Here is a 71,006-nt window from a genome sequence, read left to right on the forward strand (position 1 = left end):
GGTCCCGGTACGTTACCGATAAACCCCGAAACTCTTCCGGTGACCAAAACAGGACTTCCCATATATAAATCTTTACCTCTGGACCATTCCGGAACTCCTCGTGACGTCCGGGATCTCATCCGGGACTCCGAACAACATTCGGTAACCACATACAAACTTCCTTTACAACCCTAGCGTCATCGAACCTTAAGTGTGTAGACCCTACGGGTTCGGGAGACATGCATACATGACCGAGATGACTCTCCGGTCAATAACCAACAGCGGGATCTGGATACCCATGTTGGCTCCCACATGCTCCTCGATGATCTCATCGGATGAACCACGATGTCGAGGATTCAATCAATCCCGCATACAATTCCCTTTGTCTATCGGTATGTTACTTGCCCGAGATTCGATTGTCAGTATCCCGATACCTTGTTCAATATCGTTACCGGCAAGTCTCTTTACTCGTTCCGTAACACATCATCCCGTGATCAACTCCTTGATCACACTGTGCACATTATGATGATGTCCTACCGACTGGGCCCAGGGATACCTCTCCGTCACACGGAGTGACAAATCCCAGTCTCGATTCGTGCCAACCCAACAGACACTTTCGGAGATACCTGTAGTGTACCTTTATAGCCACCAAGTTACGTTGTGACGTTTGGCACACCCAAAGCACTCCTACGGTATCCGGGAGTTGCACAATCTCATGGTCTAAGGAAATGATACTTGACATTAGAAAAGCTTTAGCATACGAACTACATGATCTTGTGCTAGGCTTAGGATTGGGTCTTGTCCATCACATCATTCTCCTAATGATGTGATCCGGTTATCAACGACATCCAATGTCCATGGTCAGGAAACCGTAACCATCTATTGATCAACGAGCTAGTCAACTAGAGGTTTACTAGGGACATGGTGTTGTCTATGTATCCACACATGTATCTGAGTTTCCTATCAATACAATTCTAGCATGGATAATAAACGATTATCATGAACAAGGAAATATAATAATAACTAATTTATTATTGCCTCTAGGGCATATTTCCAACAGTAAGTTAGCACGTTATGCCCCAGATGACGTTACTACGGATGCACCTAAGCAGGAGAAGTTTCTGGAAGGACTGAATGATGAGTTGAGCATGCAGTTGATGGTAGCCACCTTCAACAACTACCACGTTTTACCCCTAGACCGGGAGGACATTTTTAGCATACCCATGGAGGAGGAAGCTCGCACAATCACAATGGCACTAAGAATGGTAATGGCAATGGAGGAAGCAACGGCCAGAACCGCACCAACCCCTCAACCCCAGCCAAGAAGGACTTGAGCCAAGTCACTTGCTATAAGTGTTCGAAGCCAGGACATTATGCCAATGAATGTCCTGAAGGCCAAAACGGCAATGGAAGTTCTGGGAAGAAGCCGAACCCTTTCAACAGGGGACAGGTGAACCACGTTAGCGTGGAGGAGGTTGAAGCTCAGCCCGATGCAGTAACAGGTAAGTTTTTGGTTAAGTCATTTACTGCACTCATTCTTTTTTATACTGGTGCATCGCATTCATACATCTCGAGGGGATTTGTGGATAAGTATAACCTACCAACCCAAGCCCTTAGGTCACCCATGTTAGTAACCTCGCCTGGAGCAGAGTATGTGGCTAGTCTATGGCGTGATCGGTTACCATTAAGGATTGGTAACTATGTTTTTCCCTCAGACCTAATAGTATTGGAATCTCAAGGATTGGATGTGATATTAGGCATGGATTGGTTATCAAAGTATGAAGGGAATATTGAATGTGCTAGTAAGTCAATTTTGCTTACCACACCAGAAGGGAGAAGGATCAAGTATGTATCCCGGCATGTGCTAAAGAGGACCCAAGTAAATTTCCTAACAGGAGTCGTGCAGGAGGAAGTACCAGTGGTAAGGGATTTCCCTGATGTACTTCCAGAGGAGTTGCCAGGCATGCCACCGGATAGAGAAATTGAGTTTTTGATTGAGCTATTGCCAGGCACAGGTCCAATATCAAAAAGACCATATAGGATGCTAGCAAAGGATTTGGTGGAAATTAAGAAACAGATTAAAGAATTACTGGATAAGGGATATATTCGCCCAAGTTCTTCACCTTGGGGATCGCCAGTACTACTAGTGGAGAAGAAGGATGGATCGTTAAGGATGGTTGTTGATTATCGAGGATTGAATGAAGTAACGATCAAGAACAAGTACCCACTACCAATGATCAACGATCTGTTTGATCGATTGCAAGGATCTAAGGTATTTTCCAAGATCGATCTGCGATCAGGATACCACCAGTTGAAGATTCGAGAACAGGATATTCCGAAGACAGCTTTTACCACCAGGTATGGGTTGTATGAGTATACCGTTATGTCATTTGGTCTGACTAACGCGCCTGCCTATTTTATGAACATGATGAACAAAGTGTTTATGGAGTTTTTGGATAAGTTCGTCGTAGTGTTCATTGATGATATCATGGTTTATTCGAAGAATGAAAAGGAGCATAAGGAGCATTTGCGTTTGGTACTTGGAAAGCTCAGAGAACACCAATTATATGCCAAGTTCAGCAAATGTGAGTTTTGGTTGAAGGAAGTAGGATTCCTCAGACACGTTATATCCGGAGAAGGTATAGCAGTAGATCCCGCTAAAGTTGAAACCGTGACCAAGTGGGAAGCCCCAACAACAGTTGGAGAGATCCGAAGTTTTCTTGGACTCGCAGGATACTACCGGAGATTTATTGAGAACTTCTCAAAGATTGCAAAGCCTATGACTGAGTTGTTGAAGAAGGATACCAAGTTCATATGGACTGAGCAGTGTGAGGCTAGTTTCCAGGAGTTGAAGAAACGCTTGGTTACCTCACCAGTGTTGATTTTGCCAGACCAGACCAAAGATTATGAGGTGTATTGCGACGCTTCACGTTGAGGACTTGGAGCAGTGCTTATGCAGGAAGGGAGAGTTGTTTCATATGCCTCAAGACAACTGAAGCCCCATGAGTTGAATTACGCTACGCATGATTTGGAGTTAGCAGCCGTAGTGCATGCTTTGAAAACATGGAGACATTTCCTCATTGGAAATCATTGTGAGGTGTACACGGATCATAAGAGTTTGAAGTACATCTTCACACAGAAGGAGTTGAATCTCAGACAAAGGAGATGGTTGGAGCTTATCAAGGATTATGATATGAAATTGCATTATCACCCCGGAAAGCCTAATGTTGTAGCTGACGCATTAAGCCGTAAGAGCCATGTCAATACGTTAATGACAGGAGAAATACCCAAGGAGTTAGCAGAAAATCTTCGTGAACTATGTTTGGAAATAGTTCCGAGAGGCTATGTAGCAGCATTGGAGATTCAGTCAACTTTGATGGATAGAATCAGAGAAGCTCAAAAAGCTGACAAAGAGATTGCCGCTATCAAAGAGAAACTGAGCAAAGGAAAAGCTAAAGGATTTCGTGAGGATGAGCACGACACCCTATGGTTTGAAGACCGTGTTTATGTGCCCAATGACCCGGAGATCAGGAAGTTGATACTGCAAGAGGCACACGACTCACCATATTCAATTCACCCAGGAAATACCAAGATGTATCTGGATTTGAAGGATATTTTTTGGTGGACCGGAATGAAGAAGGATATAGTAGGGTATGTAGCAGTTTGTGATGTATGCCAGAGAGTAAAGGCAGAGCATCAGAAGCCAGCAGGATTGTTACAACCATTGCCGATACCAGAATGGAAGTGGGATAAGTTAGGCATGGATTTTATCACGGGATTGCCCAGGACTCGTTCAGGCTATGACTTGATTTGGGTTGTAGTCGATCGATTGACAAAAGTAGCTCATTTCATCCCAGTAAAGACCACTTACACCAGTGCTAAGTTGGCAAAAATATACATGACCAGAATAGTATGTCTGCATGGAGTTCCGAGAAGTATCGTATCAGATAGAGGAACCCAGTTTACCTCAAAGTTCTGGAAGCAGTTGCACGAAACTTTGGGAACCAGGCTAGAATTCAGTACAGCTTTTCATCCACAAACAGATGGGCAGACCGAGAGAGTAAATCAGATTTTGGAGGATATGCTGAGAGCTTGTGCGCTAGATTATGGATCTAGTTGGGACGATAATTTGCCATATGCAGAGTTCTCTTACAACAACAGTTACCAAACCAGTTTAAAGATGGCCCCTTTCGAAGCCTTGTACGGAAGGAGGTGCAGGACACTGTTGTCGTGGGACGAAGTTGGAGATCGCCAGTTGTTTGGTCCTGACTTGATTAAGGAGTCTGAACAGAAGGTGAAATTGATTCGCGATAGGCTCAAGGTAGCCCAGTCCAGACAGAAGAGTTATGCAGATTCTAAACGCAAGGAGACAGTTTACGAAGTTGGAGACAGAGCTTATCTTCGAGTATCTCCACTTCGGGGAACAAAGCATTTTGGAGTTAAAGGGAAGTTAGCACCACGATTTGTAGGACCATATCGAATTTTGGAGCGTATGGGAGAAGTGGCCTACAAGTTGGAATTGCCCGAAGGATTGTCAGGAGTTCATGATGTGTTCCACGTTTCTCGTTAAAGAAGTGTCACGCGGAGATAGCTGACATACCATTGAAAGACACAGTGCCTTTGGAAACTATTCAGTTGGATAACGATTTGACCTACGAGGAGAAACCAGTTAAGATCCTCGAGTTTGCCAGCCGAGTTACCCGCAGCAAAGTTATCAAGTTTTGCAAGGTTTAGTGGAGCCACCACACGGAGGATGAAGCCACCTGGGAGCGAGAGGAAGATTTGCTCAAGGACCACCCTCACCTATTTTCTAGCCATCCCGAATCTCGAGGGCGAGATTCATCTTAAGGGGGGTAGGTTTGTAACATCCCAAATTTTCAATTTGGAATGTTATACATTAGATCATCATGCATATCATATTTTATTTGCTTTTGGGTTTTGATCCTAGAAAATTCTAAGCAACTCAAGGACACACGGAGAGAGTTGGGGATTTCGTTATTTTCATATTTGAGTTTTCTCAAATTTTGAGAATAGGATCATTTGATTTTATTTATTTTATCATCAATTATTTCTATTACAAAAATATGAGAGAGGGAATAAAATGACTTTCCCAAAATATAGAAATATTGAGGATTTAATAATAAAATCAAATAAGATTTATTTCAGAGTTTTTCGATATTTTTATTTGAATTTAGGAAAAATACGCGTTTTTCAAAATTGCATTTAGGGCCCAAATAAATGTTCACTTTGTCGGGCTTGATTTTAGAAGCCCGGGAAAATTTATTTCGGGATTTTTGAAGTCCGTTTAGTATTTCTTTTTATTTTTCTTCCGAGCGTAATTATAAAAAAAACCGACCTTGGGCTGTGCCCGAGCGGGACTCCGCCCGAGGGACGCCTTTAAATAGCGCCGCACCCGAGCCCCCAGCCCATAACCGCTGCCGCCAGCCCACCTGCCCGCTGGAGCCGCCGCCCCGCGACACGCGTCGCCCGAGGTTCGCCGCTGCCTCGAAATCCGTGCCGGTTTTTAAAAAACGATTGGTTTTCGTCGGTTTTTTTCAGTTTTTTTAATTATTTTATTATTTTCGGATTAGGTTAATTGACGAATTAATCCGTTCGTTGTTTTTCTTTTTCGTCGGATTTTCCGCGGTTATTTTCTAATCGCGATTTCTGATCCGATTTTCGTTTTAGTATAACTTTTCGCTCGTTTATCGGAATCAGGCGATTCAAGCGCCTGGAGTTTCGTATCGAAACCCTCTATCCGAATAATCAACTTAAAGAAGTTTTTTCTACTGTAAAATTTGACTTAGATCCAGATTACTAGAATGAAGTTGTTTTCTTTCGCCGTTTGACTTTCTTTGCTTCGTTCGATTTGATTCTTTTTGCCAACCGGAGTTCTTAAGTTGAACCTTCTGGTTAGATATCTTATTTGAGTTTTATCTGTGCATTAGATGAGTACTTATTGTATGCTTGTTTGTTTGTCTGCGATAGAGTACCCGGAGTGCGCCGCCTGTTACTTCGAATCGTTAGGTTTCTCGGATCATCAGCAAGGCAAGTAACACTTTGATCATACCTTTTCTACTACCCAGTTTTATTGCATTAGATCAATCCTCACACATTGCATGATTAGGATCTAATTAAACTGTGGGATGGGAAGTAGATGAGGTAGTACCTATTACCTGTTTATTATCAAACCTTTGGGAGTTACTTCTACGTTTGCTTATTATGCCATGCTATGCTAGTAGACGTGGATTGGGTGAGTGAAATCCATGACAGATGTGAGTTTGTTAATTAATGGATTATCTAAGGTGGCAACTTAAACACACATCTGGGTGGATTGAGGCACCTGGGTATTCCAGGACTTGCCTGTTTTCTTTTGGACCGCCACCCAGGCTCAAAGGGATCATGAGACTATTCATACTAGAAACTTCCGTGTGCAGCCACAAGCTATTATGGGCTCTAGCATAGTTGACTAAGTTGTGCGAACTCTTACAGTGGTAGACTAGCAGATGTAGGGGATGTAGGTGGTACGGTCTACCCGATCGTATGGTGCTAGCGCTTCTGAAAGACTATGTCTCGGTCATCCGTCTTCTCAAACACCATGTAGTGCGAGAAAACAAACGGAGGCGATCGAGTCTTGTGGGGAAAAGTGCGCAAACCTCTGCAGAGTGTAATAAACTAATCATGGTTAGCCGTGTCCCCGGTTATGGACATCTTGAGTATCTAGTACCTGGATTATCATGTGAATCTCAACATGTTACTCTAAATTAATTTTGTTGGGTTTTGTTTAATGATGATGTTTAATTGGGATTGAGAATGTTGTCAACCATTCTCAATGTTTAACAACCACCTTGATAGTAATTAAAATTTTATTCCTTTGAAGTAGGGAAAAATTGGCTTTACGCAAAACTGTAACCATAGAGCTTTCCACCAGCCAAATATGCATATAGTATAGCTGTTTCATTCCATTACCCTCTATGTGTTACCTTGCCGGCATATTCCATGTGCTGACCCATTTTCCGGCTGCAACGTTAATGTTGCAGACTTTTCAGACGATGATTAAGGAGTTTTTAGGTCGTGGTTCTATACTCAGTGATGCCGTTGGAGTTGATGGACTCACTTATCTTCCAAGCCTTCCGCTGTTATCGTTATTAGATGGCCTTAAGCCATATATATTGTAATAAATTCTCTTTAGAGACACTCAATGTAATAAGTGTGTGATTGCTACTCTGCTATAAATCCTTTGAGTACTGTGTGGTGTCAGCATTACTGATCCAGGGATGACACCGGAGCACAGAGATCAGACTGTTTGAGGTCTGGTCGCTACAGCCTAACCCTAGCACATCGGTCCCACCGAGTCGATCCAGTCGGTCCCACCGAAATGCCTAAGAGTCACATTATGAACCAAATCGGTCCGACCGAGTTCTCTGAATCGGTCCCACCGAGTTTGGTGATTTGTTTGTAATGGTTAGATTTTGTGTGGAGGCTATATATACCCCTCCACCCACTCTTCATTCGTAAAGAGAGCCATCAGAACATGCCTACACTTCCAATACATATTTTCTGAGAGAGAACCACCTACACTTGTGTTGAGGTCAAGATATTCCATTCCAACCACATAAATCTTGATCTCTAGCCTTCCCCAAGTTGCTTTCCACTCAAATCTTATTTCTACCAGATCCAATCCTATGAGAGAGAGTTGAGTGTTGGGGAGACTATCATTTGAAGCACAAGATCAAGGAGTTCATCATCAACACACCATTTGTTACTTCTTGGAGAGTGGTGTCTCCTAGATTGGCTAGGTGTCACTTGGGAGCCTCCGACAAGATTGTGGAGTTGAACCAAGGAGTTTGTGAGGGCAAGGAGATCGCCTACTTCGTGAAGATCTACCCGAGTGAGGCAAGTCCTTCGTGGGCGACGGCCATGGTGGGATAGACAAGGTTGCTTCTTCGTGGACCCTTCGTGGGTGGAGCCCTCTATGGACTCACGCAACCGTTACCCTTCGTGGGTTGAAGTCTCCATCAACGTGGATGTACGATAGCACCACCTATCGGAACCACGGATAAAAAATCTTCGTGTCTTCAAATTGTGTTTGCACACTCCAATCCCATCCTTTTACATTCTTGCAACTTGCATGCCTTACTTTCCGCTGCTCATATACTCTTTGTATGCTCGCATTCTTGCTTGATATGTATTGTGAATGTTTAAACTAGTGCTAATAATCCACTTCAACTCAAGAGATTAAAAAACTGCAACTTTTCTTGATTAGAGTCTATTCACCCCCCCCCTAGACACCTCTTCTCGATCCTTTCAGTATAACATAACAACAGTGCCTCCTTGACCAAGGAAGGTTGTTAACCGAAAAAAACGTTTTGACAACAAAGGCATGACCATGCATTTGCTGAGTGTTCTACCATTAGACGACTACCTTCACAACCAAAGATGGAACACGCACATATGGATCACGCACGCAGCACGCAACGAATAAAAACATTTCAATGAACAAGATAAGTGAAAATCTTAAAAAACAGATCCAACAAACGCCTGTTTCTGTAAATCTACCCCTGGAACCGCCGGATGACTACCAACTGCTCTTTGGCGGTTTCCTTTTTTGCACGACAAAGTAAAGATCCCTTTCATTTTACCGAGTCCATTTGCATCGTCTTCCTCGGAAGTTTCTCATCGGCCGCAGTTCACCACCGCACACCTGCATCCATGGACGACGGGAAACTAACAACACTCACCAAACACGTCATTACCCACGGTACAACCGTGCTGGAGGTGGTGCACACCAATGACCCAAAGACCATGGGCGAATCATCAAAAAGTATGAGGAATGGCTAAAGGAGGAGAAGAACAAGTTCGTTGGCCTCGACCTCAAGTACACACGTAAGAGCAGTTACATACAACAAGGGATTGCCGTCGTCCAACTTGCCATGCGTGAGCATGTCTTCGTATACCACTACTGCAGGTCCGAGCACTGATACGTCTCCAACGTATCTATAATTTTTTATTGTTCCATGCTATTATATTATCTGTTTTGGATGTTCAATGGGCTTTATTATACCCTTTTATATTATTTTTCGGACTAACCTATTGCTGTTTTTTTTGCCTATTTCAGTGTTTCGCAGAAAAAGAATATCAAACGGAGTCCAAACGGAATGAAACCTTCGGGAGCGTGATTTTTGGAACAAACATGATCCAGAGGACTTGGAGTGGACGTCAAGAAACCAACAAGGAGGCCATGAGGCAGGGGGCGCCTACCCCCCTGGGCGCGCCCTCCACCCTCTTGGGCCCCTCATGGCTTCACCGACCTACTTCTTCCTCCTATATATACCTACGTACCCCGAAACCATCAAAGAAAACCATGAAAACCTAATTCCACCGCCGCAACCTTCTGTATCCGTGAGATCCCATCTTGGGGACTTTTCCGGCGCTCCCCTGGAGGGGGCATTGATCACGGAGGGCTTCTACATCAACACCATAGCCTCTCCGATGATGTGTGAGTAGTTTACCTTAGACCTTCGGGTCCATAGTTATTAGCTAGACGGCTTCTTCTCTCTCTTTGGATCTCAATACAAAGTTCTCCTCGGTTCTCTTGGAGATCTATTCGATGTAATCTTCTTTTGCGGTGTGTTTGTCGAGATCCGATGAATTGTGAGTTTATGATCAAGATTATCTATGAACAATATTTGAATCTTCTCTGAATTCTTTTATGTATGATTGGTTATCTTTGCAAGTCTCTTTGAATTATCAGTTTGGTTTGGCCTACTAGATTGATCTTTCTTGCAATGGGAGAAGTGCTTAGCTTTGGGTTCAATCTTGCGGTGCTCGATCCCAGTGATAGTAGGGGAAATGACATGTATTGTATTGTTGCCATCGAGGATAAAAAGATGGGGTTTATATCATATTGCATGAGTTTATCCCTCTACATCATGTCATCTTGCTTAAAGCGTTACTCCGTTCTTATGAACTTAATACTCTAGATGCATGCTGGATAGCGGTCGATGTGTGGAGTAATAGTAGTAGATGCAGGCAGGAGTCGGTCTACTTGTCACGGACGTGATGCCTATATACATGATCATACCTAGATATTCTCATAACTATGCTCAATTCTATCAATTGATCGACAGTAATTGGTTTACCCACCGTAATACATATGCTATCTTGAGAGAAGCCACTAGTGAAATCTATGGCCCCCGGGTCTATTTTCCATCATATTAACTTCCTGTCAACAAGCTATTTCTTGCCTGTTTATTTTGCAATCTTTACTTTTAATCTTTATCATAAAAATACAAAAAATATTATCTTATCATCTCTATCAGATCGCCGTGAAGGGATTGACAACCCCTTTATCGCTTTGGTTGCAAGGTTCTTATTTGTTTGTGTAGGTGCAAGGGACTTGAGCGTGGCCTCCTATTGGATTGATACCTTGGTTCTCAAAAACTGAGGGAAATACTTACGCTACTTTGCTGCATCACCCTTTCCTCTTCAAGGGAAAACCAACGCAGTGCTCAAGAGGTAGCAAAGGATTTCTGGCGTCGTTGCCGGGGAAGTCTACGCACAAGTCAAGACATACCAAGTAACCATCACAAACTCTTATCCCTCGCATTACATTATTTGCCATTTGCCTCTCGTTTTCCTCTCCCCCACTTCACCCTTGCCGTTTTATTTGCCCTCTCTTTCAGTTTGCTACTTTTTGCTTGCTTCTTGTTTGCTCGTGTGTTGGATTGCTTGCTTGTCATGATGGCTCAAGACAATACTAAATTGCGTGACTTTAACAATACCAACAATAATGATTTTCTTAGTACCCCGATTGCTCCTCTTACCGAAGCTGAATCTTGTGAAATTAATGCTGCTTTGTTGAATCTTGTCATGAAAGATCAATTCGCCGACCGTCCTAGTGAAGATGCTGCTACCCATCTAAATAGCTTTGTTGGTTTGTGTGATATGCAAAAGAATAAAGATGTGGATAATGATATTTTTAAATTGAAGCTATTTCTGTTTCTCTTAGAGATCGCACTAAAACTTGGTTTTTGTCTTTGCCTAAAAATAGTATTGATTCTTGGAATAAGTGCAAAGATGCTTTTATCTCTAACTATTTTCCTCCCGCTAAGATCATCTCTCTTAGAAACGATATTATGAATTCTAAGCAACTTGATCATGAACATGTTGCACAAGCTTGGGAGAGAATGAAATTAATGATACGTAATTGCCCTACACATGGTTTGAATTTATGGATGATTATACAAAAAAATTATGTCGGGTTGAATTTTGCTTCTAGAAAACTTTTAGATTCGGCCGCGGGAGGCACTTTTATGGAAATCACTTTAGGAGAAGCTACTAAACTCCTAGATAATATTATGGTTAATTATTCTCAATGGCACACTGAAAGATCTACTAGTAAAAAGGTTCGTGCGATTGAAGAAATTAATGTTTTGAGTGGAAAGATGGATGAACTTATGAAATTGTTTCTAATAAGAGTGTTTCTTCTGATCCTAATGATATGCCTTTGTCTACTTTGATTGAAAATAATAATGAATCTATGGATGTGAATTTTGTTGGTAGGAATAATTTTGGTAACAATGCGTATAGAGGAAACTTTAATCCTAGGTCATTCCCTAATAATTCCTCTAATAACTATGGTAATTCCTACAACAATTCTTATGGAAATTTTAATAAGATGCCTTCTGAATTTGAAACTAGTGTTAAAGAGTTTATGAATTCACAAAAGAATTTCAACGCCTTGCTTGAGGAAAAATTGCTTAAAGTTGATGAATTGGCTAGGAACGTGGATAGAATTTCTCTTGATGTTGATTTTTTGAAACTTAGATCTATTCCACCTAAGCATGATATCAATGAGTCTCTTAAATCCATGAGAATTTCCATTGATGAGTGCAAAGAAGGAACCACTAGGATGCGTGCTAAAAAAGATTGCTTTGTGAAGGCGTGTTCTTCTAGTTTTTATGAGAATAAAGATGAAGATCTAAAAGTTATTGATGTGTCCCCTATTAAATCCTTGTTTTTCAATATGAATCTTGATAATGATGGTACTGGAGATGAGTCAACTTTAGTTAGAAGGTATCCCAAAAATTCGGAGTTTTTAGATCTTGATGCAAAAATTGGTAAAAGTGGGATTGGAGAGGTCAAAACTTTAGATAGCAATGAACCCACTATCTTGGATTTCAAGGAATTTAATTATGATATTGTTCTTTAATAGATTGTATTTCCTTGTTGCAATCTGTGCTAAATTCTCCGCATGCTTATAGTCAAAATAAAGCTTTTACTAAACATATCGTTGATGCTTTGATGCAATCTTATGAAGAAAAACTTGATTTGGAAGTTTCTATCCCTAGAAAACTTTATGATGAATGGGAACCTACAATTAAAATTAAAATTAAAGATCATGAATGCTATGCTTTGTGTGATTTGGGTGCTAGTGTTTCCACGATCCCAAAAACTTTGTGTGATTGTTAGGTTTCCGTGAATTTGATGATTGTTCTTTAAACTTGCACCTTGCGGATTCCACCATTAAGAAACCTATGGGAAGAATTAATGATGTTCTTATTGTTGCAAATAGGAATTATGTGCCCGTAGATTTCATTGTTCTCGATATAGATTGCAATCCTTCGTGCCCTATTATTCTTGGTAGACCTTTACTTAGAATGATTGGTGCAATCATTGATATGAAGGAAGGGAATATTAGATTCCAATTTCCGTTAAGGAAATGCATGGAACACTTCCCTAGAAATAAAATTAAATTACCATATGAATCTATTATGAGAGCCACTTATGGATTGCCTACCAAACATGGCAATACCTAAATCTATCCTCACTTTTATGCCTAGCTACGGACGTTAAACGATAGCGCTTGTTGGGAGGCAACCCAATTTATTTTATTTTTTTGCTTTTTGGTTGTGTTTAGAAATAAATAATCCATCTAGCTTCTGTTTAGATGTGATTTTGTGTTTTATTTAGTGTTTGTGCCAAGTAGAACCTTTGGGAAGACTTGGGGAAAGTCTTTGCGATCTTGCTGGAAAAAACAGAAACTTTAGCACTCACGAGATTAGCTACAACTTTTTACTGGAGAATTCTATTTAGTTGATTCTTTTTGAATATGATTAATAGATAAATTAATCACGTCCAAAAATTTATTTTAGAATTTTTGGAGTTCCAAAAGTTTGCGTTAGTTACAGATTACTACAGACTGTTCTGTTTTTGACAGATTATGTTTTTCGCGTGTTGTTTGCTTATTTTAATGAATCTATGGCTAGTAATGGAGTTTATGAACCATAGAAAACTTGGAATACAGTATATTTAACACCAATATAAATAAATAATGAGTTCATTACAGTGCCTTGAAGTGGTGTTTTGTTTTTTTTCGCTAACGGAGCTCACAAGATTTTCTGTTAAGTTTTGTGTTGTGAAGTTTTCAAGTTTTGGGTAAAGATTTGATGGATTATGGAACAAGGATTGGCAAGAGCCTAAGATTGGGGATTCCCAAGGCACCCCAAGGTAAAATTCAAGGACAACCAAAAGCTTAAGCTTGGGGATGCCCCGGAAGGCATCCCCTCTTTCGTCGTCGTCTATCGATAACTTTACTTGGGGCTATATTTTTATTCACCACATGATATGTGTTTTGCTTGGAGAGTCTTGTATGATTTGAGTCTTTGCTTTTTAGTTTATCACAATCATCCTCGCTGTACACACCTTTTGAGAGAGACACACATGATTCGAAATTTGTTAGAATACTCTATGTGCTTCACTTATATCTTTTGAGCTATATAGTTTTTGCTCTAGTGCTTCACTTATATCTTTTCGAGCACGGTGGTGGTTTTATTTTATAGAAATTATTGATCTCTCATGCTTCACTTATATTATTTTGAGATTCTTAAATAGCATGATAATTTTCTTTAATTGTGAAATTAATCTGAATGTGATAGGCATCCAAGATGAGCATAATAAAAACTTCCATATTGAGTTCACTGAATATCATGAGAAGTTTGATACTTGATAAGTGTTTTGAGATATAAAGGTGGTAATATTAGAATGTGCTAGTTGAGTAATTGTGAAATTGAGAAATACTTGTGTTATGGTTAGCAAGTCCCGTAGCATGCACGTTTGGTAAAAGTTGTGTGACAATTTTGACACATAAGGTGTTCTTTTATTGCTTTCCTTATGAGTGGTGGTCGGGGACGAGCGATGGTCTTTTCCTACCAATATATCCCTCTAGGGGCATGCATAGTAGTACTTTGCTTCGAGGGCTAATAAACTTTTGCAATAAGTATATGAGTTCTTTATGACTAATGTGAGTCCATGGATTATACACACTCTCAACCTTCCACAATTTTCTAGCCTCTACGGTACCGTGCATTGCCCTTTCTCACCTTGAGAGTTGGTGCAAACTTCGCCGGTGCATCCAAACCCCGTGATATGATACGCTCTATCACACATAAACCTCCTTATATCTTCCTCAAAACAGCCACCATACCTACCTATCTTGGCATTTCCATAGCCATTTTGAGATATATTGCCATGCAACTTTCCACCATTCCATTTATTATGACACGCTCCATCATTGTCATATTGCTTTGCATGATCATGTAGTTGACATCGTATTTGTGGCAAAGCCACCATTCATAATTTTTCACACATGTCACTCTTGATTCATTGCTTATCCCGGTACACCGCCGGAGGCATTCACATAGAGTCATATTTTGTTCTAAGTATTTAGTTGTAATTCTTGAGTTGTAAGTAATAAAAGTGTGATGATCATCATTATTTGAGCATTGTCCCATGCGAGGAAAGGATGATGGAGACTATGATTCCCCCACAAGTCGGGATGAGATTCCGGACTAAAAAAAAGAGGCCAAAGAAAAAAAAAGAAGGCCCAAGAAAAAAAGAAAAAAAAGAAAAAGGAAAAAAATGAAAAAATGAGAGAAAAAGAGAGAAGGGACAATGTTACTATCCTTTTTCCACACTTGTGCTTCAAAGTAGCACCGTGATCTTCATGATAGAGAGTATCCTATGTTGTCAATTTCATATACTAGTGGGAATTTTTCATTATAGAACTTGGCTTGTATATTCCAATGATGGGCTTCCTCAAAATGCCCTAGGTCTTCGTGAGCAAGCAAGTTGGATGCACACCCACTTAGTTTCTTTTGTTAAGATTTCATATATTTATAGCTCTAGTGCATCTGTTGCATGGCAATCCCTACTCCTCTCATTGACATCAATTGATGGGCATCTCCATAGCATATTGATTAGCCGCGTCAATGTGAGACTTTCTACCTTTTTCTCTTCTCACATAACCCCCATCATTATACTTTATTCCACCCATAGTGCTATATCCATGGCTTGCGCTCATGTATTGTGTAAGGGTTGAAAAGGTTGAAGCGCGTTAAAAAGTATGAACCAATTGCTCGGCTTGTCATCGAGGTTATGCATGATGAGAACGTTTTGTGTGACGAAATTGAAACATGGCCTAACTATATGATTTTGTAGGGATAAGCTTTCTTTGGCTATGTTATTTTGATAAAGACATAATTGCTTGGTTAGCATGTTTGAAGTATTATTGTTTTATGTCAACATTAAACTTTTATCTTGAATCTTTCGGATCTGAATATCCATGCCACAATAAAAAGAATTACATTAAAAATTATGCTAAGAAGCATTCCACATCAAAAATTCTGTTTTTATCATTTACCTACTCGAGGACGAGCAGGAATTAAGCTTGGGGATGCTTGATACGTCTCCAATGTATCTATAATTTTTTTATTGTTCCATGCTATTATATTATCTGTTTTGGATGTTCAATGGGCTTTATTATACCCTTTTATATTATTTTTGGGACTAACCTATTAACCGGAGGCCCAACCCAAATTGTTGTTTTTTTGCCTATTTCAGTGTTTCGCAGAAAAAGAATATCAAACGGAGTCCAAATGGAATGAAACCTTCGGGAGCGTGATTTTTGGAACAAACGTGATCCAGAGGACTTGGGGTGGATGTCAAGCAACCAACGAGGAGGCCACAAGGCAGGGGGCGCGCCTACCCCCCCCCCCCCCCTGGGCGCGCCCTCCACCCTCGTGGGCCCCTCGTGGCTCCACCGACCTACTTCTTCCTCCTATATATACCTACGTACCCCGAAACCATCAAAGAAAACCACGAAAACCTAATTCCACCGCTGAAACCTTCTGTACCCGTGAGATCCCATCTTGGGGCCTTTTTCGGCGCTCCGCCGGAGGGTGCATTGATCATGGAGGGCTTCTACATCAACACCATAGCCTCTCCGATGATGTGTGAGTAGTTTACCTCAGACCTTCGGGTCCATAGTTATTAGCTAGATGGCTTCTTCTCTCTCTTTGGATCTCAATACAAAGTTCTCCACGATTCTCTTGGAGATCTATTCGATGTAATCTTGTTTTGTGGTGTATTTGTCGAGATCCGATGAATTGTGGGTTTATGATCAAGATTATCTATGAACAATATTTGGATCTTCTCTGAATTCTTTTATGTATGATTGGTTATCTTTGCAAGTCTCTTCGAATTATCAGTTTGGTTTGGCCTACTAGATTGATCTTTCTTGCAATGAGAGAAGTGCTTAGCTTTGGGTTCAATCTTGCGGTGCTCGATCCTAGTGATAGTAGGGGAAACGACACGTATTATATTGTTGCCATCGAGGATAAAAAGATGGGGTTTATATCATATTGCATGAGTTTATCCCTCTACATCATGTCATCTTGCTTAAAGCGTTACCCCGTTCTTATGAACTTGATACTCTAGATGCATGCTGGATAGCGGTCGATGTGTGGAGTAATAGTAGTAGATGCAGGCAGGAGTCGGCCTACTTGTCACGGACGTGATGCCTATATACATGATCATACCTAGATATTCTCATAACTATGCTCAATTCTATCAATTGCTCGACAGTAATTTGTTTACCCACCGTAATACTTATGCTATCTTGAGAGAAGCCACTAGTGAAACCTATGGCCCCCGGGTCTATTTTCCATCATATTAATTTCCCGTCAACAAGCTATTTCTTGCGCTGTTTATTTTGCAATCCTTACTTTTAATCTTTATCATAAAAATACCAAAAATATTACCTTATCATCTCTATCAGATCTCACTTTTGCAAGTGGCCGTGAAGGGATTGACAACCCCTTTATCGCGTTGGTTGCAAGGTTTTTATTTGTTTGTGTAGGTGCAAGGGACTTGAGCGTGGCCTCCTACTGGATTGATACCTTGGTTCTCAAAAACTGAGGGAAATACTTACGCTACTTTGCTGCATCACCCTTTCCTCTTCAAGGGAAAACCAACGCAGTGCTCAAGAGGTAGCAAGCACTCATAGGCGTTACTTGACTTCCTGCAACGCAAAGCGGTAACTTTCACTAGCGTCGACACAGAGGCGACAAGACCATGCTTGCCCGTGCATGGATTAAAATTCCAGACGAGCACCACATCGACATCCAGAGGCAATTCTGTATCAAGGGTGGTGGAGAAAGGGACTCCATGGGTGACCTTGCAGCGGCCATCACCGACCCCTCCTACAAGAACATGAAGATATCATTGCCAAAGGAGAAGCACCAGTTCTGGGAGTGGAAGCCGCTTTCCCCGCTACACCTTGAGTACGGAGCAAAAGACGGGTATGTTAGCTACAAGTTGTACCGTAGAATCCTTATCATCGAGAACGGGCTACGTCACCTCCACCAACAACCAATGAAGGAAAGACTCTGCCCACGTAAGAACAAAGACGAGGGATCTTCCAGCGACTGGAAGCGTCGGAAGGGAAACAGTCGTTGGTAAATTGCGAGAAAATGGATGTCTACATTAAAGTAGTAGTAACTACTATTATGATAATTTAGATTGAATGAACCTATGTTGTAAATATGATTTTTGTTGCTCAAAGATGTTGTGTGTATTGTATTACTATTTTATGCTTGAACACAGTGGTGTGCTCATGTACAAATGCATAGTACGTTTTGCATGTCTAAATGCAATTAGTAAGTTATCTCCCAGTATTGAGCAAATATATCTTGTATCCATGATTACAGAAGGAGAAATATGTCGAACGATATTGTATTATAACTTTCATACTTAACATGTACAAGATGAAGGAAATATGCCCTAGAGGCAATAATAAAGTTGTTATTTATATTTCCTTATATCATGATAAATGTTTATTATTCATGCTAGAATTCTATTAACTGGAAACTTAGTACATGTGTGAATACATAGACTAAACAGAGTGTCCCTAGTATGCCTCTACTTGACTAGCTTGTTGATCAAAGATGGTTATGTTTCCTGACCATAGACATGTGTTGTCATTTGATCAACGGGATCACATCATTAGAGCATGATGTGATGGACAAGACCCATCTGTTAGCTTAGCATTATGATCGTTGAGTTTTATTGCTATTGCTTTCTTCATGACATATACATGTTCCTCTGACTATGAGATTATGCAACTCTCGAATACCGTAGGAACACCTTGTGTGCTATCAAACGTCACAACGTAAGTGGGTGATTATAAAGATGCTCTACACGTGTCTCCGAAGGTGTTTGTTGAGTTGGCATAGATCGAGATTAGGATTTGTCACTCCAATTGTCGGAGAGGTATCTCTGGGCCCTCTCGGTAATGCACATCACTATAAGCCTTGCAAGTAATGTGACTAATGAGTTAGTTACAGGATGATGCATTACGGAACGAGTAAAGAGACTTGCCGGTAACGAGATTGAACTAGGTATTGAGATACCGACGATCGAATCTCGCGCAAGTAGCATATCGACGACAAAGGGAACAGCATATGTTGTTATGCGGTTTGACCGATAAAGATCTTCGTAGAATATGTAGGAACCAATACGAGCACCCAGGTTCCGCTATTGGTTATTCACCGGAGATTATTCTCGGTCATGTCTACATAGTTCTCAAACCCGTAGGGTCCGCACGCTTAACGTTCGATGACGATTGGTATGAGTTTATGTGGTTTGATGTACCGAAGGTTGTTCGGAGTCCCGGATATGATCGCGGACATGACGAGGAGTCTCAAAATGGTTGAGATATAAAGATCGATATATTGGAAGGCTATATTTGGACATCGGAATGGTTCCGGGTGAGTTCGGGCATTTATTGGAGTACCGGGGGGTTACCGGAACCCCCCGGGGAGTCAGTGGGCCTTATTGGGCCTTAGTGGGAGAGAGGAGGAGGCGGCCAGGTGGAGGGCCCCCCCCCCCAAGCCCAATCCGAATTGGGTGGGGGCCGCCCCCCCCCCCTTCCTTCCCTCTCTCTCCCCCTTCCTTCTTCTCCTACTCCTACTCCCATCGGGAGTAGGACTCCCCCCTTGGGCGCGCCATGAGAGGGCCGGCCCTCCCCCTCCTCCACTCCTTTATATACGGGGGAGGGGGCACCCCATAGACACACAAGTTGATTGTTTAGCCATGTGTGGTGCCCCCTCCATAGATTTCCACCTCAGTCATATCGTTGTAGTGCTTAGGCGAAGCCCTGCGCCGGTAGCTTCATCATCACCGTCACCACGCCGTCGTGCTGACGAAACTCTCCCTCGACCTCAGCTGTATCTAGAGTTCGTGAGACTTCACCGAGCTGAACGTGTGCAGATCACGGAGGTGCCTTATCTTCGGTGCTAGGATCGGTCGGATCGTGAAGACGTATGACTACATCAACCGTGTTGTCATAACGCTTCCGCTTACGGTCTACGAGGGTACGTGGACAACACTCTCCCCTCTCGTTGCTATGCATCACCTAGATGGATCTTGCATGTGCGTAGGAATTTTTTTGAAATTACTGCGTTCCCTAACGCAAGATGCATCTTACATTTACAAGGATATGTGATTGTATCGTTCTTAACTTTCTGTAAAATGCTTATTCAACATTAGCGTGAACAATTCATAAATATTGCAGAAGTACATTCGGTACACAGACACAAGGGACAAGAACTTTGCTAGTTTAACCACATTGGAAAAAAATCACACAACACAACCATTTCACATTAAACACTGCTCTGTCCATTCAGAACATCCTTGCTATTGCACACAGGTTCCTCTCCGTAGACCAGTTCTGCAGGATGCCACAAAACTACACTACACTATATGCAACTGACCTATGTACAACCGTGGCTCTCTAAGTGTCTATTCGAACCCATACCTGTGGTGCCACACGCCCGTGACCCTAGAGACTTCACACCTGTGCATCCACAACAAAGCCTCTCTAACCAAGTATTTGGACCAATGCCTCTGTTGCCATACTTCCCTGCCTCTAGAAACTTGACAGCAGCAAGAGAATTCATACCCGTACCTCCACACAACTGTGCCTGTACTGACTTCACTTCCGTGCCTCCATTTGCTCAATCCACGTGCCTCACATAAAACCCACATTAATTCTACATGCTCCGCACGCGTAATCGCTCGTGCAACTTTGGTGCTGCACACATGTTCCTCTCAGTACAACCCTATGTTGTCGGATGCACCAACCTATACATGTGCCTCCTCCCTATAGAGGCTTCACTCACATGTCTCTCGTGCCCACACACCCGTGCCTCGCGTAACACGCGTCGTGACTCTACAAGCTATTTCACGCGTGATCGTCCGTGCCTCGTTGCTGCTGCACAGACGTTCCTGTCTCTACAACCCATGTCAGAGGAAACAACATACGTGCCTCTAATGTATGTATAACTATGCCTCCAATTAACTAACATCGGTCTAAAAAACATCTTTAAAACAGATGCACAGCCATGCCTCTTCTACAAATGAAGAACATCAATGAACAGTTAGGTTCATATCGTTTCATATATCTAAATAACATTACACTATATCATGGAATTTTAAACAAAATTCATTATGTTCAAAGGCTATAACTAACATCACTGCGGCAGAAGATTGAAGATAACAACAAGCCTCCCATCATGCACTTTGAAAGTTATGAGCACCAAGCTGTTTACTTCAATAGACGATGCCCGAAGAAAATCACTGAACCCTTCCTCTTTGAACACCAATCTATTACCCAAGCCAATGAAGTAGGAGCAAGAGTGCTCACATATATATCATCATCATCACAAGTTTCCAAAGTAACTTCAAGAGTTAAAACTCCAATCCTAGGAATTGACACGGACTCCTTCAAACTCCTCGCAACAATACCAGTAATAACATGACAAAAACATCAAGCTATTAGAAATGGAACAAAAATTAAAAACTATAAAATAGAAGAAATACTAATAAATAAATAAACAGAAACAAAGAAAAACAGTGGAAAATAAATCTGACCATATGATGACCATTAACATTCATGGAATCAATCCTGTGAACAAAAGGACAACAGGGTATGTACTCATCATCAAAGAGTTGACACGTCGTGAAATACATCTGCTGATAATTAAGAAAAAGACCATGGATGTAATAACAACTCCCAACAAGTTCCTTCTTGGAGTCGCTCAAACCATCAAGAGCTACAAAATATAATTACACAAGTTCAAGGGAACAGAAAAATCATCATGTAAAATAAAACAAGCTAAAAACTTCCTTAAAAATAAACCTTACCAATAGAAGGTAAAGGAGACAACATAACTCCACCCCGATAAAAGTCAACACCAATCAACATTCCATAGCGTTCAAGCCTAATGGTCATTCTATCATGATCACGAAGACCATAATCAATGACCAAATCTTCCCAGAAAGGACCATGGAATTTGCTCCTCACTCGACCATGACTAAAGGGAACACAATACAAATAACCCTCACTAGAGTGAAGAGCAAGATCAGTATGTCTGTCACCCCTCCTTATGGCTAAAGCTTTACACTCCTCGATGTAACGAGCAAGATGAGCTCTAACACTGCACGGAACATACTGCAAAACCAATGATCACAATCAAAAAAAGAAGACCTAGAATAATTTCCATTCAAAACAGCAACAGCAGAACCAAAAGAAATAAGTATGTGTGCCAAAAAATGATCAAATATAAAATGTTATTCTTACAACACGAGTCGAACAACGTCGATCCAGAACCACAGTGAACACATCTACAGAAGAATCAACAGACAGACACGGGCCACCCACCATACCGCAAAAAGGACAAGCCATACCTGCAAAGAACACAATGATTATCAAGAACTAATTCCACAAACCGATTGGAAACTTGACATCTGATAGTATTGGAAGCCCCCACCCGTAACTACCCCATAAATCTCCATATCCCGGAAATATAATGGGAACAAAAAGAGAAACAAAAGGAAACAGGGAACCCACGAATGCAACCGGTAGGAAATGACGATCTCGCGGACGGGGAAGCGCGGTCGACGCTAAAAAAAGGAGCCGTAAGCAGGTGACAAGCACGGCGGGCACGACGGGGGCCGCCGTAAGCAGGCGACAAGAGCGGTGGCCGCGACGGGCGGCGACGACGGCAACGAAAGAACAGCCGCGGCGACGGTTTGACCACACCAGACAGAAACAGATCTCAAAACAGATCAAAAGTGTATTACAAAACATTAAAAGTACAAGGACTAAAGTGAAAAAGGGAAAAACCAGAAATGAAAATCAGAAACCGGAAATCACAGGAGAGGCCGTCAGCGCGCCAAGTGTCGCGCGCGGAGCGCCCCGGAAAAGTCTCACGAGCGCTCCGCGCGTGACACTTGGCGCACGGGGAGCGCTCCCCGACTAATCGTTGCGGGGAGCGCTCCACAACTAGTGATTTCGCCCTATATGCATCTATATTTTTCATTTTTCCCCCTTGGACAAAAAAAATCAAAGGAGGCCTAGCTAGGTCCATGAACTGCGCGGCACACGCGGAACGTACATAGAAAATACCAGCTAGGCCCATGAACTGCGTGTGGCCCACGCGGAACGTACATACAAAATTCGGTGACGAACGCTTTTTATTGCAGGTTTATACTAAAACAGTCAAGGATTTGTTCGTAAAATATCATGACGGGCCAAGAATACCTATTTTCCCTTTAATAGTATTTAATAAGTTATAGTATGTATAGATACACAGTTAACATTTTAAAAATAAATTGTTAAAAAATTCAAATATATGTGTTTGAAGTCTAGTCTTTTCATACATGTTGTACAATCTTCTGTATATCTTAGGAACATTTTTGTACACATGTTTAATTTTTTTTAAATACATGAGTGACTCTTTCAAATAAATGTTTTTGAACTATTTTTAATCTGCATTAAACATTTTTTTCAATATGTGTCAACTCCAACCACCAGGCCATCACCCCGCCGGTGTACGGGTGCTTTGTTTTTCTCTTTTAGTTTGTTCTTCAGTTCAGTTTATTCTTTATCATTTTTCTTTTTCTTTTTTTCTCATCCTTTTCCAGGTTTTTTAAAAATGCGTGAACCTTTTAAAATAGATGAAATTATTTCAAATTGGTTAACTTTTTCCGAAATCAATCAACTTCTTTAGCATTTTTGGTGAACTTTTTTTAGAAATCGATGAACTGTATTTTTAATCTGATGAACTATTTTCAATTCGATGAACTCTTTTTCAGATCCAATGAACTCTTTTTCAAATCCGATGAACTTTAAAAAAATGATGAACCTTTTTCCAAATATTTAATAAATCTATGAACTTTTTTATGAACATATTCAAAATTCTAAAAAAACAGAGGCCGGTCTTTTTCCTGAACCAGCAACGCAGCACAACCGAAAAAAAAATAGCCAGCGAGGCGAGCGAAAGCGAACGAAGGGAGCGATTGTTTTAATGGGCTACGGCCCGCTGCTGGTCGCTGTAGGCGCCACTTCTCCCCGGCGCCACTTCGGCTCCATGCTGGGCCGCTTTTCTCGATCTACTGGGCCGGGCTGAGCCTGAGAGAAAGTATATAACACGCACTCGCCGTCCGAACCGTATCCAAACACCGTATCTAGAAAACCCTTGCTGTTACCTTTGCCTTCCCCTTCCCCTCCTAAATAGAGCGGCGGCGGTAGTTGATGGCGGCGGCGTGGAGAAGAAAGCAGGACGGGCGGCGAGATGGCGACGGCAGGGAATTCGAAGGCGCCGAGTAGCGAGAATCCGTCCTTAGGCGGGGAGCTCTATCAGGCTGCAATCTCTCTGCATAAGAGTATCAGCCGGATCGGGGCCAAGGGGGACATGATGTTCGAGATTGGTCGTCTTGACGCCGCGCATCGCGTAACTCTGTTTGAGTTGAGATCGGAGATGTTCGAGCTGTCGGAAAAGATCAGGCGCGTGATGCCCGACGCCTTTCGTATTGAAGCTAAAGGTGAGATGGACACTGGTGGGAGGTCGTCGAAGGGAAGTAATGCTGCGGATCTCGAGGAACTTCGTCATGCGGCATCACTGATGCGGACAACCGAAGAAGCAGAAAGAAAGGAGCTGCTCGATCTGTTAGCAAAGGAGACCAAGGGGTTGTTCGCTGGCAAGGCAGGCAATCTACCCGAATCGATTGGGGAGATCCTGCTGAAATTCAGAAGTTTTGTCGGTGACATCAATTCAGTATTTGAAGCCGAACAGACCCGCAAGGAGGCAGCGGCAGTGCTAACCTTGGGCTTCAGGCTACAGTTCTTCTCCAAGGAGATCCATGAATTGTGGCAACAGATGTGCAAATTGCAGAGTTTGTTCTCGCCAGAGAACAAAGATGTCATGAGAACAATGATCGTTTTGAAGAATGAGTACCTGCCCCGTATCTGCAAGTTGCAGTGGATTGCTAAACGTATCAGCATGCTGCAGCAGGTGGACCTGGATTTTGATTCCAAGGTGAAATTGATGATGATACAGTTGAAATCTGAATCTTTCTTATCAGCTATGGAGGAGGTGGAGAGGGAACACATATGCAAATCTTCCATGGAGGAGGAGGAGAGGAGGTTTGCTGCCTACCGTATGAACTGGGACCGTATATGGGGGCACCACAAGAACTTCGAAAACCAGAGTGAGTAAACACGCATCGAGCTAGTTATCTGATCATTGTTAGGTTTCTTGTTCACCTGCTGCGTGTTCTTATTAAATGTATCATATAAGTAATCTGGCCTCTACAGCATGATAGGTCTCTAACTCAATACTTAACTGCTGCTTTATTCTTCTTGATGAATGGATCATATAAGTACTCTGCCACTATAGTTACTTAACGATAGGTCTTTGACTCATGCTTAACTTGCATCCAGCGCTTTTGAGCCCCATGCTCTATACACATTGCACACCGCGCCGCATCCCAATTGAAGCTGTAGCCGGGAGTACCTTGCAGATCTATTCCATTAAAATCTCGGCAACAAAAAATCTCACATTGCCAGTGGAGGTGTATGGAGTGGTAGCAGCCCGAGATACTGCGGACCGTCATCGCAACCCTATATTCCTTCGCAGAAGTAACTACTGCCAAAAACTGGAAGAAAATGTATGTGTGGTATTTTCTTATTATTCTTTGTTTGTTTCCTGCATTCATGTTGTTGATTAGTTAATAGCAATGATGATGCTCGCAGGATTCCTTTTTGTGCCTGGATGGCCCGGTTCGTGCGATTGTGTCCATGGGCACTGTGTACTTTGAAATTCAACTAAAAGTAAAGGGTGCATCAGAATCTGAAGATAAAGCATTGATCAGTACTTATTTCTTCTACAATGGTGACAGTTCCGGCGGGCATGTGGCTAAGAACGACTTCTGCACAGTGGAGTTTTGCTGGGAGCAACTTCGGCAGTCAGTGCAGGCTACTATCCTGAGTGTGCTTGTTACATCTGTAGATGGAAAATTGCCTTTTCCGCATGGTGGCAGAGTTGTTTGCTCTTCACAACCTCAGGATGGTAATGAAGATATTGCTGGGCTCTCATCCAGGCAAGTTGTGTTGGTTGATTCAGAAGGTGGAAGAATGCCAATTGCTGAACATGGCTATCTTGAGCTGTCAAGAGAAGTAGTTTCTGTGGAATTGAATGGAAAGTTAAAAGTCCTTATAGAGGCCTATTCGACAACACAATCTGCTGAGAGTGCTCAAGTCATCTTAATCACACCAAAAAAATCCAACATAACTAAAGTTGCATGTAGCCTATATGCTGGTGGCCCTAAGGTGGAGATTACTGTTGCTTGGTCCCTCATTCCGTCGAAGATGCTTAGTTGATGAATGATGATGGGAGGCTGGACTTGTTGAAAAGATGGTGATTGTGAAAGTTATGGTCATACGGCTGCCTTTCCTGTAGTTATGGTCAGACTATGTGAACATTTTTAACTGTATTGTCAAGCAGTGGAAGTTATGTGAACCTGTATTAAGTGGGATGTATTAAGCTATGTTATGCTTGACAATCGATCATGTTACTTTCTGAACAAGTGTTTATCAATCAAAATCAGATTGGTTCTACGGTCTGATCATGTTACATCTGTATTGTCCCTGCTTGCGACCAAATATTTCAGTAGATTAGATTGTTTAGAACAGCTATAGTAAGAGATCAATCAAGGCATTTAGTAGAACTATGCAAATCTTGCCCGCAAAAAAAAAAACTATGCAAATCTGATCTACAATGTAGTACTCCCTCCGTCCGGAAAAGGACGGCGCAGCGTGAATTTTGCAAATAAATAAATAAATAAAACTGTCTTTTCCCGACATAACCTGCAGTACCGTCCCCTTTCCCCCTCCCTGACCATGCCATGCAACTCCCGCGCGCACTTCCCTCCTCTTTTCCGCCGCGCCTCAGCTCCCTTGAGAAGCTCAAGGAACGACTTTTTCCCTTCCTTGAGTCCCTCGTCGTCGCCATGGCGAGCTCATCCTTCTTTCTCCATGGCGAGTTCCTGCCTGCTGCCTCCTTCCTTTCTGCCATCGAGCAGGCCATGGTGAGCTTGCTCGTCAATGTTGGACCTTGTTGAGTGTCGACCCCGCGCCGGGGCCGTCCCAACTGACCTTGGTGAGTGCACTGCAGTTCAGGGTTAAGAAAACTTCACTGCACTTGCCAACAGTTCAGGGTTCAGAAAACTTCAGACGTAGCCCGAATCAGGAAATTTGACAAACACAAATCTGAAATGATTCTGGAGGCACTTTCTTCTTTCTTCTTTCTTCTTTCTAATGGTTGTTCCTGTAGCAATTTGCTCTATATTTACTAAAAATAAACTTGATCTACTAAAAATAAACTTGGCCATTGTTTACTGAAAATAAACTTGATCTTCAGAGTACTGTGTTTCAATTACAGAGCAAGCAAGGTACACATTTCTTCAGTTTAGCATATTCAGTTAACACTAGGTCAATATTCAGGACTATTCAGTAACATGAGTACTCCAAAAACTGATTGCTTTTCATGAAACACTCACTTTCTTGAAACAGAGGAAACTGCTTTTCATCAGTAAACATATGCAGCTAATGGAAACTTTCAGTAGCTTGTTGACTATGGCTCTAACTGTCATCTCAAAAGAAAGGTACACTTGGCTATGGCTCTAACTGAATTTTCAAAAGAATGATGGTAATTTCTGATTCTATACATGACAGGCAAAAACTAATTCTCAGGTTATAATATCTTCATTAGCAGGATGACAAGAAATTTGGTACTCCATTCTCAGTAACAGTTCTACTGAATGTACAATGATCATCACAGGCAGCAACATTTCTACAACAGCAGTTATACTGAATTTACAACGATCATCATCATGACTGGCAGCATGACATATTGTTCTGAAAATTTCTGTAACCTAGACAACTGTATATACAATCTGGACCCAAGTACTACTGAATTCAGTTTTTCATGCACCCAAATAACTTTCAGCATGCACCCAAGTTTCAAAAATAATGTTGGCATTTACATAGGGACCATTACAATCTGAAAAATCATGCATGCAAAATCTGACCACTTATAACTGAAGCCAAGTTTCAGAAATAAGCACTACTAATTTGTTGGTTTAAAATCTGTTAGAAAAGTCACAGGTGCTTGAATATTACAGCTTATACTCATATGGTGCAGCTAGAAACCACTACATGTTTATCTTGTTTGTTGTTACTCCTGAAACTGAAACTGGAAACTGTGACTGAAGCTAGAAACCACTACATGTTTATCTTGTTTGTTGTTACTGAGACTGGAAACCGAAACTACTCCAGAGATGCAATTTGACTTGTTTCCAACTATTCTGCACTATGACTTGTTTATTGTTTACTGAAACTACTACACTGCAATTGACGCTGATGGAGTACTTCATTGACACTGCAACTGATACTGCAATTGACACAGGTTCAGAGTAGTGGACCTGCAGCCAACAGCAGCAGCAGAGGCAATCAGCAGTCGCCAACAGCAGCAGCTGCAGCAGCAGGTCCGCGTGGTCGTCTCGCCGCCGGGGAAGATCCGCCTGGTCGAGGTGGTCGCCTTGGAGGAGCAGCCGCAGCTGGGCGGCGGGGCAGCTCGCCTCCGTTCGGGCGGCGCAGTTTCGCAGCGGCGGAGCAACCGCAGGTGGGCCTTGGTCGCCCGCTGTTTTGCCAATCTCAGTTCAAATCGCAATGTACGCCGGCCGAATCCTTCCTCCACCCCTCTCCTTTGCTGTGTTTTTATTTCCTCCACGCTCTGTTTCCGCCGCCCTGCACCTGCACTCCTGCACGCTCTCTCATGTCGCCCGGTCACTCCTGCTGCTGGTGCCGCTTGCTCCCCTTCGCCAGTGCGCGGAAGCCGCAACCCCTGCCTGCCTGCCTGCCTGCTCGCTCGCTCGCCGTCGATGGGGCTGCGTGCCTATCGTCGCCGGACCTCTCCTCTCGCACAACCCAACCACCACGGCACCTCTCCCGCGACCACCCCGGCGCGCTCCCTCACCCGTTCTTCTTTCTCCCCTCGTTCTGCCTCTCGTCCCGCGATGAACGCATCCAGGAAGGGTTTCCCCCGCGGGCACCTTACCGGCCTGACACTGCCGTTCGCTGTCAAAGTCTAACCAGCTGCAACCGCCGGCCTTGACCACGCCGCCTCCCCGTCACAGTGTCGCCTCCCCTGGTCGGCTGCAGCGGCATCCCGTCACAACGCCGCCTCCCCTGACCAGCCGCACCCTACCAAGACCGCACCGCCGTCCAGTTCCAGTTGTGTCCCAGCCGCCGGCCTTCCCCGAGCAGCCGCATCCACCTGCGGTGGTTTCCTCCTACCCACAATTTTTTTTCTCTGTTCGTGTGCTGCTCTCTGACGATGCTGTGCGGTTGCTGTTGATTCTTCTTTAAGAAGTGAGTTGTTTCCCTAAAAAATATGTCTCCAGCAGATGAAGTCGTTTGTAGCTAAGATTTTTAGAAGAACCGAGCTACAATAGGCAACCACAAACCACAGGGAAGGATGTTTCAAGAAAATAAACTGATTGTAGCCGCCCAAGCCCAACTGAGATTTGTTATTTTCTTTTTCCAAATTCCTGGGGAATAGCACGATTGTAAACTTCAGAGATACAGTTACATACTAAATTATGAGCTGTTTCTCACATAGCTAATACGCCGCAGATTTAGTGAATTTAGACAGTTCAATGCAACAGTCTAAAATTATTGACTTCATACCTATTCTTAAATTTTTGATCTTGGCTTCCTTTTGAGGAAAATATTTTAGCAGCGTCTTATTTCTCACAGAGCTCTCTTCTGGATGTGCTGCATTCTACTCCGACACACAGGCACTCAACTTGTTGCATAGCTCAAAGTTTGGTTTCTTCACGGTACGTGCTAGAAAGGTACTAGTAGTGAACTAAAACATCTTATATTAGTTAGGGAAGTAGATTCTTGCTACGGGCCTCTTCAGATATCATGGCAAAGCGACCGAACAGACCTCACACGCAACAAACAAGGGAGCCAATGTGCACTCGAACAACCTCACATACTCAAATTCTTTTCCCTCTCTATCGAAACTCACTTGCGCTTGGCATAGTAGAAGCCAAAAGGGAAATGCATGAAACCAACGGCAGGCAAATAAAACAGAGAAAAATATATACTTATCATCTCTCAACTTTTAGCAAAGTCTAGATTGGGTCCGTCAACTTCAAAACCGGACAACTTGCATTCTTGAAACGGACAAGTTTCGTCCCTCGGTCCAACCAAAGCTGTTTTTGCGCTGACTCGGGACTGGTTCTAGTTCATGTAGCAATCTATTTCTCCCATTTAATTTATCTCTAATCTAGGCATTCTATCAAGCACTTGGCGTGCAAGGTCTCGAGCTGCTGCGATGGTGAGCTCTTGGAGGAACAGGACCAGGAGCGAGTCGATGCTGCCGTCCATGGCCACGTTGACCAGTGACGCCATCACCGCCGTACCAGATTCATCGCCGGAGGACTTCATGGGAAAGACCACGGAGCAGGCACATTCGAGGAGCGGCGGCGGTCAAACGCGTCCTCGCGGCGCTCGTACTAAAGCCAGAGGACGAGGCGACGCAGCGGTGCAGGTCGCCGGCCGGCGTCGAAGCGCGTTGAAACCCGCACCATGCTCGCCGCAAAACACGGACGGTGCAGTGCGCGTCTGGGGCTCTAGGCTGAGCATGCTCAATCAACAAGTTCCTCTGCCTGCGCGCGCTCCTGGAGCGGGGGACAATGCCTTAGTGGTGTAGGCTCGGGTGGACGTAGGGGCATCAATAGCGCCGTCGTTGGCAGCGACAGAAGCAAACGGTGAGCATGCTCAATCAACAAGAAGAAGCTATGCGCGGAGGCCGTGCAGGAGGGTGCGCGGCGATAGCCAGGTGGTGGTGGCCTAGCGCACGACCCGGACCTGTACACTACACACACACGCATGCAGCTATGTATCATGCCCACGGCATGCACATGCACAATGAAAATAAACATGCAGCTAAACTAGCTAAGACACGAAACACTTCCTCCTGCGGCACATCATCCGCGTCTTCCAGGGCAGGCGCATCTGAACCCGGACACGGAGCGCTGCAAACTTCGGCATCCCCGACGCAGAGCGCCGATGCGCAGAGCCACCGCGGCCAAGGGGATGACACGGCTAAACACTGCACTATTGCCAGGTTGCCGCAGCGAGCACTCTGTCAGTGAGGACAGTGGACAGCAGCAGCTTAGATGACGTCGAGCTGCTCCCCCGACGAGCCCGGCGGCCCGTCCACTTCGCAAGACTTGAACGCAAAGGGCAAGCCGTGCACTGAGCCAAGCGAGGGCGGAGAGTCCGACGCGGGCACCAGCACGCCCGACGCAAGCCGCGCGAGTTTCTGCCGGTGGTGGACTGGTGGTGATGAACGTCGTGTGGCGGGGACGGGAGAAATAGATGCCATACGGATAAGAACCAGTCAAAACAGCGCGGAGTCAACGCAAAAACAGCTTTGGTTGGATTGAGGATGCAAATTATCCAGCTTTGAAGTTGAGGGACCACTGGTTAAGAGTTAGGACCGAAAAGTATATTTTTTTAATAAAATACTTCCTCCGTTTTAACGTTTTTATATTATGGGACGGAGAGAGTACTTAAATGATTTAGGATTGCAATGACCAACTTATATATATAGAACAGAAGGAAGTTGAAGTATCTTTGCCTCTCTGGGAATTGATAGAAATAAAGAATGTAGTGCCACAATAATTCACTCAAAGACAAGTACCAACACTCAACAGTGTCAACATTGGAAGCAGTATTTACATACTCCCCAGAAGTATTTCCGGACGGAGAGGGAGTTTGTAAATAAGGTTTTGGACACAGAGCAAAACATAACTATTGGGCTATGTAATTCCCGAAAGCTGAACAAATTATAATTTAAGAGTCTGGATCAGAAGGTGGGCTGACGTGGCGTGTAGCAGCCTCTAAGATGGAGGGGAACTTTTGGTTCCTGGATACATATGTACCCTATATGGGGAAAAAATTGCAATTCAACAAAAAGTCAAAAAATTCTGAAAATATTTTTGAAATAAACTTGACCTTTCATTGTACTAGTGAGAAAAGTTCCACAAAAAGAAAATCCCTCTTTGACTTCTTTTCAAAAAAGACAAATATTCGGTCAAAATAGTATGAATAGTGACCTATAATAGCAAATAAATTTTGTCTTTTTCGCTGTGAAGTCAACGTAGGTTTTTTTGTGAAAATTTATATACTAGTGTGCAAGTAAGTCAAGTTTAATCTAAAAATACTTTTGAAGTACTTTGACTTTTTGTTTAATTATTTAAAAAAATATCCCATATAGGGTGTATATACATGCGGGAGCCAAAGGGTATTTCCTCCTCTAAGACCTTCTTCAATGCAAAGGTGCTTAGATGAGATGTTAAGTGCATTAAATAGCTTAACTCAACTCTCCAATGCATAGGTGCTTAACTTGTTGTTGCTAAGCTCACTTTATTTTTAATGATTTAGCACCTAAACTCTTTCATCCATTGGTCAAACTTCCTTCATTTAAATAGTTTGTCTAGGTTCATGTGCTTGGCATTGATTCTTTCTGGAATCACCAAAGTGCTCTCTCTCTCTCTCTCTCTTCTCCTTAATTACTGCGCCATGTCATTTTTTTGCTTATCTGGCATGCTTAGCACCTGTCCACCTGGAGCACTAGGAAGGGCCTAAGGAGCGTGGAGACAGTTCAGGAGGAGCAGCTGGACATGGAGTTGGGTATGCAACTTCTTTATTGGTCTTGGTTGCCTTTTTATCCTTAGGTCTTCATATTCATATTGGAGAACAAAGTTGTCATGCAATCAACAAAATGCTCGGATTATATTTTATAAAGACTAGCAAATTTCGGTATGATGAAACAGAGAAAGTATCAAGTGTTACTGGCCATTAGGTGCTACCGTGATATGGACTTCTGGGCCGTTGGATCTCAGATCAGATGGTTCCCGAGAGCTCTTAAATATTTTACGAAAATGTCATCCTAGAGCCTGAAAATTGTGCGCAGGTACAATAGCTTCTCAGATGTCGTTGAATCAGAGATCCAACGGCTCCCGGATGCCCGTATCACGGTAGCACCTGATATTTTCCCGGATGAAACATTTTGAATTGTATCCAAAAGATTTATATAGCGAAGTCTTCACAAGAGAAGGCAGCCACATTTGAAGTCTTTATAATAGATACATTTGCTTTCATCGGTTCACTAGCATAGATGAAGGTTTAGGGTTGTTATCGACAATGTAGTTCTGTTGTAACATTGCCTCGTCACAACCTTTTAACAAATAATTTAAGAGGCTTTGGTGCATCACCACCGGTTTCGGTTGGTCTGATGGCCAGTCTCATTGTTTGTCAGCCAAAAGGTTAAGATGACCTTGTGGTGCTCAACACCGACAAATTTGCATGGGCCTTTGAGATTGTGTTGGCTATGGTATCAAAGAGCCAAATAAAGGTATGGGAAACCCATGCGATGAGGACTTAAATTTCTTCTATGCCCCCAGCACCATCACCATGCGTAATGGGGAGAAGATCCCCCATGGCTCCTCGGTCGCAAGCCTATTGAGATTGCACCCCTCATCTTTGAGGTATCCTCAAGGAAAAGTTGGAAGTTGCGGGAGGCGCTAAAGGAAAACACTTGGATTTTCAAGATCAACCCCTCTATCGTGGTCTCCGTTGAACACATTCGATAATTTTACACCCTATGGATGCTTGTGCATGATTTCCAACTAGATGAGCGAACCCAGGATGACATCATTTGGAAGCACACGTCCAATGGACACTACTCGACAACCTCTGCTTACAAGGCACGGTTCTTGGGCATGATTCTCTCCCACATGGAGCAAATGGTTTGCAAAGCTTAGGCGCCACCAAGGGTCAAGTTTGTTGCTTGGTTGGCGATTCAAGATAGAATATGGACCGCGGGATAGGTTGGCCAAGCATGGGTGGCCAAATTATGGGTTGTTTCCCCTTTGCAAGCAAGAACAAGAGTCCGAGACACATCTCTTCTTCAAGTGTCATCACACACTTATGCTATGGAACTTGGTCATCGAGAAGCTTCACCTAGAGCATATGGATACTTCATTTTGGCATTTGGAGGAGACCGTTGAGGATTGGTGGGCTAATAGGACCGGCACGAACACTCGCAATAGGAAGGCAATGGCATCCCTCACCAGGTTGGTCATTTGGACCATTTAAAATGAAAGAAATGCTCGAGTCGCCACAAAAGCAACCCGCCACCAATCTTGCTCAACATCATCATGAACAACACAAAGCTTTGGATCAACTCGGGAGGCAAGAAGCTAGCAACGATTATATTGTGAGAGTAATCATTCATGTGTTGTTTGAGGGTCATTTGTAAAACTCTGTTCTCTCCATAATTAATAGACGGGGCAAATCTTATGCCTTCATTTTGAAAAGAAAAAAATATTCGTGATCAATGTTAACGTTTTTCTCTTGATTGGAAAACCAGTTTCTTGCACAAAGGAACCTGAGATCCTTTTTACGAGATCTTTTAACAAAGTAAGCTGTGTCTGGAAACCGAAGTTTTTACAGTTTTCAGCTTGGTTTCCTGACCTTTTATCTTGTACTAGATGAAACTGCAGCCTTTGAAGAAGAAAAGTAGTGCACCCGCAAAAAAAAAGAGTGGTAATACATTTTTTTTCTTTAGCACAAAGAACAAAACAGAGGATCTACATGCTTCATCAATGTTTGACTGCACAATAACAGAAGCAGATCATGAAATCTAGCGGATCTTCCAACAGGAAGTAGCCCTTATGCAAAAACAATGATGTCAAGGGCTCGGACTGTTCCTTTGAATTGCGTGATCTATTAAGAGGAACATAATAGCAACTGAACATACAAGAATGTATATGTGCACCCCCTGCCTTTGGCTACCATACAGAAGCTCATAAAGGAAGACCTTAGCAAGAGATCAAAGTCTGATAGCATGACGTGACCATTATCACGTACTCGATATTCTCTGGCTTATTACGGTATATGACTCCCTGCATGTGAAGATATTCAAGCGCAAGGAGAACTTCTGCAACATAAAACATGCAAACCAATGATTTTGCAAGTACAGAACAGATGGCGACACACAAAAGCAAAAGAGAAATATCAAAACATAGAAAAATATATAAAGACTACTGAGTACTCATCCGGAGAGAGGCACACTAAAAGATAAGAAGTATGTACAATCACAGATGAAGTGATAATATATCGGTCTTGTTAGAAGTTAGAACGGCTAGCTACGCTAAGAATAAGAGATGTAGCACATGAGTAGATAACATGTCGCGTAGGGATCTAACGCATGATATGATCCATAGAAACCGAGAAAAAAAAAATTCAAAGTCGGCCACATAAGATTGACAAAAACAACAAACTAGAAAAAGGTACAAGTACATTTCTTTTAAGGTTATTCAGGTACCCATATGAAAACTAAAACTGTTTTTATTGCCTCATTGCACATATGGAACACTTGATAATGATTCCACACAGATCCAAGTTTATTACCTATTTATGCAGCAGAACAGCAACATGTGTTTACAAGTTTATAAGTTTAGCATGCATACTAACAAGGTAGAAATTTGGAACATCAAGGACTACTTTTGGAAACCTGGCCAACATAAGGCAGTGAACTGACAGCGCAGTTCACCTTGTAATCACTAGACAAGTTTAGATTAGCAAATTGATTGATTGGAGTAGTAGATGGCTTTGGAAAGCTTCTACCAGGCTGTCTATGACGAAGAACGTGCAAATTACCACCTGGACAATACTCCCTGCTCTCTGAAGCTTTACAGGTGCCTGCTGGGCAAAGTGTGGTTCCGGCCGCTGTTGACCCAATCCAGGGAAACAAGCTGACTGTGCTTCAAGTTCTAAAGGTATTTTTTGCATGCATTCAGTGTCTGTTTGTTTTTTACAAAAAATCATTTATCATCTCATCCTCTCTATACTGGACAATTGTTCTTTTATAGAAAAAAAATCTGTATGTAATCCTAAACCAGTATCCTTTGCTTTCTCAAGGTTTTGGCTTTACACTGACCTGGTTTGTAGATAAGCTAATTACCCTGCTATATGTTGCATAATCTTCCTGCAATTGTTATGACCTTCTATCCTGCTAGCACTGCAGCTCTACTAATTAACACATTAGCACTGGTAGGATGCAGATAGTGTGATGCAGCAGCTGCTCTGGGGACATACCATGAATCCATGGAAGTTCTCCAATGTGATCCAGTGAAGCCGGCCAAGGGACGGAGAGCTGTTCATGGCACCCACATCACAAGAACACGAAGTTACTGAGTAACTGTTAGTGCACCACGGCATACTACAAATTAACAGATTTGTTCCTCGGACTTTCTGAATCTGCACCTTGTATAAAGTTTGAATTAAAGCATGTTGAACAGATGAGCTTTCATATACCTTGACAAATGATCATGTACAATAGTGAGAGGAAAAAATAACATCTATGGAGAGAATACTCACTCTAGGAATAATTTAAAATTATTATCCTTGCAACAATAACACCATTAGCTGATTGATAAGCTTGTTTCTTCAATCTTTATATACAACTAACGTTTTTAATAGGACATAACAGATCACTATGCGTCTCAGATACTACTCAAACAACATAGCAATTTGGGGCACAATAAACAAACTGATCCATTCTCCTCACTACATACCGCCAGAATAAGAAATACAGGCAGCCTGCTCTTCATTTCATCTGTCTCGATGCCATCTTATCCAACTAAAGTTGCATTCAGTGGGTTTTTCAACAGAGGCATGAGGCTCTTGTTAAAAAAAATCTGGCAAGCTGTTTTTCTACACCAAGAGAAAATAATTAATGCCATATGCATTATATTAATGACTTATCCATGTGCACTAGGTATTGAACAATATATAGAGACAACCCACTAAGGTTAAATGCACAACGATTTTTGGTGTGGCCTTTGATATGGCTGCTTGTAACCTAACAGAATGTAAGGTACTAAAATATAGTCCTTAAAGTAACCAAAATTTTACTTGCCAGTTTTCTACATTACACAAAAGACCATGCCTCATGTGCATGCTTGTGGTCCATAACAAATGGATTTAGATCTATCATCTTCACTGCTTTGTTCAGTAAACAGTCAACAATTGAGAACATGGTACAGCTTAACGCTTTACTGTCGTAACAAGATTTTATTTAGTTACAGTTAGAATGCATCCATGCTTGGTACTTATATCAGTTTGGAGTTGAGGTTGCACCATCAATCTAGTTCAACTGTACTGATCATGGTCATCTTCTGAAAAATAGGCATACATGTGGACTGGGCTAGTGTGTAATCCAGACCCGATATGGAGTACGTTCACAAGTCTTGGTTGCTGGACAGTTCCAACCAGAAACCGGCCAGGCAAGCAAGACTAGCTAAAAAATCTCTGAAAAATACAATGATTTCTGCTCTAGACAAGTGAGGTAAACTAATTGTCTATGTTAAATAAGATCAAAACCTCTGACTTACTAGTACTTAGTAAGAAGATTATAAAATCTATAGCACTCTATATTAGATGAACAACACATGGTTGCCAACTCCATATTCTTTCAGCCGCAAAGAGCTCCTTGACACAGTCAATATTTATTAACCAAATAATCACTGACACAGTAACCTATATGACAACAAGTACACATTATATTACATAGAGAGAATGTCTTGAGCCTATGAGTAGGCATATACTGTCTTTCAATAGTCAACAAGCAATCAGGAGCAGGGTTGAGTCGAAAAACAGCACACACTACGGTACCTGCAGGTCAGTATCCCAATGCACGTAGGAATTTTTCTACTACTGATACGGATGTGTTTCCAACTTGCTCAAATAGGTTACTATTTATCTTTGGACCTGAATATTATCGTGTACTTATATTTGAAAGACCAAAAGTTCAATCAAGAATTTGTGATCTGAACAATATTGACCAATATCCAGTTATATAAGGATCAGGTTTCAGAGAATCAGAGATCAACAAACTGCTGCTTGACCTCTCCATCGCACAAATGTAACTTACCCGCAAACTGACAGGCATCAATGCTATTGTTTGGAACAAAAGACTGCTCCCTATACTTTCAGGTTATGTGATCCTTTTGCTTGCAAACTCAGTCTATGCTGCTTCAGATAGCCTGCAGGATCTGAACCAAAGCTACAAGAGCATTTAGCCTTTTGCTTGCAAGCTCGGTAGTGAGATGACGTATACATCATCTCACTATTGAGTTAAACACAGGCCTGCCCCTGATGGTGGAAATTCTCCATTTCACAGGCATTACAGTTACAGTTATAATTCCGTCCATGTTTATTCAATTACAAAGATTTCTGGGGTTTTTCCCCAGTCCGAATTCCTGAAGTTGACACAAGCGCCACTCTAAGAGGTTACTGGATACCGCCACATGCTAACTTTTTGAAGAAAAATGTATGCACTAAACTACATGCCTTCGATGAAGAACTCTCAAATAAGTTGAGTTAAACCCATGTTATCCATCGGACGTGTGATAAACTGCCAGTTCTGATTTAATATGGCTGTATGTGATTTCCAAATAATGCAGCAAATGAAGGAACCTAAGGGCAAAAAAGAAAATCAAGATCTTGCAATGGTACCTGAGACACAAAGAAGAGGTGAGACGCTCTCTTCATCATCTCTGGAGCTTTTAATATGGCTTCATCAACTCAAGAACAAGAACCTATCTGTACCATCTTCTTGTGGTATATAACAAGGAGCTTGAGCCCTCCAGGACAAGTGACACACAGAGCTGGCTGCTTCAAGGCATTGGCCTTGCTGGAGCAAGTTATTACATAATAATAATTCTTTACAATCCAATCAGCTCTAGGCACCCAGTTGCATTCAGGAGATGACACAAGGATCAAATAGTGCGCTACCCATTAACAAGGAGAGTCTGAAGTAAGCATCAAGGATACATTCTCAAATTAAGTTTCTCAGCTGCATATACATGTACAAAGGTTGGTGAATCATAGCTGAAAATTTCAGTGTGCAAGTGGAAAATCACCGGTATGCATTAACATCAAGCAGCATCAAGAACTGCACACCACATACTCAAGTCAATTGACTATTCTAAACCCGAGAGAATGGACAATTACACATATCAGCCATCGGCCATTGCACAACTTTACATCCATCACCTTCAGTGGAGAAGTTCTGAAATCACCAACGCAAAAACAGCATCTTAGCGGACAGGTTCATGAAGAACAGACATCTTCATTCCATGAGTAGGTCCATGACCTTTAGACCTGCACGCCTACACTTCTGCCACCTTGCCCACTCAACTTCATCAGGTGGCACCGCCCTGGTCTGAGCTTCTTTTCGCTCATGCGAAGATATCACCTTCTTGGCATCAGCTCCAGCAAGCTCAACCAAAGATCGCGATGTTGTCGGGACTGGCACCTTCGTTTGCAACTCATTCACATCAGCTCCATCTGAAGGTGTCAAGACTGACACCTTCGCTTGCGTCTTCTTCACATCAGCTCTAGCAGCATCATCAGCTTCAGCACGAACTCCAGCAAGCTCCCTGGTCAAGACTGACACCTTCGCTTGCGTCTTCTTCACATCAGCTCCAGCAGCATCATCAGCTTCAGCACGAACTCCAGCAAGCTCCCTGGTCAAGACTGACACCTTCGCTTGCGTCTTCTTCACATCAGCTCTAGCAGCATCATCAGCTTCAGCACGAACTCCAGCAAGCTCCCTGGTCTGAGCTTCTTTTCGCTCATGTGAAGATATCACCTTCTTGGCATCAGCTCCAGCAAGCTCCACATCAGCTCCAGCCGTAGAGATATCCAGTTTTGCTCGAATCTCTCTGATTGCACCTCGTGCATCATGTCTGGCCCTCATGATAATACGGATCACATCATCAAACTCAAACTTGAGGACATGAACACAGCCGCCCACGCCCAGCAGCTTTTTCAGGCCGAAATGCCCATCAGGACCTCTGAAGTCAAGTTCAAGTGTAGATACCGCCCTCACGGTGTTGTGCAAATTAGCTCTAGCTTCGTTGAAGCTCTTTCTGCAATCGTAGTATCCCATGTCAAACTCAATGACAGCCAGAATCATCAAGAAAGCCAACTTGGACAACCTCCCCCAGTTATGTACAAGTTCCCGAAGCGTGCTAGTTACGTGCTGCGGTGTTGAGCTGTAAAAGTTACCAGTCGTGAACCTTAGTACTGCTGGAAACCTTTCAGACTCGCATACAGCAACGATTGGAAGCTGCACAAGGGGCAAACGATCAGGATCAAACTTCTTAGCCGTTTCTTTTTTGAGCTTCTTGACTTTCTCAACCATCTTCCTGAATACATTTGCGTACACCGCAATCTGCTCACTGTATTTAAAAAGAAGAAGAATGAATATCATTATACAACAGCTACCACTCAACAACTCGGGAGAGGGGTGGGGGGATAAAAAGGCAGTAGCTGGATGCTACATACAGCAGATAACAAAAAAAATCTGGTATGGAGCTTAACTCAAAAACGCAGGTGAGGAAGGTGGGATCTAGCAGCACCTACTGGATGTAAACTAAGGAATTCATTGCATACTAAGTGAGTTTGTGAAAGTAATTACTTACACATCATGATAGGACTCAGGGGCTCCTTCAAGATCTTTAAGCTCTCCAAATAAGCTCTCCGGGAATACCCTTTTAGCACCACCAAGTCTGTAAAAGTTCCCCTTAGTATACCTGTCTTCGTCCTTCTCAGGAGTTGCTCTAAACAATTGATAGTAAAGATCATTATCACAAAAAATGCACTGCATAACAGAACGCTTAGAGCCTCGTTGGGTTGTCTCCATGAATTCAATCATGTTGAATGTCTCCTGCCAGATAAGTAAATCATTAGAATCTTCACATAGCACTTCCCAATGCAAAATGACTGTACAAAATAATGAGTGAGGGTCTCTATATTATCACACTTATGAACTACCCACTATGAAGGTAGTAACGTAGACTAACATATGCATGTTACTACTCTAAGTTACTCACCACTATGACTAGTCTTATAGCTCTAGGGAAACATGTATAGATACGGAAACATCTAATCATTACAGCTCTAGGCAGAAAGATTGTATGCATGGAATGACTGAAAAGTGTGAACTTACATCATCGCCCATTGGTGGGGTGGCCACGACTCCACCGCCAAAGTAATACGACCCACGTGTTCGGTGATGAAACATTCTATCTTTCAGAAGATTAATGTACTCCAAAATATCACAGTCGATGTCAAGCTCAAATCTGGGTAAGGTCTGTACAAAAAACAACAAAGGCACGCATTTAAAAAAAATTCATGCAGGCAGAAATTAAAAATCCAATTGCTTAGGTATCAGCTCCAGAAACCTGTTACACTGAGTGAAACTGAAACAGAGCAGGTTATGGCCCTACATATTCACAGGAAAAATGAACTGGAAATCAAAAATTCATAGTGCTTTATGTTATTTGGGCTTATATGTGATTCATGATGTCATGGATATCATATTTAAGGCCACGTGCCAATAAATGAACAGATAGACACTGTAAGGGGCCATGCAAGAATATGTGAGGCCTAAAAATTTATCAATATTATGGTTTTTGTTTCTATTACAGTACCATATTAGTAATCTGAAGGTTATTCATAAATAAGGAGTACAGTATACAAAGAGAATTCATGTGGTAATGGGAAGCCATATTGCATGGTAATGGTCAATCCAATCTTGATGAAATTCAGAAAAGCCTATACAACTAAACAAGTAGCAGACAAGAATCTATAAAACTAACAAATCAATATTAAATTAGCACGTCAACCACAGGTCATAAGCTATGAAACAAAGGGCATCAACTCACCGAAAGTGATGTCTGCTCCTCTTTGGCAATCTTCAATCGCAGCCCTGCATCTTCTACCGAGAGCTCAAACTTGTCCCGCCTCTTCCCCTTAAATTTGTTCATCCTCTTCTGAACTTCCTTCTCAATTAAAGCATCTAGCATGTCTTCTCGCTCCTCCCGGGTTAGAGAAGAGGACGCACCGCCACCAGCGAACTTGTCCTTCTTCTTCCCGCCCCCCGTTGCTCCGCCCGCTGCTCTGCCCACCACCATTTCCCCGCGCCTTTCTTTTCCTGAGAAACCCTAGACGTCCGTTGGCGCGGGGGCGGGGGCGGGGGTCGGAGAAGCGGAAGGGGGCGGTCGGCGGTCGGCGGTCGGCGAAGGAGGCGGTGGGGAAGGGGACGAGGGCGGTCGGCGGTCGGCGAAGGTGAAGGAGCAACATGAGTGGGCTTATGCGTTGTAACATGGATTTAAGGTGAACCAGCAGAGTACAATAGCAAAATTGAGCGAAGCAGTGGGTGAATGGTTCGCGCTAGTGGGCTGCGGCGCACGAGGTTCCCATACGTGAGCACTCCAGTGTCTATTATCATCTTTTTGTGCTTTTTTGTGTGGACTTGCCTGAATACCTCTTTCCTTGATTATTTTAGTCTCCTTGGGCAGACAACCACTTCAGTTGGTCAATCAAATACCCTACTTATTCAATAACTTTCCAAGGCCCATCTCATGGTATCGAAGTTGAAAGAGAGAGTTGTATACCAAATCAGATCAGGCCCCAAGCGAGCCCTAGGCCGAACACCTGCTACAGTGTCCAACAGTGTCATGTGTGCTACAGTCAGCAAAGAAACACAATGCCATGACCCGGGTCGCAGCCCAACCAGCCTGGGCTGACTGCACCATTGGAAATACAAAAGTTTATCCAGTGTGTTCGTCCTTATTAGCATGTACTAGTGAATTAAATTTGGGACTATTCGCAAAAATTGTGGTAGAGCGTGTTACGAGTGTATGTGCGGTGGACTTGATTTTACCAAAGATGATGAAAACATAAACTCACAATCATTTATGCGTTGGAGAGACTGTTTTGTCTTTTGACGTTACTTGAATGCGACTACGTGTACATATGAAGAAAAGGTTATGAGAGTTGTATATGCAAGAGAATCAGGGGTTCTTTTTGTAATGCATGACTACTTAGCTATGGGCTTATGCGTTGCCTTGTAGCGCTATGTACTTGCGCACGGGGTTGTTGGTATTGATTTTAATGCCAAATGTGTTATGTGTATTTGCAGCGTATTATGTGCATTGCAACGTAATTTTCTCTTATCTCTTTCTCGTTCTTAGTCCCCGCAGGTACCCCAGATCCCGGAGATCAATATGGAAAAGGTACGTCGAAAGCCGGTGACAGTACAGATGAGTGTGGGAGCTAAATCCTACGGATCCCTTGGTAGGGTATCCTAGCTAAACGACCCGGCACGATGGTAACAAGGACAAGGATTTTATCTAGGTTCAGACTCTTATGGAGGAGATAATACCCTATGTTTTGCTCTTTGTTTTTATCGTGTTGGAGTGTATTACAAAGTACAAAGTACCCCCGATATTTCAATGTGTTTATTACGAGCCCGGACCCCTGCTTATATAACACATCGAGGGCCCTAGGGCTACAAAACTTAGTCGGCTACATATAGAGAGATAGAATCCTCCATGATCCCATCTTCTTGTCTTGCACACAAAGTCTTCTAGAATCTTCCAGCGATCCGCCATGGGCCAGTTCTATCAATGTGCCAGTTCTAATGGTGATAAGAAATGAGATACCTTCATAGTTTGTTTTTTTTTGTTTAAAATTCAATTTTAGTCCCATATACATTGCCGTGTCTTGGCAATTTCAAACAATATGAAGTGTCGGGGCAAAACTCTGTCAACCCAATATAGTTTTTTGTTCTTGTTTAAATTTCAGATTTAGTCCTACATAAACATCGTGCAGTCTTGTCATTTTGAACATCAACGCACCAGTTCTAATGGAAATAAAAATAAGATGCAACACCAGTTTGTATTTTTGTTTGAAATTCAATTTTAGGCATATGCATAGCAGGTTGTCTCATCAATGCGCGGTACTTCATGTGTGTTCGGAGCAATCCTCTCTAAGGCAAACTGTTTTTTTTTATTGTTTTGAATTTGAAAATTTCTCCTATCCTTTTACAAACCTTGATGTCTCATGTCTGGTCGCTTCGTACATCGACTTGTCAGTTCTATTTTTCTGAATTTGCCGTCAATTTGGACGCGGACGTGTCATTTCGAATAAGGGCAAATGAAATGAAATGTCGGCCCAAAGTTGGACATGAAATTTGATAACATAACACAGTCCGTGCCATGCTAGCTGCCTCGTAATTGGGTGATAAACTGACTGTTGGGCATCTGTTTTTGTATAGAGAAAAAGAAACTGCTTACGATCACCAAATCACGCGCCATCAGTTTCATAATTGGGTGATAAACTGCCAGCACCAGCAGCCTCACGTAATCACGTTAATCCGGTGAGGCTCCCAAAGAATCCCAGGGACAAGTGTTCACCATCCGTTTCTGCATAGAGAAAAAGAAACTGCTTCCGATCACGAAAGCAGGCACCATCAGCTTCCGTCTGGGTCAGTCAGGTGAGCGCCCGCGCCCGCGGATAAGATGTTGACGGCGAATGCACGGCCTGATCGCGCGCAATGCCTGCCGGCCGGCGAAGTCCCACATGGCTGCCGGACCGGTCCGTCATCGACGCCTGCAGATAAAGGCCGGGTGAACTGAATGATCGAGGCATCGAGCCACCTGGAGGTTGGTATATATCTCCAAACTGTTCGTCTTGCCACAACATGTGGCCGGGGTGAGTGACCTGAGGTAGATGATGCGATGGAGAAATGACTGGTCAGATCAGGCTCGATCGGGAAGGACAGCTCTCTCTCCCGTAAAAGTCCCGTGATGAGCCCGTACGTCTAGGACTATCCGTGGACAAATGTCGGCGAGGCCGCGAGGGTAGGGAGACACCAGCGTGACAGCGGCGTATGCGTCTGGGTTCGCCGACCGGAGCCTCGATCATGCTCCTGCTGCGGTCCCAGACCTTAAAGTCAACCCGTAACATGGATGGAGTTGCTGCCCGTGGTCTGATATGGCTTCCCGGCCTTCATGCTCGCTCTCGTGACTCTCCTACGCACCAATGACCGATCCATCTTGTGAAGTTCCACACCTACATGACATGCGCCTGGCCAGCTTCGGTGCACGCATCCGTGCATGTAAGGTGTGGCTAGCTCTCAGTGGACTGGAACTTAAATCCAAATCTCAATCAAGTGATATAGTATAATAAAAAAAATTATGCAAGATCAAAGAAATATAGCGTCGATCAAGACATAACGAAGTCTCGACCGACTGAGACTTAGCAAGACTGATGCGTAAGATTGATACGTGTAAGCATGTGTTGGACGATGGCACAGGAAGCCAGCCGGTGATCTCCGCCCATGGTTTCCAACCCCAAAACTTAATATGCATTATCATTTCCGACGGCACGCAGTCCCGTGCCTTCGATGGAGCGCAACAAACATCGACCAGTCGGAACCAGAGCAGAGCAGTGCATCTGTGCACGCCGGGAGACGCCAAACCGACTCGAGTTTTTGTCCGGACCCAGCGCACAAAAGATCTCAGCCGATCGGGTAAAAACAAGCCAGGGAACGCATTGTCAGTTGTCATGCAGTGGCCGAGATGGCGAGATCGACGTTCACGCGCCCGGCCGTGACGGCGACCCCACGCTTCCCCTGGCCGCGGAACACCCCACGGCGAGCCACGCCCGCCCGTTGCGCCGGAGCCGCGACACGTTCCGCTGCCGCTGCCGATCGAGCTCCGGCAAAGGCGGGGCTTCTCCTGGGGTGAGAGGTGTCTCAAATCAAACGGCCACTGCACCTGGACAAAGGAGTACTGTCCGCGGATCGCGACCGTCCGATCTATCGATCGATTGGACGTCGATAACGATGTGCTGTGAGCAGCACATGAGCGAGATGCGCTGTGTCGTTTATTGCAGACAGGATCAGAGATATCCAGGTTCCTAGATTCAGCGTGAGTTAAAAGATGTGGCTTACCGGGCCGACTTGTCGGATGTGCCGCAAAAAAAAAAAACTAAAAGGCGTCCCTGTCATGTTAATTCCGAATTGTGTTACCTAACGTCCGGATATTTTGTTTTTGAATTGTTTGGATTGCTTACCACATGTGTCACGCGGTCGTCTAGATTTTTTCTTAGAAAAATGAAGGTTATAATCACAAAGGTACTTCTCATTCGAATGATTTTCTTAGAATAAACACAACTTGCTTTTTTTAGAATAGCTATTTCTCATTTGAATGATTTTTTCCTGCTTTAATTTGATATTTTGGCTCTCCACTTCTTCTATTTCTGCATCTGGCAGTCTTTCAGATTTGTATATTTTTATATCTTGGTATAGGTTTTCTAGTGGGTGGTTTTGCTATCTAATTCATTATTTATTTTGGTTAATAGACCTTGGCACGTATTGTGATATTTGTTTATAGTTGAATTCTGGTTAATTTTGTTTCTCTTCCTTATTTCATTATTATTTTTACGGCACAGATGAGGGTCATGTCATGGTTGGGGCATGGAGGCAATAGCGCCAGACAAGAACCGCTGCCTCTCGGACCTAGAAGGATGGTTTGATGCAGGTGGATGAACCAACGGTGCTGCTGACAGGGCAACGTACACAAGACAATGGGGTTGCACGCAACGGTGTCAGACACGGGTGAGGAAGAACGGTGGCCGGCGATATTCAAAGGCGACGCGCTAAGGCGGTCCAGCTACCTGGACGGAGATGAGGATGGCATTGTCGACGATGAGGTACTAATGACTAGAGAGAGATTGTGGCAGCAACTCAGCGGAGACAAGGATAGAACCAGTGAGAAAGAGTTACTGGTAGCACACAAAGGGAATGGTCGGACAGTGAGGCACCCTTAAATTTAGTGTACATTGGATGCTATAATGAGATCATGGTGATGTATCTAGGCCATTTGCAAGCGGTGATTTTACACCGTCGGTATTGCTACAGCTCGATCGCATCGCGATGCTAACTAACTTCCTCAGAGTGCTCCTCTCTGACTCGCCGCATTTTTGGCTACTATGTGCGAACGAGGAGGGAAGAGAGGCGCCACGATTAAAGAAACAAGTCAAACTACTAAAATTTCGATGGATTTCGAAGTGTGTGTGTGAGAGAGAGAGAGAGAGTAGGAAGGGGTCTCATATTTTGCACGCGGGAGCTTAAAAAAGGAATCTTCTTTTGGCAGAAACATGGGTGACTTGTGGCGGCCTGAACATTTTAGCTAATAAATAAAGGCCTAGCAAGCTTTTCTCAAAAAGAAAAGAAGCTTATTAGTGGCGAGCAAGCGGCTGTGTGAGGTTCGAGGACGCTGTTGTCTCACATTCTCCTCTTAATTAAAAAATTAGTAAAGGCTTCTCTCCCTTCTGGTCTAGTTTTCTCTACTACAGTATGTAGATAACGCCACGTAAACTTTATCACTGATTCCCGGTTGAACTGTCAACCCGGGCATTCCATTTCCAGAGCACACGAACCACATGCCCACGTGGCCTCTTCATCTCGTCGACACGTGCGGTAGCGCCAACGGACGTCTCCGCTAGATCGTTTGGCCCTGCCAAACAGAGCCCGGATCTTGACCAGCCGCTCAGATGATCCAAAACCCGCATCTGGTAGCAATCACAGCAGCTGGCAGGCAGACTCTGTGTTGTGCTGTGTGCATGCACCAAGATCACACCATGGGACCCACTGGGCCGTGGTACTGCTGTTGACCAAGCTGTACGTACACCGGGGCTGTTTGGTTTGAGACTAAGTTTGCCAAAGCTTGCCACACCTAAGGTTGGGCAAGTTTGACCAACTTAGGTGTGTGTTTGGTTCAAGCCACATCTTAGGCAAGCCACACTATGGTCCCACATCACATACACACAAAAAGTGTGGCAAGATTCCATTAGGCTTGCCAACTTGTGGCTCTCATTTTGAAGAACTAACCTTAGGCAAGTGTGGCAAACATTGTATGGCAAAGTATGGCACTCCTAAGCCTAGAACCAAACAACCTGATGCTTTGTGTGGTTAGCGTGTGGTCATCTGGGTCAGGGTGGTCCAATCGACATTTTTTTTCGGGCACATATACAAATGTTACGTTCATCAACCAGTATGTGTATTTGAATTTTAACAAACGCACTAAATTAGTTCAAGCATCCAAAGAAAAAGAAAAAACCTCAAAAGGAGTTTTTTTTTAAGGAATGGCATCGTGCCTTGCTTTATTTCAACTCAAAAATAGATACATCGTCCACAATAAAACTACGGACGAAAGAGGGAGGGTTCTCCATCCACACACATGGTGGTTCAACCCTGGCACTACTAGCTAGTTCATGAGCCGCAAAAAACAAACAAATGAAGATTGGAAATTGAAACCTGCAAAAAAAACAGATTGAAGATTGAAAAGCATCACTATCTTAGCTTGCCACTATGCACCTTAACGCTTGTGCCACACGCACCCGGGCGCATTGCGTCCCCGGCCTCCGCCAACACCCTTGCCCTCCTCTTGCTGCCGGTAGCCCGCGCCGCTTCTTGTAAGGATTCAATTGATGACTCTAGGAGGAAGAAATGATCGGGCATCTTGTGGGCTTGCCGGTTTGGGCCTAACCCTGGTCATGTGTTGGGTCGGGCTGGGTTTTGGAACGGGCTTGAAAAAGCTTGATCGTGGCCCGAAGCCTGAATGTGTTTATTTTCTCAAGTCTAGGTATGGCTCATACACAAGCCAAAAAGCTCGGCTCGAACGCAGTTTTTTAGTATGTGCACGTCGAAGCCCAAAAGCCTGGCCTGAAAAGGATCAAAGGGAAGCCCAAAGCCAGCCCAAATTATGTTTCAGGCTACAAAATGAAGCATGAGCCTAGACCGAATGGTAAGCCTGACATGTCCTGTTATTTTAGCTAGGTGGCCGGGCCGGGCTGTCCATGATCAGATTTCCTTGAGCTTTGTTGCCCTAGCTAATGTTTATTAGGCTAAAGTAGTGGGTTGCATTGGCAAAATCCGGGGGTGGTCCATGACCACCCTGGCCACCCTCTGGCTTCGCCAATGTGTATCGGCATACGCTGCACCCAGTGCGAATCCATCCTTAATTAGTGTTAATGTGCATTTTGCTGCACCGATCTAATCTAATCAATGCAACAATATCAATGACGCCGATCGTATATATTTTCTTCGCCGCTTGGAGATAGGGGGGTAGTTGCCGCAAAAAAAAAGGAGGAGAGGCACCGTCAATCTAGAAACAAATCACTCTATTCGAAATCCGAGTCATTTGTAGGAAATTTCACTTCAGTGATAGTTTAGCAAATATTAAACATCGCACGTCAAAAGAGAAAATTCCTCTTTTGGCTGAAACATGGATGGCCCTTGTGGCCGACAAAGGCCCTTTGTTCGTGCTCCAAGCATGGCGCACCGTCGGCCCTAAACCTAACTCCCGGTTACCCCTACGCGATAGTGAAACATAATTGTCAGTCGGGTACTCGGGCGTGCAAACTTGCAAAGGACTCGTTCCCGCTCCCAGTCCACACCACATCAAGTAACTGGCCTACGTGCCGGCCTCAAACATCACTGCTGTACAACTCAAAAAAAAAAACATCTCCGCTGTACAACTAAAAAAAAAAACATCTCCGCTGTGCAGGCCCGGAGCTCGACCGGACGGCCAGATGTTCCAAACCCGACAGCGGCAGTGGCCACAGAAACTGCCATGCGACCTTAACTACGTCGCATGCACCAAGGTCGCACCGTACGTAGGCCCCACCGCGCCGTGGTACTGCTGTTGACCTTTGCTGTACGTACGTACGTAGCGTACCTGTATCCATCCATCTATCTATCTATCTGCAGGGCGTACGCTACACTAATGCGGCGTATCCATCCACAGGCTGCGATCAGCGCGCTGCGTTAATGAACCATCATCAATCTGCACTATTACATTTGGCCTCACTGAGACACTGATCGATCCACTCCGATCAATGTCACGATATCGCATGCTGATTGTCGTATATCCCGAGAAAGATCGCGCCTGACTGAGCATCCGTCCATCTTTTGCCGCCCGCGTCTTCCCCCCTGACCCTGGCCCTGGCCCCGAGCGGCGGTATATAAGCCGGTGTGCAGGCCCGGCACCTGACGTATCTGCCATCAGGCGAGAGTGAGGCCGGCCGGGTAGGGTAGCCACTAGCCAGTGCACCGTGCGATCGATCGACCGGCCGGGATGCCGAAGCTGCAGCGGTACAGGGGCGTCAGGCAGAGGCACTGGGGCTCCTGGGTCTCCGAGATCCGCCACCCGCTCATGTACGTCCGCAAACTGTACTGTATTCCTGTGCGATTCCACCTCTGTCGGTGCAGTTTTATGTGCAGTTACGTACGATCGACATGTTCTGATGTTGTGTTTGCGCTTTGGGATGTGGTGGTGGGTGCAGGAAGACGAGGATCTGGCTGGGCACGTACGAGACGGCGGAGGACGCGGCGCGGGCGTACGACGAGGCGGCGAGGCTCATGAGCGGGCCCGCGGCGCGCACCAACTTCCCCTCCTCCACCAACGGTGTCGCTCCCGCCGGCGCCGGCGGCCTCTCCGCGACCCTGCGCGCCAAGCTGGAGAAATGCTGCATGGCGACGCCGCCGCCGGTGCAAAACGTCGAGGCGACCAAGCAGGCGGCGAGGGCCGGGCGCGACGCCGCTCGCCGAAACAGGGTCGAGGACGTGGTCAAGCGCGTGGACGAGGAGGAGGAGTGCATCGAGGAGATGATCAGGGAGCTCACCCACTACGGCTCCGTGGAGATCGTCGCCCCCTCCGCCTGCTCCAGCTCCGTCGTCTAGCTAGGATAGCCCGCCGACCGTCGTCCAGCCAGACCGACCGCTCCCCTAGCTAGCTAGCCAGGCCATGTCCATCTCCATGTCCATCAGAACATCCCCTTCGTCTCTCCCGACTGGGTTTTGTTAGGTAAAAAAAACATGTAGCAGTAAACCAGTACTAATATACACCCCATATCCATCCATTAGCCGCCGTGGCTCATCATCGGCACATGTCATGTACACACTCCATTAGCCGGAGAAAACGGAGGAGCATCATCGCATCGGGCAATGGCCTTGTCGTCGTCGTCGTCGGCATTGCAATAACCGGCCGGGGACCCTTTCCCTAGGATCGTGCTCTGCTGCGTCTGCCTGCAACGGGAAGGGGACCGGGGATCTTTCAGGATAAGGGGGCTCGATTTGGGTCATGATGTGAAAACTGTGTCCCGCTCTGTCGCGTAGCAGCGTGCATCTGGCCGTCGTAGCCTCCTCTCTTTTTCTCTCGTTGTATAATCTTTGCTCTGGAAACTGCGCAAGATATTCCCGGTACGAGCGGCACAGTGCAGACCTTTTCTCAGTGGACTGATGTGACGCTTGCATGGCCGATAGATCGGACGCATCTCCATGTTATGGCCGATCGAACTGTCCTCGCCATTCCATCTTGAGCAGTCAAGATGGATGGATAGATAGATCGCAGGACGTCAAGGACGAAATTTCCGGGAGGTTCAGTTACTCCGTGGCTAAGCAAAATCAGGGGAGAAGAACAAGAGTTTGACCCATACGAGTCGCCCGCTACGGAACAAAGCGGCCGCGTGGATGTGACAGCAGCTTGAACATGGCATATGTCAGCCATTCGAGTTGATGGATGGATGGATAGATAGATACAGGACCATCATAGAATGCCAAAACAGACACAGATATGCGATGGCTGGTGGCAATGCTTGTGTGGTAAATGCAAGCATAACATGCACTGTCAATCATCAATGATACAATACAATACAATCAAATAGTAGTGATGAAGTTGTGCTTCCGTCTTTCACAAACCACCCAAATAACAATAATAATACAGACCACATCTAGATGAGACTGAATGAGCAGCTACTGAACCTAGTAATCACATCTAGCCTACAGTGATACAACATGGATACGGGCGTGGGTACATGATGTGTTACCTGAGATATCCCATCAAATGAATACTAGCTCTGGTTAAACCTAGGTATCATACCGCCCCTTCTTGGGACCAGTTAATATTAGTACACTGCGACCTGGTATAACAAGTGCTTGCTCCTAAACTCCTCTTCATAACGCCCTACGAGCAGCCCTTTTCCGGCCACGTCTGACGTAAGTTGGTTTAGCGTCTTCCTTTGCGGGTTCAACTGAATCCGTCCCAGCGCCGTTTTCGACAGACTTGCCATCCGCCGGTTTCTCTGAAACCGTTCTCACGCCGTCATCGACGGTGTTATCAGCTGAAGCATCAGCTGCAGAGTTGATGAACTCATTATTGTTGGGAGGTACAGCACTGCTCGAGTTAGTGCAGCTGGGATTATCATTGCACGAGGATTCTATCCCTGAGTTGCCATCTGATCGATCCAGAAGACTGCGGCACAAAGGCACAATTAATGCCACACATCTAAGTGCAAACTACTCTACAAATTAGCATGACGGAATATAAAATGGTTTGCACATATCACATTACCCGTTGGCAGAGATTTTCTTGGTAGGCCCATTTAAACTCGTGTGGACCTTTTTCTTTAGGGAACGCAAACTCATCCGGAAATGGGGGGCTGCATCCTTTGCTCTCGATTCTGGAACAGTTCCATAATCAGCAAAGCCAACATAAGCATGAATAGTGGGAGCTATCAATTTACAACAATAGAAATGAATCACAAACAAAGAAATTAAGTTAGGCAAGGGATGCTACTGTAAAAAGGTTTCTGGTTTAGCTCTACTCCAGCCATTTCAGACAAGACTATTCAACTAACATTCTAACAAAAATAAGCCCTGCCGGATATGGTTGATCTGTTGAGGGGATGCTTAACAAAATTCATCATGCTGAAAATAAGTTTACCATATATGGCCCGAAAGGACAACTCAAGCCATGTGTAATATGAGACAGTAGTTTGGGGAAAATTATTAACCATGGACAACATCAGTGTTGCTACTTCATGCGGTAGACAGTGCGCTGTTTACGTGCATGGAATCCTTCTGTAGGTCGTAAACTATGTAAGCGCCTGTCAATATATTTGCTTCAACTGGAGGTTGTGACTCTCATATGCTTCTCTCTCTATCTCCCTTAAGCATCTACCTATAACCATCTCTAGCATTGGAGATGCCCTTCATGATTTCTACCAATTATTCACAAGTTCCAGCACACTTCGAGCTCCAGAAGAGCCTAACCAAGGAATCAGTTTGCAACCAATTCCAAAGTTTAAATCAGCTAGAAGACTGGAAACGATCTTATTTTTACAAAAAAAAAATCCAAACCACCAGTTAGAACAGTTCATTTTCAGTCAATTTAAGCAGCCATAACTGCATCCAACCTTAACAAATTTACTAGGTCACAGGAATCGGCTACTACTGGTTGGCTACAGTAACTGACTTCACTGTGCCTGACAAGCAAAACTAGTAGGAGTATCATGATTCTTGGCCAATGCTTGAAATAAAAAGTCACATGTTTGTCTACATAAGTCGGTGCCACAGTTGGGAGTCACCGCCATTATCAAGGGGGCAAGGCCGCCCTTTGGAAGAAAGCAGGTGCAGCAGACCCAGAAAAACATTTGAGTGGGGGCACCTTCTATGCAAATTAAAAATCCTATGGAATTCGAAATTTTGAGTGTGGCATGGGTCGCCCACTCGCCCAGGCCTTGGAGAGCTTCTCACAGGACCCAACGAATGGATGATGTGCCTTGAGTCGCATCCTGGCTCCTACGTTAGCCCCCCCCCCCCCCCCCTTCCTTCTCATTTGTTGTCCTTTTCGTATTCGTAATAAATAGCTTTGCTGATTATGATGGGTTTGCTGATAATAAATAGCTCACCATGGCCGTTACGCAAAAACATGCTTGCCTACAAGATGACTAAAAGAGGGTTGACAGCCAGGCCAGAAGATGTTATCACTCTAAGGCAAATCCAGGTCCAAACAAAATAAATTTGATTGAACAATGAAAAAAATGCATATGCACAAACTAAGTTGCTGGATGTCTCTACAAACCTGAAGTTGAGTTCATATGCAATTCTTCGTGAATTTCTGGTTCTGCAGGCACAGATTTATCTCCACTGTGGTTGACAGCCTCTTCCGTTGCACTGAGACAGTTCAATATTGTTAGCGACAGAGCAGTATGTAGCAAATGCAGCAAATCTGCGTTAAACAGTGCACCCTTCTTTAATACAAAAGCCAACCTTGTGAGAGGCACAGGATTCCCACGTGGCACCTCATCTGCATTCCCCTGTGGTACCTCATCTGCACCACAAAAACCATTCAAGAATACATTAGACCAGGATACTCAATTATTCATGTAGTTCAACAATTACATTAATTCAAACATGGTTATAGCAAACTGAGCAGAATTTCATCAAAGCTAAAAAAAATGGCAAAGGGTCTACCAGGATGAACATCAGATGCAACATGGCATTCTTGGACAAGATTTCCACTTTCCTTCGGTGCAGCATCCACAGAATCAACAGCACCCTAAAATAAGAGAAATGAACTGATAAATAAGAGGAATTATTTATAGTTGCAAAAGGCACTGTAGATAATGTTTTGCAGGGCCATGCTTATACAAACAAATAAAGATTCAACACTTCGCCGGTGTATCTAAATTACTGCCATGGATACAGGAAAACTCACGACTCACATGGTTTCCATCTTTAGTTGGTGAAACAGGTAAGGAGCACTCATTGGCTGGTTCTGCTGCAGCAACTTTATCAGAACCTAAATTACATGAAACAAATTAGTCGTTGACAGCCAAAAGACATGTTCTTCATAATCGGAGGATGCAACATGAGTGATTCGGCGTCATAAAAAGCTCAGGTGGGTAAAGAAGAAATCTCACCTTCATAACCCTGTACATTCTGTCCAACTTCATCACGAGTACCCGGCGATAATATAGAGACACCATTATCAAACAATCTGGAAGTAGAACCATGGTGCCTCGACTTAGAAGCTTCTGCAGTTTCAGAAAATTTAATGTGATCTCTTCGCAAATCAAAGTTTTCCCAGAAGTTGGAACTGGAAAGGAAGTCTTCCTTGGTGTCGACCTTCAGAAAGAAAAACACTTATAAGTGAAAATGCAAGAATAGTTGACGGTATATAACAAGTTCTGGTGAAATAATAGAAATAAAGCATGCAACATGCCAACATGTGACTGCACAATTTTCATGCCATATTAACATGCTTATATCAAATACGGTCACAATGTTATATTCTGAAATTTAATGAATGTCTACAGCCAATAGCAAATGAAACAATGTGTTCAAAGAAAGCCCATGCACAAACAGTTAAGCAGCAATACAGAGTTCATATGTACCTCATTCAAGACTACAGAATACTGATCACCAAAAATAATGTAGCAGATGTTACAGAGTTCCTACTAATCCAAATTATCCCTCAAAACTAGGCTGAGCATAATTGAAAATTCCAGCAATTCCATTGTGACCTGGCAGAAAACTGGTGTTCCTATATTTTGAATTACCTTTGATGATGAGAAGTATTTGGATCCTTCTTCATCATTAATATGTACTCCACCGGAGGGTGGTGATTTAAATCTCCGACTGCCTAATAAAGGGGACTGCCATGGTGGCAATGACTGCATGTATGATTTTGCTAAATCGACAGGAGAACCCTTGTCAGATTTGAGGTCCTGCATGAGATGCCAAGCCATTTAGGTAAACAACAGAAGCAACCAAGATAAACATTCAGTTATGCAATCACCTAAGAGTTCAAGGCTATAACCGTTAGAAAAGAAAATACATCAGCACTCACAGCATTAAGCACATCAGTGTTTAATGTGCAAGGTCCATGATCTTCAGGCTTTGAGCCTAATCCCTGCCTTTTCTCTTCCAACCATTTCTTTGCTTCCATAACTGCTGCACTACATAGCTCAGGTGATGCTTGGAGAGGAGAGCCAGGAGAAAAGTTACCAGGTCCGGTACTCAAAAATGGACCTGACCCAGGGCCATTTCTATTGCGATTCAAGGAACGCCAAGCTCCAGTAAAATCATGGCCATTCCTGCTTGGGGTTTCTTTTGGTGTCCCATGCTCATAGGCTTCAGGAAATGCTGAATCTGTAACACGTGACTGTAATAGCTTTACCATCTTATCACATTCATCCCTGAAAAATGAACAGCAATAATTCAGAGGGAAAGTAGTCGATACGATAGAGCTTATTCAAGAAATCAAGGCCTAAACTTTGTGTATCTACCAAATATAAACAATCAAAATGTCTCAGAAACAAATAGTATGCATAACAGTTACTTAAGTCAGGATTAGATCCATAGTGCTTCGAACTACACTCTTTTCTTAACCGTGCACTGCTAAAGAGAAATATGTCGCTGCAGTTCATTATAGAAAGCTCTTGTTGACATCAGTTTCAATTGACAAAACATAAACTAGATTCAAATTAAGAAGCTCACGAGACCTACATCAGTTCCGATAGACAAAACAAAAACTAGATTCTTTTACTACTAATATAAGTATATCATTATAGAAGTTTACAAGACAAACAGCAGTTTTTACTGAAGGAACACAAGCTAAATTCTTTACCACTGAATTCTACTCCCTCTGTCATAATATAAGAGCGATTTTTACACTACATTAGTGTGAAAAACACTTTTATCGTGGCTGTCCAAAAAAGAAGGAAACTAGCTATACATGTTAGCGCGTGTATAAAAGAATAATATACTCCAGTTACCTTGAAAATGTTTCCTTCATAACCATTTCCTCAATGGCAAGCTTTGATTCGCTGTAAGAAACTATTGTTCCATGATTATCATGGGCATCTTCATTTCCATCTGCGCAGATACTTCTAATTAACACATTTGTAACATATCTAAAAAAATCCAACTGAATGTGAAGTTGTGAGCTGCACTAGATGGCAGTGTGAGGACAGATCAAACAGAAGAGATGGTTTGATGCAATTGAGGCCAAAGTTTTACATGTGAAACAAACTAATATCACTCTGTCCCAAAATGTCTCAACTTTGTACTAACTTTAGTACAAAGTTTGGACTAAAGTTAAGACACTTATTTTGGACGGAGGGTGTGATGGAACAGCATTCTAGTATATGTAAAATGGCCCCAGCTTACAAAGAAGGAATATATATTAATCTTCCACCTGCCAGAGCTAACTCTCCCTTATTCATTTCAAATACCTCCGAAGTAGCTTCCTACTCGAAAATTAAGCAAGTCTGACCAAAGCTCTTGACTGAGGTATGTTCAGAAAAATAATTACTAGCTTCAATTTTCAAATTCCACAACAAACGGTGGGAACTTTAAGGTTTTCGAATTCGTCATCGTTTTATCCCCAATTCCACCTAGCGAGACAAAATCCTTACTCTACCGCAATCTATCGGTCGCTCGGCACTTCTGCTGCACCATTACTGCCAACAGTGGCCGCGGAGCAGCCAGATTCAAAAACTAGTACTCTAATTTGAGAAGTCAAAACCGAAACCCTAGGTCGCGACCCGCGACTGAAGCCCTCGCGCAGCACCAACTTGCCCATTATAGGTTACCACGGCCACTACTGGCAGGTCTAAGTGAACGACCGAGCGCACTACAGCCGGAGCTCACTACATGGGGAGGGCGAGAAGCGGAGACAATGGGGGAAATGGGAAGGGGAAGCAACTCACCGGAGTCCTGCTCGGAGCCGTCTTCCTCCTCCTCCTCGTCCCCGGAGGCCTGCTCCTCGGACGAGGAGAAGAGCACGGAGGATATGACCCGCTTGGCCCCGGTCACGATGGTGGAGAGCCACCCGGGGCTCCTTCCCCCCTCCGCCGGCACCAGCCCGCCCTCCTCCGGCGAGAGGCGGCGGCGCTTGCCCCGCCCGGATCCGGATCCGTCGCCGTCGTCCCCCTCGTCCTCCGGCGATCGCCGCCGGCGAGCCCTGAAGAGGGACGCCATGGGAGCGGGCGAGGGGAGAGAGAGAGCGCGCGGGGTAGGGGAGCGTGTGACGCGAGGGGAATCCGAACCGGAAACGTGAGGAGGCGATTTTTGGAAGCGACGTCGGCGAAACTGCTACGGCCACCGCTTTAAACGGGCCGCGCGCGGCCGCGCCGCCCCCATGACGCGCGGGCCCGCCCCGCGCGGCCGGCCCACCCGCAGGGACTGCGAGGGTGAGCCGGTTGCGGCGCGCGGAGGTAAATGGGACAAGCTTTATCGGCTACTGGTTGTTGGCCTGCGCAAAGTGAAGCGCGCATTAACTGCTGCTAATCGTAATCCACAGTGGATTTGCTGTCGTACCCCTCGCATGAGGAGGAGGGCCCGCCGCGCAGTCGATCATTTCGGGCCCACTTGGCTGTGACGGGTGTGGTGGTATTGGTTGCTCGAGAGGTTGTGTGTACGGGTGAGTAATGCTAACTGGGGCCGGTGTGTAGGTTTGGGTAAATGCATGAGAAGTGGGGCCGGGTACTGCAGCGGATGGATAGGCTTCGGCCTGTGGGTGGTGGAATCTTGGGTTGGGTACTTGGGCGGGTGGACGAATGTTTTTTCTTCGGGGGATGGGGAAAGGTGAAGGGTGGAGTGTGGCGGCTGGGAAATGTCCCCATTCGGGCCTGTCCTGCAAGCCGCCGTATGCAGCGAATCACGTGTTGCGAATTTTCGAAAACAACTACGAGCGGCAAGGTATTTTTCTTGCTGGGCTAGACTGTCTATGGGCCAGTTTTTTTGGGCGATTCTACCAGAATAGAATCGCTCCTCTCCCCAGTTTCTTTCAGAATCACCACTTCATATGTTTTTTACAATTCTACCTAATTAGACCTTAACTAGATAGGATTGTAAAAAAAAATATGGAGTGACGATTCTGGGAGAAGCTGGAGAGGGGGGCGATTCTGGAAAAATCGCCGAAAAGAACTGGCCCTATAGCTCGTTTGGGCCGACTTATCTTGGTCGAGAGTTCGAGACACATGTAGCTTTTGTCACGATTCTAGAAAAAAAGAATGTACTTTTGTCGCAAACTCAAACTGAAGCTTGAATGAGCAGTTGAGCACCCAAAGATGCGCAGGAAAACTGAAGAGTACCATCAGTGAGCCGGAAATATTCTGATATTCAAATGCAAGCAAATTAAAATGATTCACGAAGAGTATTGCTACACTTCCGGACTCGGAGTTACGGGCTGGTGTCGCATCATCTGATTGCAGGTGGTTCTATCGTCGTCGCTGTTCAAACTAGGTTATCCCCAACCACGTGGTGAGGGCTATCCCTAGTCAATCCCTCACCGGCCCTTAAACTGAACACCACCTTTGAGGCTCGCCATCTACGAGTACGGGTTCACGAGCCACGGTTTCCTCCTTGTCCTCGAGCATCCTCATTGTCTTGGTCATGGTCGACCTTAGCTCAGACCGGTACTTCACGCACCACAGCGCCATCTTGCACATCATCTTCGCCTTTTCCATGTCCATATTTTTGAAAACAACTACGAGTAGCAAGGTATTTTTCTTGCTGGGCTAGACTGTGTATCGCTCGTCTGGGCTCGAAAGTGCTCTCGTGACCTCACGTGTAAGAGCATCTATCTCCAGCCGCATCCCCCATAGCCCCTCAGGGCGACTTTTTACGTGCCGGCGCCGAAAAAAAACCCAGTCGCGCCTCCAAGTCGCCGAAATCCGCTGGCTCGGTCTGTTTTTGGGACCGCGATCCCAGGCCGAACCCAGCGCACTGGGAGGCACTTGGGGGCTCCGCAGAAGGGGAAACACGTCTGGCCCACACCGTTAGACAAAAAGTCAAGGCAATCGTCCAGATTCGCCGAACACCCCCGCGCGCTCGGCCACCACCCTGCCGATCCCGACGCCGCCCACCGCACAACACCGCTAGATAGGCCATTCCCCGCCGGAAAAGAGAGAAGGTTTCGTCGCGGCAACCTCTCCTCCACCTTTCGGGCGAGTTTTCCGGCGCTTCGGCCGCGCATAGCGGAATACCGGCGGCTGTGCGCCCACCACGCCCGCCAGGTGTTCGGCGATTTGTGCACTCAGCGATGGACTCGGACGACGAGGAGGCGCTCGCGGCGCTGCTGGAGGAGGAAGCCGATGCCGACGTCTAGGACGAGGAGCATCTCATGGTTCTCGCCGCCCTCGCCGGCCTGCTCGCGAGCAATGAAAAGCCACGGCGAGGTGGCTCGGCGCCGGGGTGGCTGAAAGCAAAGGATCGGCATCGTCTGGAAGGCTATTGCATGCTCTACTCCGACTACTACGCCGACGCTCCACTGCACGGCGACAAAGCATTTTAGCGTCGTTATCGGATGAGCCGAAAGCTTTTCCTCAAGATTGTGAATTCCATCCGGGAGTTCGACAATTACTTCAAGTGCAAGAAGGATTGCACCGGCACACTTGGATTCACCTCAATCCAGAAGTGCACGACAGCGATGAGAATGCTTGCATACGGAGCTCCTGGTGATTCACTCGACGACTATGGGCGCATGGTCGAGTCCACGACCATTGAGTGTTTCTATAAGTTTTGCAGGGCAGTGGTGGCAGTGTTTGGACCGCAATACTTTGTTGGAGAACGTAGTAATTTCAAAAAAAAAATCTACGCACACGCAAGATCATGGTGATGCATAGCAACGAGAGGGAAGAGTGTTGTCCACGTACCCTCTAGACCGAAAGCAGAAGCGTTATGACAACGCGGTTGATGTAGTAGCACGTCTTCACGATCGACCGATCCTAGTACCGAACGTACGTCACCTCCGCGATCTGCACACGTTCAGCTCGGTGATGTCCCACGAAATCACGATCCAATAGAGCTTCGAGGGAGAGCTTCGTCAGCACGACGGCGTGATGACGGTGATGATGAAGCTACCGACGCAGGGCTTCGCCTAAGCACCGCTTCGATATGACCGAGATGGATTATGGTGGAGGGAGGCACTGCACACGGCTAAGAGATCAATGATCAACTTGTGTGTCTATGGGGTGCCCCCCTCCCCCGTATATAAAGGAGTGGAGGAAGGGGAGGGCCGGCCCTCTATGGCGCGCCCTGGAGGAGTCCTACTCCCATCGGGAGTAGGATTCCCCCCTTCCCTGGTTGGACTAGGAGAGAAGGAAGGGGGAGAGAGGGAGGAAGGAAAGGGGGGCGCCCCCCTCCTAGTCCAATTCGGACCAGAGGGAGAGGGGCGTGTGGCCTGCCCTGGTCTCCTCTCTCTCTCTCCACTATGGCCCAATAAGGCCCATACATTTACCGAGGGGTTCCGGTAACCTCCCGATACTTCGGTAAATTCCCGAATTCATCCGGAACTATTCGGATATCCAAATACAGGCTTTCAATATATCGATCTTTATGTCTCAAGCATTTCGAGACTCCTCGTCATGTTCGTTATCATGTCCGGGACTCCGAACTACCTTCGGTACATCAAAACACATAAACTCATAATACCGATCATCACCGAATGTTAAGCGTGCGGACCCTACGGGTTCGAGAACTATGTAGACATGACCAAGACTCATCTCCGGTCAATAACCAATAGCGGAACCTGGATGCTCATATTGGCTCCCACATATTCTACGAAAATCTTTATCGGTCAAACCGTATAACAACATACATTGTTTCCTTTGTCATCGGTATGTTACTTGCCCGAGATTCGATCGTCGGTATCTCAATACCTAGTTCAATCTCTTTATCGGCAAGTCTCTTTAGTCGTTCCGTAATATATCATCCCGCAACTAACTCATTAGTTGCATTGCTTGCAAGGCTTATCGTAATACATCATAATATCTTCTATTTTATTTATTTATTGGTGCAAAGAAGGTGTGTCAGTTTCAGATCTACACACTCTTCCACACATTGACCAAGAGAAATGTTGTCATGGAGGATAGATCGTAGAAAGAATACATGTTTATTTCAGCATTATTCATGTACTAGCATAGTGCTTATGTTCAAAGATTCATACTCTGCATTCGAACATAAGGGAGATGATCTAATTCAATTTTTATTGAAAGGAACGAGCAGCAGATACCGTGTTGTGCTGCAGATCTTCTCTCCATGTTCAATAATCAGTCTGATACGTAGCGATCCGTTTGGGAAATATTTATTTTGATGTTAATTTTTATCAGCTCATGCAGATCATTGAGGGATTAATTACGCCGTCATGCACGGATTTACAAAGGTGTCAGCAAAAGACATGTAAGCTCCTTTCAGAACTATTAATCACTAATGGTGCTCCCAACTCTAAATTATACTTTGAAGCTTGCATGCTTGCTTCTATGGGTTATGACATTTCAGTCAGGTTCCATCCTAATGTCTCCAAATGATATAATATTTGTTCAGAAAAAAAAATATCATACATTTGTGGTGGTCTCCTTGGTATTCGGTACCTTGTATTTCTTTATTTAGTAGCGCCTAGCCACCTGCAGATTAGATCTCAACATAGCAGAACCTTATGCCGTCCTGAATATTACATCCCATACATTCGTAGTTAGTACTTAGTATCATGTCTTGCATTTGGCTGCAGGTAATGCTGCTCCCAAAATTCTGAACTTTTGCTGAAGCACCACCAATGATGGAATTGGAGTCTGCTTTTTCCCTACGGCTGCATGTCATGATTCACATTATGAATTAGCAATGATTGTATCACTGCGTTTAGTTGCCGTAATTAAAAGCGCATAGCAAGTGGCTTTGCTCGATTGTGCCTGTAGCCTTGGGACAATTAGTACCAGATGGTGATTCACAGTCCTTTTCACCCTTGCAATTTGTCTTTGCCTCTGGGGAGCAGAGATACGGTTTCTTTTCTTTGTTATACTGAGCAGAGATACAGTTGAAGCATAACACATACTCCCTTTGTTTCTAAATATAAGTCTTTGTAGAGAGACGTACTTTAGAGTGTAAATTCACTCATTTTGCTCGGTATGTAGTCCATATTAGAATCTCTGAAAAGACTTATATTTAGAAACGGAGGGAGTATGATATTTTGCTAACTTCGGTTTCATCTGACAGATGGAGAGGTTCGAGTAAGTAGGATCGCCGAGGGAAGCAGAATTCGTGGCATAGTCATATGGGATTGTAACTAGGCGCATCATGTGTTGTTTTCGCATGAGAGAAATCTGAGTTTAGGAGAACGCTTTAATTGGTATTATGCTGCCACTGAGATCCTTGTATGACACCACACCGTATCGCTAATCACTCACACTTTTAACAATGGCAGTTCAGAAGAAAACTCTGTTCTCTATGAAGCCAGCGAAAACAGAAATATAGACTATCGCGCCCTTTTCCAATATGTTAATGGTGTTACCTCTTTTATCCTGTTAAATATGTGCAGGCACCTCAACTCTTATGTGGATGTGTTATGGCCATGGAAGGTATTTTTTACTTTGAACTATTTTTTTAGATTCTCCATAAGTATCCAGCTTTTGTTTAGATAATACCTTTTTTTTTGTGAAATTTGTTTAGACAATACATATCCCTACAAGTCTACAACCTCTCAGCTCAATGTGTAGTTGTGGCTGCTACATTCTTTGGTGGTGGCGTTCCTTCTTGAAGACGAGTGATAACTCATTCCCTACTAAACCTCGAGAAGTCGAAATGTAATAGTTGTATGTTTCGCCATACACCATGCGGGAGTCACACGCACACGAGGAAGAAAATGGCGCGGCAAGACGCGCCTGCGCTTCTCTTATCTCAATTCCTTTAGGAAAAGATTTGTCATTTGAATCATGTATATAAACTTTTCTATTGAGTAATATTTTTCTTTAAAGTAGGAAGGATTGGTCCCCATTGTATGGAGAAATAAATCAATTCCTAACCAAAGGGTTTCAAAAGATTTTTTCCTACAAAATTTCTATCCTTTAGAGTTTCTATGAAATTCTTGTAAACCAAAGTACTAGTATTTCCAACACAACAAGAAGGCTTCAAAGGGGAATGTAATGTTGCACCTGCTACGCACACATAGTCGCTGTACCTTTCTCGGCAACGAACGAGGAGACGTTTTACGTTGGACAAGACAGGAGTTTAAAGTAACACATGGGTTGAGCGTTCTAATAATGTTTCAGAAAGTCGTGGCCATTGTTTCAGATGAGATTCCTGTACTCTCTTAGTTTAAGTATTAAAATTGAATTCCCCGCAAAAAAAAGTGTTAAAGTTGAATTTCAGAAAGAAAAAAAGACATCACGAAGGAGGAGACTAATGATACAGCTAGCCCTTTCTCGGTAATAAACTATTCGGGTGGAGAGTTATCCGGGGGAGGCACAAGTCGACGCGTGCTTCCCGGGTCGATTCAGGAGCACCGTTCGTTCTTTTTTCCTTGGCTCTTTCTTCTCGGTCGGTGCGGCATTATTGGAGTGGTGGGGCCCACGCACTTAAATTGTCACGGTGGACAGACGTGGGAGGCATCTTCCCTCCACCGGGCTATAAGTATCCACCTAAACCTAACATCCAACCTTCTGCGCCCTCTCCTCCCCTCTAGTCAGCCGCCCCGCTTGCTCCACCCAAGTGCAAGTGCATCTGCACATCCACGGCCTCCCTCGGCACAAATCGCATCGGCCAGGGCTTCCTTAACCTGATGACCTTGTACCGGCGAGAGCTTGCTGGTCATCAGGTTAAGGAATCGCTCGTCGGTGCGGCGCCCCCGGCCGGTCGGTCGTGCATAGGCCAAGGATGGATTGGCCCTCCGCCGCTGCCTCATGGTCGTTGGATCTCCGATCTAGATCCGACGGACCTGGTGCTACCGGGGCAGAGGCTGCGGAGCGAGGCCGGTCGGCTATCTTATCCACTGGCGCTGCTGCTGGGCCTGCAGCGCAACCTCATGGCGCGGATGGATTTTGGGCCTCATTCCAGCTGTGCAGCCCAGTTTCGCAAGGTACGAGTTTCTTAGCCCAATTTCGTCGCTCATGGAACTTGACGGCCCTTTACCCCATTTCTTCACAGGTTCCCCGTCGCTGGGTTCTGAAAAACCCTACGCGACTTCCTCCGGCTGGCCAAGGGGCGAGCCAGCCAGCCTTTCCGGAGGAGGGAGGCGGGATTCTCACCCACGCGGGAGGGAGGAAGGAGAGGGAGGCCATCCGCGCCGGAGAGGGAGAGGGAGGGGGGAGCCACCCGCGCCAGAGGGAGGGGGAGCCAACCGCGCCGGGGGGAAGGGGAGCCACCCGCGCCGGAGGGAGGGGGAGCCACCCGCATTGGAGGAGGGGGAGAGGGAGAGTTCGTCGGGTTTCTCAGTGAGAAGAGGGAGAGGGAGAGGGAGAGGGAGAAGGAGAGGGAGAGGGAGGAAGACGGTTCGTCGGAGTCACCCGCGTCTGTGGAACCTGTAACCTTATCGGTAATTCCTCGAACGAACCCCATCTCCCTCCTCCCTAACAAACGGCTCTGCTACTCAAACCCTAGTCGTAGCTATCACCTGCGTGTCTTGTCTTTATTGCTCGCTGTAATTCTTGATGCTACTGTCGTTGTACTTATTGTGAGGCTGTTGGTAGCTTCCGTTGCAGTTATTTATTGGGGGTTTAGTGATGTGTTCCCCCTGTTATTGTTGCAATTACTCACAATGTGAGAAAATAATGTGATGCTGAATTCTGGTTAAAGGAAAATTTGTTGATTTAATCTGCCTATTGTCAATCTCGTACTTTATGCTGTAATATTTTGCTGTTAAGGTTGTTGTTACTCTTATCATTTGTTATATCACTGAGTTTTACCAGTGGGCATACATATTCACCATGACCTGTATAGGTTGTTTGGTTACAAAATTCCTGCATTTTCTTCACAGCCAGGATGTCGGTCCGTCCCCAAGATGCTGTGAAGGAACTGGAGAGAGCACTGTCTAACAACGCCTTGCAAGATGTAGAAGAACTGAGGCAGTACTATGCTTTAAGAAAAGCTGATCATCAGCGTATTGTTGCAAACGTGCTAAGTGCTAAGAAGCGCCCCCTTGAGACATTTCGATTGTCAACAAGACCCTCGCCAGCTGAGCTTAGAGAGCTGTTTGACTGGATAAGAAATCTGTATCTGGACATTGGTGTGCTGTCTCTACCTGGGAAAGACCGCAATGGCAACCCGGTGCAAGTTCCTATAACTATAGACTACCCATCTAAGGTATTTTTTGGTGTCACGTTCCTTTTTTGATTTAAAGTTTCAATATTATCCATGTTCTGTTCTTGACTAGACTTTCTTTATTTCCCAGTCCGAGGACCACAGCTACTATTGTGTGGAATTCACCCGATCAGGGGATGGTGCTATTTTTGAGCTCCTTGTTAGACAAGCAGACAATTATGGGAAAATTTTGTTTTTGCCACTCTAGATTTTGCCAATTTTCCTTATACCATTCTAGATTTTGACATTTCACTTTTGCCACTCTTAGCTTTTGACAATTATCACAATTGCCACTCCGTGGCAAAAGCAAAATAATTTTATTTCATTTTTGCCACTCTTAGCTTTTGAAATGTATCACAATTACCACTCCGAAAATTTTGCTTTTGCCACCGGAATGGCAATTTAGATAATTGTCAAAAACTAAGAGTGGCAAAAGTGAAATGTCAAAATCTAGAGTGGCATAAGGAAAATTGGCAAAATCTAGAGTGGCAAAAACAAAATTTTCCCGACAATTATGTCGTGGCCTCTCGCATGTACTTAAAGAAGTGTCAAAGAGACACGACCCCGTGGTGTGTATGTGGTGATTGCAAAATCCCTGCTTCCTTTGGAACACAGCGCCCGATGAAGTATACCTCCACACATGACAAGCTGTAAGCTTCCTTGCTATTCACAAATTTTGTCATATTGATGTTTTGATTTATACATAATAGATTATGTAGTTATACTTTTATGCCTTGTAATACCCTATTCTCATGTATTCTCATTTTTGACTTGCATGTTCTTTAATTGAAAATGGTTCCTCCTCAAGATTGCTTTGAAATTGGTCAAAACAATGTTTAGTTTTTCTCTCTATGTTTTTTATGTTGTGCTTTCTTCGTGCAATATTTGCAGCATGGTTTAGGTATAATGACAGTACTGGAAAATCAACTTCCACTGAACAACTAATCACACACTAAATGTTTGAGATGGCATTTTGGCAGACCGTCATGTCTGCGTGGTCTGTTTAAGTGGTTAGGGAAGCAGGGGACAAAAACAAATAAAATGTGTGCATATCTGGCTTTCTGACCTGCAAAGTAGTTTTGTTTAGTTATTATGCAACTACACGTTGAACTTGTACTTTACTGTTACATGGCATGATTCCATTGGCATTCTTACTGTAGTAAAAGTAGTGATGCATGCCATCTTTTTTTCTGCTGCTGACTATCCTAATTTTATGTTATTGTAGTGACAATATCAAAATATCTGTGTTTACCCTCGATCAAATATTTGATCTACTGGAAAGTCTACAGAATGATCCCGGGCAAGATGAAACAGATGAAGGCAAGAGACTGCTTGTCACCCTTTTTCTGTTGCTAGGTGAGGGTCCAAGATTTGCCCAACTACAACAGTTCTTTATCACTTACAGTGGAAGTGAGATAGTGAGGGAACTGGATCCCTACATTTGTGATCAGTTCCGGAGGTGGGCCAAATTATGTCGCATATGCTTCAAATACCATCTTGCTGAGCTTGAGAAGCCATTATATGATGCTTTTGCTGCTGCCAACAATCTAAGTGATGATGAGGGAGCTGAAGATGATACCAACCCTTACAGAAGTATTGATGGAATGATCACTGAGATGGCAGTGGAAACAGCCAAAGTTGAGTGCAAGCTCAATTATACCAATCTCTGTGGTGGTGAAATTCTGTTGCTTAATTCTGACATCTCATTGTGTCTTGACATCCTAATGAGGATTGATGGTTACACAGGGAAACTACACAATAAAAAACAATCAGATGAAAGTTATCTTTGGCTTGAGGAAGGTGAAGAAAGGCAATGCAAAGTGGCTGTACTGCCTGCTCCTCCTCAAGATGGAGAAATGACGGAGAGTGTACTGCCTCCTCCTCCTCAAGATGGAGAAATGACGGAGAGTGTACTGCCTCCTCCTCAAGATGGAGAAATGACGGAGAGTGTACTGCCTCCTCTTCCTCAAGATGGAGAAATGGACGAGAGTGAAGCAAATGGTACTGACAAGCCTGAGACAAACAAGAAGAAGGCAGCAAAGGCTAAGGCTGAAGATCAGGCCCGGGCTGCTGCCAGGGCTGCAGCGAAGCGGATGCCTCAAGTTCAGAGATCTGAAGAATACAGAATGCTAAAGAAGAAAGAGAAAAAGAAGAAGAAGGAGAGAAAGCGGCTCGGACTATGTGATGCAGCGGAGTACGATGCCAATGAAGTTGGTTCATCTGCTGACTCTCAGGAAGAAGATGCTGATATTTGCCCATATGCTGGAGCTGAGGGGCTTTCTGGAGAAGGGAAGGAGGAGAAGACAGGAGGTGCTGCTGATGAACGAATGTGGGATCACAGTAAGAACAGGGGGGAAGAAGGTGCTTCTGGGAGTCCATCTGTTTGTACCCAGGTAGAGGATGTTGGAGCTGTGGTGTCTTATGGAGAAGGGAAGCAGGAGAAGACTGGAGGTTCTTCTGGCAAAAGAAATGGGCGTCAAGGGAAGATTGAGGGTAAGGATAATGATGCTGATAGTCCATATGTTGAAGCCCTGGTGACACAGCAGCCTAAGAATGTTGGAAGTGCATCGTTCTGTGATGATTCTGTCAGCAAACAAAGGAAGAACAAGGAAGAAGAGAATTCTTGTCCTGTTGCAGTGCAGTTGCCACCTGAAGAAGGCGATCAAGAGCTGAAGCAACATGGAGCATCCCGGCCATCCTCGAATTCTCCTGGCAACAGGAGGCACAGGCGCAGAGGTAACAGCAAGAAGGGGGAAGATGGTTCTGCTTTGAGTCTTATTGAAGCTCATGTGCCATCTGAAAACTGGAAGCAAAACAAGTCAAATTCTCCTGGCAATAGAAGGCACAGGCGTCGTGGTAACAGCAAGGAGGTACATGATTCTGCTCTGAGTCCTGATGAAGCTCATGCGCCATCTGAAAAGGGGAAGCAAAACAAGAAGTGGAATTCTCGTGGCAATAGAAGGCACAAGCATGGTGGGAACTTCGAGGAATATGATTCTGCTCTGAGTCCTGATAAAGCTCATGTGCCATCCGAAAAGGGGAAGCAAAAGAAGTTAAATTCTCCTGGCAACAGGAAGAGGTTGAATTCTCCTGGCAACAGAAGGACCAACAGTCCTGGTAACAGGAAGAAGGCAGAATACGATTCTGATGAGAGTACCGTTGAACCTCAGGTGGCATCTCAAAAAGGGAAGTGCAAGAAGAAGCCAAAGCCGAAGCCAAAAAGGTAGCAAGAACCTTGCAATGATCATTGCAATAGCATGGACGAGACTAATGGTGTCTTGATAACCCCAAGAATGAGGGAAATCCTGAGCGTTATGTTACAACATTTCTGCAAAGGTTCATCGAACCTAATTTTGTTACAGTTCTAACCCACCCACAATGCATTTTGCACCACCTGGATGTTAACTGATATCAACGTCTTGTGGTTTCGGTGGTGATGTTACAACATTTCTGCAGGCAACTAGTATTATGTTCTTAAATTTTGCAGTACCTGCTGTGACTTACCTGTAGAGGTTTAATCTATGTTGAAGCTGTTGTAGGCCGGAAGCAGGTCCGCAAACAAGGAAGCGAAGCCACTGAACAAGTTATGTTCTTAAATTTTGAATATTTCTTTTCAGATATATAGGGCAGGCTCAGGACAGAAATGATCCCTAACTGTCTAAATTTTCATTATACCCTGCCTTCCGGAGGTGACAGGATCACAGTAAAGTCAAACGACGACAGAGGATCGTTCTCTACGTATGAATCAACTTTTCAGGGTTGTGCAACGCAACAGAAGTGGTCGTATTGAATGCAGTATATATATTGAGTGGAGTACGAGCTGGTAATGTACGCTGTAGTTTTGTAGCCCGCCTTTTTTGTTTGGGTGTTGAACGGACCGTGCTACAACAGGACTGGATTAAGCAGTACAAGGATGCTAAAACTAAATAATGGACGCCTACTAATGTTTCCTCTACAAAATATAGACTTCTAAACCGAGGACAGCAATGACAGTAGCCGTCAGGTTGGTAACTTAAGTGATGAGGCTGACGCTGATCCATGCCAAATACCTGCTGACAGCGCGTGGCTCAACTCTTAATAGATCTTGGCGATTAGGCGCATATTCAAGTAACTGAGGCTACTGAGTAGAGACTTGTCCGTCAGCAGGGATGTGGTCACGGGTAAATGGATTTTTCGCCATTTCCAGGCATAAAAATAAAATTCATAATGATGGCCCTTTGGCTCGCTACAAGGCTCATGGGTTGTTCGCGGCTTCACACAACGTGATGATGTTGATTGTGGTAAGAGATCTCCGGTCCGGTTGCCAAGCCGGCCACTAGTCTTGCTACGTCGCTCTCTTGGCTCATTTATCAATTTGCGTTTCTCTGCGGGACTCTTGTCCTGGCAATCTATTGTGCGCAACCTTCTGGTTTTACTGATTCCTCATCCAGATTTTGTTTGCCGTATGACAAGTATCTTTATGGTCTTAAACAAGCACCACACACATGGTTTCTTTTGTTTAAACATTTTATGGACACTTGGATTTCTTGCTTCTAAATGTGATCTTCCTTATTCATTCTTCACCATCTTGTTCTTCTATGTTGATTATTATGTTGATGATACTAGCAAAAGAGTCTGTTCGTTGCAACGAGGCATAAATATTTTAGTAACACAACATCAATTGTGTCAAACATAAAAGTTTAAAATCCGCACGCACGTTAGGCGACATTTCTTTATTAAAGGTCGTTGACTTGTGTACAACTAATCCACTCTTCCTTCCAATGCTGAATCTACGTTTGCCGCCACATTAGTGATGCATCTAGCTCAAAACACATTACACTCTTCATTTGTGCAACACTGTGAATTTTGAAACGTTTGCGATGAATATAAACTAATAGACAAACATGTTGCATGGCAACAAAAAATGAGAAAATCCATGTAGGCTTTTGCAAGTATAGCCGTATATCTCTTCCATTATATGGTCGAGGATTTAATCACATCGTTGTTTAGCCTCATCATTGAATCATCGACTTCTCCGGATGAAGCATCCTTAGAATGACTTGGTTTAACTCCTGAAAATAGCATCAAGTGTTAACACACTCTTAACTAAACAAATATACAAAGTCACTTGTCAAACCAACAAAAGTGGTGTGAATTACAAAAAGCACCACATTTTATGTTCAGTTCCGGATTTGCTATCACATTCCTTGTTCGCCACGAACATCTACTCCCCCCGTAAAGAAATATAAGCGTGTTTAGATCACTACTTTTTTCTTAATAAACTGCTATGACAGATTTGCAGAGATTTAAACCCTTTTTTTGACAGAAAAGGCCCACCTGTAAGATCTGACATGGCATAAAACGGTCAACTCCGTTTGTTGACCGTCAACCATCTATTCCACGCCGCTCCTCTCTCCTGACCGGATCGCGCAACCA

The 71,006-nt window shown here is 44.2% G+C and overlaps 5 protein-coding genes across 6 annotated transcripts; 3 read left to right on the forward strand and 2 right to left on the reverse strand.

Moving 5' to 3' along the window:
• The first annotated feature begins 23,849 nt into the window (after nt 1–23,849).
• Nucleotides 23,850–26,301, forward strand: LOC125539970 (uncharacterized). Its single transcript, XM_048703524.2, has 3 exons — nt 23,850–24,873; nt 25,106–25,332; nt 25,418–26,301. The coding sequence occupies exons 1-3, from the start codon at nt 23,958–23,960 to the stop codon at nt 26,042–26,044; spliced, it is 1,770 nt and encodes a 589-aa protein (XP_048559481.1). The 5' UTR covers nt 23,850–23,957; the 3' UTR covers nt 26,045–26,301.
• A 12,293-nt stretch (nt 26,302–38,594) lies between these two features.
• LOC125539971 (uncharacterized) lies at nt 38,595–42,094 on the reverse strand. The gene is made up of 4 exons (XM_048703525.2): nt 41,545–42,094; nt 40,827–40,970; nt 40,300–40,544; nt 38,595–40,056 (listed from the first exon to the last, which is right to left on the reverse strand). Exons 1-4 carry the CDS (start codon nt 41,791–41,793, stop codon nt 38,943–38,945), a joined length of 1,752 nt encoding a protein of 583 aa, XP_048559482.2. The 5' UTR covers nt 41,794–42,094; the 3' UTR covers nt 38,595–38,942.
• Nucleotides 42,095–49,634: 7,540 nt separating this feature from the next.
• On the forward strand, nt 49,635–50,596 carry LOC125539974 (ethylene-responsive transcription factor ERF003-like). The gene is made up of 2 exons (XM_048703530.2): nt 49,635–49,889; nt 50,018–50,596. Exons 1-2 carry the CDS (start codon nt 49,810–49,812, stop codon nt 50,412–50,414), a joined length of 477 nt encoding a protein of 158 aa, XP_048559487.1. The 5' UTR covers nt 49,635–49,809; the 3' UTR covers nt 50,415–50,596.
• A 740-nt stretch (nt 50,597–51,336) lies between these two features.
• LOC125539973 (uncharacterized) lies at nt 51,337–57,608 on the reverse strand. 2 transcript variants are annotated; one of them, XM_048703528.2, is made up of 11 exons: nt 57,230–57,607; nt 56,294–56,393; nt 55,366–55,714; nt 55,076–55,243; nt 54,437–54,641; nt 54,239–54,315; nt 53,988–54,072; nt 53,784–53,844; nt 53,596–53,687; nt 52,084–52,192; nt 51,337–51,984 (listed from the first exon to the last, which is right to left on the reverse strand). In XM_048703528.2, the coding sequence occupies exons 1-11, from the start codon at nt 57,498–57,500 to the stop codon at nt 51,687–51,689; spliced, it is 1,815 nt and encodes a 604-aa protein (XP_048559485.1). In that variant the 5' UTR covers nt 57,501–57,607; the 3' UTR covers nt 51,337–51,686. The 2 variants fall into 2 exon arrangements, with proteins under 2 accessions (XP_048559485.1, XP_087401200.1); XM_087545074.1 differs by having other exon boundaries at nt 53,596–53,844; nt 57,230–57,608.
• Nucleotides 57,609–63,970: 6,362 nt separating this feature from the next.
• Nucleotides 63,971–69,418, forward strand: LOC125539975 (uncharacterized). Its single transcript, XM_048703531.2, has 5 exons — nt 63,971–64,371; nt 64,440–64,827; nt 65,269–65,594; nt 65,683–66,241; nt 66,817–69,418. Exons 4-5 carry the CDS (start codon nt 66,123–66,125, stop codon nt 68,816–68,818), a joined length of 2,121 nt encoding a protein of 706 aa, XP_048559488.2. The 5' UTR covers nt 63,971–64,371; nt 64,440–64,827; nt 65,269–65,594; nt 65,683–66,122; the 3' UTR covers nt 68,819–69,418.
• The last annotated feature ends 1,588 nt before the right edge of the window (nt 69,419–71,006 follow it).

Source organism: Triticum urartu, chromosome 2A (assembly GCF_056163025.1).
Source record: "Triticum urartu cultivar PI428250 chromosome 2A, HENAU_Tu73, whole genome shotgun sequence".
In the NCBI taxonomy this organism is placed as follows: domain Eukaryota; kingdom Viridiplantae; phylum Streptophyta; class Magnoliopsida; order Poales; family Poaceae; genus Triticum; species Triticum urartu.

Excerpts from the sequence above, each read along its gene's own strand:
- LOC125539973 (XM_087545074.1), bottom strand. The coding sequence starts at position 57,500 with ATGGCGTCCCTCTTCAGGGCTCGCCGGCGGCGATCGCCGGAGGACGAG. Across the intron at positions 56,394-57,229 it reads CGGCTCCGAGCAGGACTCCG|ATGGAAATGAAGATGCCCAT; the intron begins GTGAGTTGCTTC and ends GTATCTGCGCAG. Across the intron at positions 54,316-54,436 it reads GAATGTACAGGGTTATGAAG|GTTCTGATAAAGTTGCTGCA; the intron begins GTGAGATTTCTT and ends CATGTAATTTAG.
- LOC125539970 (XM_048703524.2), top strand. The coding sequence starts at position 23,958 with ATGGCGACGGCAGGGAATTCGAAGGCGCCGAGTAGCGAGAATCCGTCC. Across the intron at positions 24,874-25,105 it reads CAAGAACTTCGAAAACCAGA|CGCTTTTGAGCCCCATGCTC; the intron begins GTGAGTAAACAC and ends ACTTGCATCCAG. Across the intron at positions 25,333-25,417 it reads GCCAAAAACTGGAAGAAAAT|GATTCCTTTTTGTGCCTGGA; the intron begins GTATGTGTGGTA and ends TGATGCTCGCAG.
- LOC125539971 (XM_048703525.2), bottom strand. The coding sequence starts at position 41,793 with ATGGTGGTGGGCAGAGCAGCGGGCGGAGCAACGGGGGGCGGGAAGAAG. Across the intron at positions 40,971-41,544 it reads AGGAGCAGACATCACTTTCG|ACCTTACCCAGATTTGAGCT; the intron begins GTGAGTTGATGC and ends TTTTTTGTACAG. Across the intron at positions 40,057-40,299 it reads CCTGAGTCCTATCATGATGT|TGAGCAGATTGCGGTGTACG; the intron begins GTAAGTAATTAC and ends TTTTAAATACAG.
- LOC125539974 (XM_048703530.2), top strand. The coding sequence starts at position 49,810 with ATGCCGAAGCTGCAGCGGTACAGGGGCGTCAGGCAGAGGCACTGGGGC. Across the intron at positions 49,890-50,017 it reads GAGATCCGCCACCCGCTCAT|GAAGACGAGGATCTGGCTGG; the intron begins GTACGTCCGCAA and ends TGGTGGGTGCAG.
- LOC125539975 (XM_048703531.2), top strand. The coding sequence starts at position 66,123 with ATGTACTTAAAGAAGTGTCAAAGAGACACGACCCCGTGGTGTGTATGT. Across the intron at positions 66,242-66,816 it reads ACCTCCACACATGACAAGCT|TGACAATATCAAAATATCTG; the intron begins GTAAGCTTCCTT and ends ATGTTATTGTAG.